This window comes from Amborella trichopoda, chromosome 9 (genome assembly GCF_054954075.1).
Source record: "Amborella trichopoda isolate Santa Cruz 75 chromosome 9, AtrichopodaSantaCruz75HAP2 v2.0, whole genome shotgun sequence".
Taxonomy (NCBI): Eukaryota; Viridiplantae; Streptophyta; class Magnoliopsida; order Amborellales; family Amborellaceae; genus Amborella; species Amborella trichopoda.
This window is the reverse complement of record NC_142344.1, coordinates 48,138,603-48,210,691: the sequence shown is the minus strand read 5'-3', so window position 1 is coordinate 48,210,691 and position 72,089 is coordinate 48,138,603. Positions and strand designations below refer to the sequence as shown.

Genomic DNA, 72,089 nt, shown 5'->3' with positions numbered 1-72,089 from the left:
TACTTTTTATAGTTTTTAGATTTTTTTTGTTTGTTTCACACATTTTTTATTAGCTGGAACTTGATTGGTTAAGCTGGTCTAACCGACCAATTTACCAGTCACTCAAAACCGGCCATTGGCCAGTTTCCGAAGCCAGTTCGATTTTTTGAGCACAGCTATTAGCAGCAAAGCAAGGAAAACAGTCTTCTTCGCCCCAAGTAAAATCCCTATTCCCCAACCAATCCATCTCTAAACATGTGGCCTACCTTTTTGTGGGTGAATAACATGCGGTCTAGCTTTCGTTTTTGCAAAGTTGCCCTACTCTTGTTGGCAACACAAGCATTCTTTTGGTACTAAAAAGAAAATAGAACCTCTATGCCAACGTTGATGGGTAAAGAAATAGCATGGAGGGTTTTATTGTTGGCAACTCAAGTTACTTGGGAACCTGATCTTTGTCATTTTGTCTTCTTTGAAGACGTCCTTAGTTTATGAGCAAATGCTCTGACTGATTTTTTGGCCAAAAAAGGAATTAAGTTGGATACGTTGGTGATTTCTACTAATATCTTGATGTCTTGTAATTTTTTATGCTATCAATAAATTTGGAACATTCATTAAAAAAAAAAAAACTTCCGAAAGTTGTGTGCCCCTAACCTCAATATTTCTAATTGTACAAGCATGGGGTAAATTGAGAACATGTGCATCATCACTCTATGGCTTGGGCCTCACAATCCATGTCTTTTTAAGTATTGTAGACCCTCACGGAATCCTCCATGGAAAAGACATTGTGAACCTTTTCAGCCATGTGCATGTATTTCACCATCTCATTAAATGTGACAATTGTGGTCTATTTGAGCTTTCTTTCCCAAACCTGAGGCCTCCTCAGGAATTGTAATGCCAATTTGTGATTCAAGTGGCTCCACTTTAGCCCACTATCACAGAAATACGTTAGGCCAAATAATTTCATGCTCTTGAGGGAGCAAACTATCCATTTATTCCCTCATGCAAAACCAGATTTACGAGGATTTTTAGTACCCCAAATTCTAGGGATGTAACGGGTTCAACCCATATGTTCTACTCAATAAAAAAATCTCCAAATTGAATTCTCTGTCAGCTTGAAGCATTAATGGCTCAACATTTGAATATAAACCATCCAATTTTTTTTGAAAGGCAAGATCTAAATATCAGAAAATTTGATATTGAAATTTTTTTTCCGTTTTGAATGCAATAATAATCTAGTTAATTTTAAGTGGTTCTCAAAATTTTCCATCAAAAAAATCTACTTAGTCTTTTATCCAAAGAAGTAAGCATATACTATGATCCTATAGGTACACGTTCTCATTCATCAATGTCTTGTGGGCCTCCATTCTTCTCACCACCAACCCGTACAGTGACAGTGTTATGTTTGAGCGAGATAGAGAGAGATATGGTCGGTCTTTCGACCCCTACAATGACAGCTTTACATTTGAGAGAGAGATGGCGCGTTTGGTTTGTATGGTAGGGAATGCCTTTTCGTGGTCCCATCCTTTGGGTTCCACTAGATCGTCACTCCTTCACGTTTGTTTAGTACGAAATCGGCTGGTATGGAAGTGCCGCCAAGCCCAAGTCCCTATAGGACCGTCCTAGCTCGGCCCTGGACCAAGCCAAAGGGGCGATCGCCTAAGCCCTAGCTTGGTCTAGGCCGCGCTAATTCTAATAAAAATAACAATAAATTATAAAAATAAAAGAAATTACGTGGTTAGGTTGAGTTAGGGCCGTGCCGGTATGTCATGGTTTTGGTCCTACTTGGACTGACACTTGGGTCATGATAATCAGGTCCTAGCTTGGCCTTGGGCCGCATTTTGTCTCCCAGGCCATACTTTTTCATAGTAAGCCAACAAGGCTTGGCTAGGCCACCCGACCCAAAGTTTCATGAGAAAGCTGGTCATGTTTTGCTTTGAGAGGTATGATGGGGGAGAAATTTTCAAGGGAAAATTACAGAAAACCCCCAAAAATGGATTTCTAAGCAATTGACCCCCAATCTAACTATTTCTAGCAACTTTTTTCCAAAAAACTATGTTTCCCAGCAAATACCTCCTAACTCAAAAAAAAAAAAAAAGAGACTAAAATACCCCTCCCTTACCTCACACGTTGACTATGGCGGTCCGGCGTTTGGAAGAGCCGGCATTTAAGTCACTGATATGGAACGGTTTGGCACTTCACCATTGCGGTCCGGCACTTAAGTCCCTGATTTGGAACGATTTGGCACTTCACCATGGCGGTCCGGCACTTCAGCATGGCGGTCCAGAGTTTGGAAGAGGTGGTTCGGTGTTTCTAGACTAATGAGCGGTCCTACATTTGTGAACTATGGTCCGGCAAAATTGAAAATTGTGTCTGGAATAGGCGGCCCGGCAGTGTACAGTTCCCCCGGTCTGGTAGAATGGATGGGTCCGACAATAAACAACCGCCGTCCAGCATTTCCTTTTATTGGGATCCAAAAATGATTTGTTATGTACATGAAGGGCATTTTTGTCAAAAAAATAAACTTTTTGTATTGAGGATATTTGCTATAAAACTTGATTCTTGAAAAAAATATGTTAAGAAAAATTAGGGTGGGGTAAAGTGCCTACAAAGTCTATTTTTGGAGGTTTTATGCAATTTCCCCAATTTTCAAAGTGTCTTGGGACCAAAAGTATGATGTGTTCGAGGGAATTGTCCTAGAAGGAAGTGGTCACAGTGGCGAGTGCCACATTAATATAAAAGATCCAGTGGTATTTAAATCAAAATTATTAAATTGGATCAGGTACAAGCTTAGTGAGGACAGAGGTCTAATATAATCAAAACTAATTTGTTTGCTAGTTGAACTAGGTAGACCAAATTTCAAAAAGATAAAAACAAAAATATTAAATGAGAAATATGAAACATATTTTTCAAAAAGTACATTATAAAAATATGAAATGTATCGTAAGGGAAAGAAACCAACAAAATTTAGGGACTTCTAAGAATTTAAATGGACCAATGGGTCTGAGAAATGCGGCAGTTAACCATCAAAGCTTAGTGCCATCATGTGATTATGTTGATGTCCAGGTTAGAACTATCTCAAGCAAACCTTCTTCCGGTAGGTAGGATGGTTAGAGAGTACGACCCCAAAGCGAGTGCCTTCCCACTAAGCAATGGGCTTCCACAATTAAGCAAAGCATGGCTAAATTGTCCTACTTCGTTTTAAGTATGGAAAAACAATTTATATAATGGGCGAGGTCCTAAACAATCAAATTAAGATGCATCTCAAAAGTTTCACTAGAAGAAGTGGTTTCGATGCCCCAAAAATTCTTTAAATCAATAATCTCGACCTCTAAATGCATAGATATGAGAAATAATGGATTTCAAATATTGGAAATAGTGCATCTTGTAATGCATTTTCAGACCGTCAATTTTCAAGATTTGCAAGTATTCATAGATCTGCTCGATCTACTCTATGTTTTAAGCTTTAAATTTTATAATTAAAGAGGAAAATAAATTTTCAAGCCATCCCAAAGATTTCCTCTATTGAAAGAACCTCCTTTGACACTATTTGAAGGTGTACCTTACTTTGATTACTTAAGGCATCGGCCTTATACAAACCACACCCATTAAGTAATAGAGGATTCGAGGCACCAGGGCCAGGCCATCACAGCCTGAGGGTAGGCCCAAACCGGGCCTAAGCCAGAGCCATGATAGGGCCGGCCCAGCCAACCCCTTTTTCCCTTTATTTTTTATTTTATTTTTCTTTAGCTCTATTTGGCCCAGCCCAGCCTGACTCTACGCTGACACCGCCAGTGCCTCTTTGGCTCAGTCAGGGACAGGCAGGGCGTTGGCCCTATAGGGACTAGGGCCATGGGTGGCCTTGTTCGGTATATGCGGTCAGTAAATGCTTTATGAGTGCTTGCAATTACACTTTTGGTATAATGGAACATGAACTCAGTAGGAATGTGGTCATGTGTAGACCATACTAAGCAAACGATATTTGTTGATACCGGACTGAGCTTAACGTGCTAGGTTAGCCGGTTGGAGAAACTCATATTACCTGAGCATAGAGATTAAACCGATAAGAGTTATAATGGGTCATCCCTTGATGAGATTAGAGTATGTCCAGATGAGTGAGCCGAGGGTCAATGTGCCCTTGTGTGGTGGCATTCAAAGACCGGGGTCAAAGCCTCATCCACATACCATCATGTGGCATGCACATATGATAGCCATTTCGAGAAAATGAACCACCTTTTAATAGCAAACTCCTTCTAGGCCTTACCAAGGTCCAACCCATTATCAGCTAGGACTATAAATAATTATTTTACAAATATAGAGTTTCATTCCTACCAAGTCTCATATTAACACTAAAACAAAATAGCAAAAGAAATACCGTGGATATTCAAGAATAAGAAAATGATTTCAATAAGAAATTTTGTGAGGTGAATACAAGCCCGCACATGTTACTATGCGAGCTTGGAGTCCACCAAAACCGAGTCCCATAAATAATAATCTGCCAAAGAAAAAGTAAAATCCACGGGTCAAATATTTTTTTCCAAAAAATATCATTTCTAATTTTTAAAATTTATTTATTTTTAATAGACTAATAATCTCCATTAAAGATTATTTATTCTCTAAAAACTAACATCAAATTCTATTTAAAAAATAAATTATTAAGGGCCCCACATTTCAACATGTGAGTCCGTGACTCGTAGAAACCGTGTCCCTCCAATAATTCCAGATCCAGTGTTGGTAAGCGAGATGTCTTGGGCGTTGAATCCATCATGAGACCTTATCCATGATTCTACTCCATGGTGGGCTTTCTTTTCTTTCTTAATCTACCCTTTGAAAGGGCCAAAGAGTCCTAAGAGCCCTGATTGTGTTCACACCACCAAATAGGAGTATCGAATAAAAAAGTGAAAGGAAAATAAGTGGTATTAGAATTTCTAAGGACCATCAATGTTAAGGGTTTGGTATAGTCAACACTAGGTTGAACATAGGTGGTGAGACCTATTAAAATCAATCAAATATTAATTTTAATTAGTTTTTTACCGGGATTAGCTTTTGCTCTTAACCAGACTGATCAAAGCAGATGCTAGTGGGATAATTGGCCGAACCTGCTGGTCTGATCTGATCTTGACAACACTAGAGAAATACACCATAAATAGACAACATTCCATGTCCATCTTTTACAATGGACAACGGAGATCACCAACTCTTAGGTAAATAAATGGCTAGAACTACGACTAAATCTGTAACATTCGTTTATCAAGATGGAGATATCACTATGGTGCACTGCGTACCATACACCAGTCTTGTATGCTATCCTTTTCCAAAAATAAAAGGAAAACGTTCCATTTTTCTTAGGGTCAGTAAATTTCTATGGAAAGATTTATAAAAGGTCGCAATCTTATTTTTAGAAATAAGATTTAACCTACATCATTTTATCGGTATAGATTTAACGTTACACTAAAAGATGTATTACTTTTGAAAGTCTTAAAAGACATCTCAAATCTACTAAAATTCATAGTGTAGAATAGTGTAACCTTCTTCTACAAGTATGATTACAACATTACATAAAGTGCACCTTCTCAAGATTATATAGTTTAGGATCATGGGTCCAATGTGTGATGCATGTGAATGGGGGTGCTCTTTATTTATCATTGAAAGACAAGTAGATGAAACCACGCGGTCTTTTGAAGGTGCCTTCCAACTTCAATTTCCACGCTATATGCAACCGCATTTCCTTCATAGATAAAACATCACTTGGACCAACTTTCTCTTTTGAACGTTTCTCTCTTTCTCTCTAGCATGATGAAGCATAACAAAAGGAAAGTCATTCTTGAGATTCTTGATAAAACAAGCTCTTGTTTAAGTCTCATCAAGCTCTTAGTAGGAGCATGAATCCATATGTAATGGAGTTCTTGATACAAGTGGAGTTCTACAATGGGAGCACGAACAATCATGCACGGAACGCGATCTGTCCTTGAATGGAACTAGATCCTTTCCAACTAGGACTTCGGTCATTCTTATATGGGGGCATGACTCAACTTCAAATGGAATCTTATACATGTTATGGATGGGCAATCCCATTGTACATGGACCGTGTACCCATTAAGTAATGATCTAGATCTTGTCGTATTTGGGAATGCACTCCCTCGTCATATGGGATCTCGATCTACAACTTTTACCCTGATTGGAACTCACTCCTCGAACTTCGGAGTTTTGGTAAGCCATCGATCCGATGCTTTCGCTCCTGTAATCAGAGTCATAATGGCTTTCTCTCCCGATAACTATGATTTAAGTTAGGGTGCAGTTTGTATAGAACAGAGGCTCTAAACAATCAAATTGGAGCCTATCTTCAAATAGTGTCAAGAAAAGTGATTTCAATACTAGAAATCTTTGTGATAGCCTTAAAATACACTTTCATTTTCAATTATAAAATTTTAAGCTTTTAAACTGGTGTAGTTTGAGCATATCTATGACAACTTGAAAATCTTGAAAATTGATGGTCCAAAAACGAGCTACGAGATGCACTATTTCCAAAACTTGAAATCTATTTTTTTTCTCATATACATGCATCATGATGTCAATTTAAGGATATTTGGTAATCAAAACAACTTCTTCTAGTGAAATTTTTGACATGAGCTCTAATTTGATTGTTTAGAGCCTTGGCTATATATAAACTTTTCCCTTTAAGTTATAAACCACTATTAAGACGGAACCTAACCACCCCGACAATTTGTACTACCCAATGTTGCATGTGTTGGGAATGGGATTGAGGTCATGGTGGTAGCACCAATTGAGCCTTAGCTACTGGTCTACGTTTTCATTCTCAACTACACATTCAAAAACCGCTAATTATTTCTAAAATGCGCAAGGGCCTGTATTCCCCACTGATCTATCCAAAAAAATTGTTGCGCATGTATGTGCAAAACAAAATTATTCAAAAAAAGAAGAAAAAGAAAGAAAGATTAGTGCGAACCAAATAAAAAATTGTGATTCGTAAAGAATAAGTCAAAATCAATGTTTGACTAGTTTTGACCAATCAGATAGACAGCTTTTAATTGATCGGACTGATTAGAAAAAGTAGAACATTTTGTTTTTTGATATGCAAAAGTTGATCATTTTTTTGTAATATATTTTATGTTGTTAAACTATTATTCTTATTTTTTTAATTTTTTTTTAAAAATCTTGTCCAATTAGTTTAATCACAAGTTGAACTGATTTTGACTAGACAAACCTCTCATCAATTGTGTAGCCGGTCCATCTAGATAACATAGTCACAAACACTCATGAAATCCGATATATGATCTCTCTCTCACGGATGGGCTAGCAATGCCGAGATAAGCACCGAGAAATGTCTCAACTATCCAATTTTTTAATCATGCATAACTTTCCTTTTTACTTTCTTATAAATTTTCAAGAAAGTGCTCCCTACCCCTAAAGAAAGAGTAATTTCATAAAAACAAACAACAATAAGCAACCCTGAAATATGAAATTACAACATAACAATATTCATAACTAAAGTAGTGATCACCCTAAAAAAATAGAGAAAATTACGCAGGCGCATTCTTTCGAAGCCTTTATTACCCGTATGCATACATTTTTTTTTTTTTTTACCAAAATTACTACGAGCAACACGCTATTATCAACACCGAACACGAAGAGAAAAGAAAGAGAATAATTGTTTACTCCCACAGGAGTATAGTATCTATTTAGTCCCTCGGGAAAGCTGCATGCTAGGGACAGTTCTTAGATCTCAAAGTTTAATGGATATAATCTCTTTAAGCCCTAGAATAATCTCAGCAAAAGACTTTTCCATAACAATATCTCTATGTATTACAAAAAGTGAATGCCTCTAGCTTCAATAGAGAGCATCCAATTTTTTAATAGCTAGATCTAAGTCTCACAAAAAACAAAAATCAAAATTCAAGTTTTTCTTTTAAAAATAATCTTATAGTAACTGCTATATAGTTCCCAAAATTTTAGACCAAAACAATAATAATCAATGTGGTTAGGTGTTTTGGCCAAGGGACTAAATGCACAATGTGCTTTCATGGGAGCATACCGTATGCACAAATTTTTCAAAAAAAATCGTTTTTTCCTTTGTATCCGGTGTTGTGATTGTCGTGGGCAGCTCTGAAGAAAAAGCCCACCAAGCGAGGGGGTGCTTGTTGTAATTTTGACAAAAAAAAAAGTTCTCATTTGATAATAAAGGGATGGGCACAGCGTGCACTTACTTTTCTCAAAAACATATTCATAACTAAAAGATTGATCACCCAAAAAATAATAATTCATAATTAAAGGGGGAAGCAGCATGATAATATAATATTCATTCAAATCTATCCATTCTTCATATTCTTAAAATATACCTCCTTTGTGTATGTCTCAAATATATAGGAGCGGCACTTTTTATTTTGACTTAACCTTCTGCCCTTTCTTGCAAAGAGTCGCTACCTTGTGGTGCGGTTGTAAAAAACGCAATTTAAGTGATAATGGTCTGACTTGATTTTAATATGGTGAAGAGTTATTTCCTTAAAAAAAAATGCTATTTTAGTTTTCTTTAATTATTTTTATATATTAATGATCTCAATATTAGAGATTATACACTCCTTAAATATTATAGCCAAAACTCATTTCAAAAATGTATTATTAAGAGCGGCAGCATTTCTACATATAAATATGGGGACTCATAGAAATTGTGTTCTTTCAATATAAAGGAGTTAACCATCGCAGTCTAGGGATATAACTGGCTTTCATGGCCATGTCTTATATGAAAATTTGACAAAAACCCTCCAATTTCTTGACTACTTATAAGTTATACGCATGCATCCAGCTTATTATATATATTCATTAAATCCTCATATTTTAACCTAAAGAAAACGACCTCAAAAGATGGTCAATTTGAGGAAAATGATTGGTATTTTAATCTAAATCTCTATTTCATGCGCCTTTCCCACATTCTTGCCTTACCCTTGTCTTTAGTGACATTGATATCAATCTTATCCTTAATAGTGTAAAAACGCCCATCGAATTTGGTTGATTTTTAAAAAATCTCTTCCATGACATTGATATCAATCTTATCCTTAATAGTGTAAAAACGCCCATCGAATTTGGTTGATTTTTAAAAAATCTCTTCCATATCCATATATATATATATATATATATAAAATCTAAAGTTCACAGCCCTTCAAATTACAAAAGTTAATGATAGAATGAGTTGTGAAATATGAATTTATTAACTTTATGATTTATTTTTTTAAAGAATTACTTTTTGTGATATATTGCTCATTAAGTAAAGATATTTTTACAAATGTCACTACAAGATAATGATGCTTTTGTCATCTCTATAAGGGGTCAAATTGAAATTTTTGCTAAAAGACATTAGCACTTTACAAATAAAATTTCAGAATACTAACTTCTGAAATGTCATTGTACTTTTGTAAAAATTTCAAATGTATCATTGCTTAGTGGTTAGATTACATATTAAAATAATTTTTTAAACAAAAAGTAATAATCTTTTTTATAAATACACTCATCAAACCCCTTCTACCCAACGCCTATAGACGAAAATGAACAGTGATTTCGCCTATACTCATCAACGTCCAAAGTTCATCGCACGGTCACAGTTGTCCGATAGTTTTCATTTTTCATTTTTTTTCTACAAATAGGAATGACCTCAAATTTAGAGCGTATAAAAAATAAGAAAATCTAATAATATAAAAACATAATTCTAAAATATAAATTGACCAAAATACCCCTGAAAATTTACGGAGGTATTTTGGTCAATTTATATTTTACAAAATATTTTTCATATTTTTATTAAGTGCGCCCCACTAAGATGTCAAATTGGATGGCTTGAAGTGAGTCATGAAGTCCCAGAATATTTTTTTTTAGAACTTTGTGTATATTCATTGACATTCTTATAGCCATCAATTTTGAAATTTAAGGGACAATAATGATTGTGACCTCCATGTACAAAGGATAAATGGTCTCTTTATTCCTATATGTGTATGTGTTAAGCCATCTTATGCTACATTATGGGCTGCATGGTTGAGATTGACCGATCTGGATGACTTACGTTTACTAATAAAGGTGGGGGATTTTCATAATTTTCTTGCATGTGAATTTTTTGTTGTGCATCTAAATTTCAATGCAAAGGATTCATTGTACGTTTCCACAAAATTTCTACTAAAAATTATTTATAAATAAAAACAATTAATTTCGAAACATGCGATCGTTAGATATGCGCAAACTAAAACTAAGATAGGGTTGGCAGCAGGTGGGTCTATGTCGGGCCAGCCCAGCCTTGGAACCTTTAGGGCTAGCATGAGCCTTGTCTTGTATGGACTGGACCAAAGGGTCCCTAATCCAAACTAGTCCCTGGCCCGTTTTGAGCAGGGACATCTAATACACTCAAAAGAAAAAATAAATAAGGGAAAAGCCAAGGTGGCCATGTCTCTGGCCAAGCAACAACCCAGCTTGTCTCATAAGCCATGGTGGCTTAACCCTGGCATGGGGTTTGCTTTGTGTAAACTTGAGGCCCTAAACAATCAAAGTAAGGGTACCTCTAAATAGCGTCGAAAGCCGATTTTTTAGTAGCAAAAATCTTTGTGATGGCTTGAACATTTATTTTTAAATATACTTATAATATTTAAAATTTTAAATATAGTGCAGATTGATCACATCTATAAATATTTGATATTGAAATTTGATAACTCAGATAATGCATTACAAGATGCATTATTTCTTGGACTTGAAATCCATTTTTTTCACGCCATTACATTTTGAGGTTGGGATGATCTATTTGAGGGTTTTTCATCAAAACAACTTCTTCTTAATTTTTCAGGGGTGCACTTTAGTTTGATTGTTTAGGGTCTCAATCTTATATAAACTTTTGAAAGAAAAGAATAATAAACTTTTTCTTACTTCAAGAATATAAAAGAAAAGAAGTCTTCTTGGAACCTCCCCTCATATAAATTGCAGGGACTGAATTTTTTATTGAAAGCTTTAAACGCAACCAACGTGGTGCTGAGTCATTTGAAAGAAAAGGTAAGTAATAGAAAATTATTTGGTTCCCTTCTACATCTACCATATCAAAGCATGATTCTTGGTATCAATTAAAAAACAGAAATATAAATAACTCTATACACCATCACAGTACTATTCGCCTTTGATGACAATGATCCGCTGAGTTGACAATCTGTGATTACTCATGGGCCACGTTGGTGAAGGCACCACCTTTGACCGTTTTAAAAAAAAAAAAAAAACCATCAATTTAGGGTAAGATTGTTTTTTCTTCTTCTTTTTCTAATGTTATTCAGCGTAATATAGTCATTGATCAATTCAACGATTTCACTCGAATCTTGTCCACTATTTATTTTGGATCTAAAACTTTATAAATCGTAATCTTGATCACGGTGAATTTGGAAAAATAAAAAATTTACTTGTAAACTTTAAGTATACAAGATTAAGAATTGTTCAAGGCAACATTCAAGGTTGTGGGGTCACACAATGTGAACTCCTATTTTATTCCCACCAGGTCCCTAGTGATCCCAGGCAGGCGGGCATTTGAAAACTATTTTAAAAAACAGGAATTTATCAAAGGAAAAAGTTTATATAAAGATGCTAGCCTTTTTTTGTTTTTTTTTTTCGTAGAAATTTCAAAATTGTATTAAGCTAGAAAGATATTATAAAGTTAAAAATATAGTTTCAGAAAACAAGGGGCTTCTTTTGGCAAGAGAGTCAGCTAAGGCATTGGCCTCCCTATATACATGAACAAAGAAGAAGGAAGAGGAAGAACAGATGTCCAAAATCTATAGTAGCAAATATTTGAACTCTCAAGGCAATTTCTGTTCCCCTTTACACCACTTAATGACCTTCAAAAAATCCCCTTCAAAGATGTAGTAACACCCCAAATTTATTGCCATAAAGATGCACAAGTTGTAAAAAAGAGCATAAAGTCTTGTAAAATTAGTTGTCTGCATCCCAAGTGGACCTGCATACGTAAAGATAACATTCTCTAGCTTATCTCTAAGTACACCGCCAAAACCAGCTTGACTCGGATAGTGTAGAACTATGGATGCTACCTTATAATGTACAGTTACGGATGCCCCTAAAAAATCCATCGGAAAAGGTAGTTTTAATGTTGAAAAACCCTTTGATTAATCATCTCGACATCGAGATGTATGACTAAGAAAAATAAAAAGATTTTACGTCTCAGAAATAATGCATTTTACAACATATTATCTACACCGTCCATTTTCAAGATTTTCAGATGTTTATAGATCTACTTGATTTTAACCATTTTTTAAATTTAAAAATTCTTCATTTAATTGAGATAAATTAAATAACCAATTAAAGTTAAATTAAATAACCAATTACAGCTAACTTACTCAGCGAAAATGAATAGAAACAAGCTAAAACGCCACCATTTCGCACCACCAATTTAATCACTGCAACAATACCTAAATTACCCTCGTTACCTCTCCGAAGAACAAAGGCGTTCACGGGAATTTAAACATGAGATGGAGATTATTACAGTCATTAAATATCAGTAATAGCTAAGGGCAGGTAAGCATCCACGTGCGTGCACCCTCAAGCGCTCCAACACCGTCCGGAGAAGGACGATTACACCGGCCCACGTGGCCCGATATCAAACAGTGACCGAATGATTAGCGGGCAGAGAAAAGGCCGGGAAATTTAGAGAGAAAAAGAGACTGCCAAAAAAGTAGGGCTTGGATCATGCATAAATCGCGTGTTAGAGACAGAAAGTGAGAGCGAGCAAAACATTAAGTGATTTGAGAGAAACAAACTACAAAAATGTAAGGATAATCTCCTACACAATTCACAGCCTTTCAATTTCACAGTGGTAGTGTGAGAAAAACGAGAGTTCCCGCAAAAGATTAGAGTAAGTAGAGAGAGAAAGAATTTCATAATTTTAGTGATTTAAAAAATGAATTCGAGTATCACAAAAATCGGTTGTGAATATGCGGTCTCGATTGCCTGTTTATTGTGCAGATAAAATAGTTAACTCGTGAAAAAATACCTTAAAAATTTGAACCAGTCAAGATCAGGTTTGGATCCGTGAATCGGTGTTTTTTATTGTAGCAAAACGATGTTTTTACCGTAGCAAAATGCTATTTTATTATAATAAATAGTCGGTTCTCTTCTATACTTAAATAATTTTTTAGATATAGACAAAATCAGCAAAGGTTGACTGATTCGCTGGTGGGCCAAACATTTCCATGCGGACCCGACATCTTTTAAATTCACATTTCTTAAGAGGGAGAAGTCTGAGAAAGTAGAGAGAAGAAAAGCTTCACATATCTTAGAGAGAGAAGCGTACATATAAGAACAGATCTTAGAGAGAGAAAGTGTAGATATTATGTTGAAGAGAGAGGAGAAAGATAGGGGAAACAACCAAAAAGGCGTGGATAAGAGACTTTTAGAGAGAGGAGAGAGAAAATAACAATGTTGAGGAGAGCGGATAAATCAATCTAGAGAGAGAAAAAGACAGAACGGGGCTGTGAGTATATCCAAGTAGCCACTCGATTGTCCCGAGAGCAGGTAAACTTCCCGGTACGTTCCACACCAACTCCGCCGTCCCGACCGGTTCATCCGGTTGCCCGGCCCGGACACCGGATCTAACCGGTCGAGTTTCAGGCAAGCTCCGCACCTATAAATACGGCCTCAGGTGAGGCGTTAGGCTTTTTCTGATTCTCAGCGAGAATTTCTTACGAAGAAGGGGTTTTGATTTTTAGATCAAGCTTCTGGCGTCCTTCTTCTTACAGGTTAATGTTTTTTTGAGCTTTTGAACTTTATTTTGTTAGCTTTGAAACCCTCGCTTGATTCAATTTGTGTCTGAATCTGTATTGGTTAATTTGGTGTTCTGGCTCAGATCCGGTAGTTTGATGAATTTGATCGTTGAATTTGCTTGTTTCATGGTGGATTCGTGCTTTTCTGAGGAATTTTGTGGTTTTTTTTTTCTTGGTTTTGGAAAATTTCTGGTCTTTAAATGGCTACCTGCTGGATTTTGCTGGATCATTGCGGGTTTTGGTTTATTTTGTGACTTTTGTCATTGAATTCGGTGCTATGTTATGTCTTTTTTTTTTAAGATGGATGTTTGTTGCATTCGATTGATGAGTTATTCTGCATTTTTTTGGGTGCTGAAACTTTTAAAGTTTTAATTTAAGGACTTGAAGAGTGAAACTTGAAAGTTTTAGGAAAGTTTGTGGCTTGAGTTCTTCAGAGAGAGTTGACTTGATATTTTTTTTTTGCCTCAATTTTTTATTTTATTTTATTTCGGTATTCATAAATTTTGTGTGTAGTCACAATTCTGTAAATGATGTATGTATGGCCATAGGGTTCATGAAGTCTCTGTATTTAATTAGTCATTGTTTTGTGGATTTAATGCATGGGCGAGCGCTTTAATGGGTTTTTAGTTTTTACCATTGGAAAGCTTGAGATTGCTGATTTTGAGGCGGAATTTACCATATGAATAAGAGATGCTTAGAAAATGGCAAAGTGATTGTAGATAACCACTTGAGCTTCTTGCTTCTAACAGGAAGTCTAAATGAAAGATTCTTCATAAATACAGATGCCACCTATGTTTATGGAAAACTTTGGCTGTATGACCTGATACTTCTGTGCTCATGTACTCATTTTGAATCTTATCATGGTTATATGCATCAATACGTTACTTTGGTTTTCATATGTATAAAAACTTTCCTCTTAAATTCCAAAATGATTTTTCTGTGCAGAAGCTTTTAGACCTTTGATCAGGGGATCTTATTTTGAAATAGAAGAACCATGTCTGCGCTAGCTATTGATGTCTCTCAAGAGACAAGCATGAGGAATCTTGATCCCCTGTGCACTGTAGCTGAAATCGAGGAGTGCGACTTCTCAAAGTTTCCCGATAAGCCAAGGGCTTTAAACATAGAACGGCAAAGATCATTTGATGAGAGGTCAATCAGTGAGCTTTCAACTGGGCATATGGATAGTTTTCGGATACCAGATGGCTTCGAAAACATTTATTCTCCAGGGAGAAGGTCGGTTTTGAATAGCCCTCGCTTTAGTCATCAATCCTTTGAGCCCCATCCTCTGGTTGCAGAGGCTTGGGAAGCTCTTCGAAGATCTCAGGTGTACTTTAGGGGACAACCAGTGGGCACTATTGCTGCATTGGATCATACAGAGGATGCTCTAAATTATAATCAGGTACATAAATATATCCGTCTTCTTAAGATTGTTTGATTTTTTGTGTCATTTCAATAATGATGAATTAATTGGTCATTTCAAAATCTCCATGCAGTATGACTTCTTCTCCAAGTTCATGGAACTGATTAAACGGTTTAGTTGTTTTTATGCAATTGTTTTCTCACCTGATTCTATTAACCATCCTATGCACGCGTATGAGCATACACACACATACATATATTTACATGGATACACATATATTAATGTATATTGCAAATTTGCTTATGCTTTACATGCATATGTATGTGTGTGTATGCATGAAATGTATGTGTAGATCTATGTTTACATTTGTACTTTATTGTGTGTTTGAATGTATGCCTTTATTTGGGTGTTGCATAGATACTCATGTGAGTGTGTCTATCTGTTTTTGTATGATATTTCTACACATCCATGCACTCATTAACACATAATGTGTATGACAGTTTTTTGTTGCTTCCAGTGGAATCTTTGATCGAAATACTGAAATGTTAGATCCACTGAAGGATTTCATTATTCATTTGCTGATAAAAAAGTGTTATTCATTTACATGAGATGCACGTGTTACTTCTGGAGAATGCTTGTACTAGTTTATGAAACTCAAATATGACTTTTTTTTGGTAGAGTGAAGTGACATATCAGTAGTTATTTTGGAATTCGTATTCATTTTTTTACGTTTTATTGATTGAGCAAAACTAGTTGCACCCAAAACTAGTTGTAGATTCGTAGCTTTTTAGGTTTCGGTTGTTTCACTCTAAACAAGTTGAAAGCCTGTCATATTGCCTTGTAACATTTGTCTATTTTAAAATCTTTGTCAAACCACTGGTGAGATTCTAAATGATGTCTAATTATCTTCACATTTAGCTTTATAGTGGGTTGTTGGTTTTGACGAATCCTCACTTGTCTTTGATTTTATTTAGGTCTTTGTCAGGGATTTTGTCCCTAGTGCGTTGGCCTTCCTGATGAATGGGGAACCAGAGATTGTTAAACATTTCATTTTGAAAACTCTTCGTCTTCAGTCATGGGAGAAAAAAATCGACCGATTCAAGCTTGGTGAGGGAGTAATGCCAGCAAGTTTCAAAGTCCACCATGATCCTGCTCGAAATAGTGATACCCTGATTGCAGATTTCGGGGAGAGTGCAATTGGTAGAGTTGCCCCTGTTGATTCCGGATTTTGGTGGATTATTTTGCTTCGTGCTTATACAAAGTCGACTGGTGATTCATCCTTAGCGGAGATGCCTGAAATTCAAAAGGGCATAAGGCTTATTTTAACATTATGCCTCTCTGAGGGCTTTGATACATTTCCCACTTTGCTTTGTGCTGATGGTTGTTGTATGGTTGATCGCAGAATGGTGAGTTTTCTTGTTTTTCTTTCAAAAAATATGTTTGGATTCATTTGAAAAAGAAGGGTTTGTGACTCAGGCATGTTCAATGAGTGTCAAGATAATTACTGCATAGCAGCTTTCTCTTATGTATGAAAACACCATGTAGGCTGAACAGTAGTTTGCAAGTATGAACGTACCCACACCCTCCCTCTCTCTCTCTCTCTTATGTGGGTGCGCACACGAGAGAGAGAGAGAGAGAGAGAGAGAGAGAGAGAGAGAGACCATGGAGTTGTGTATGCATATGGGGAACTGCTTTCGATGAACTGATTGTGATAATGCTTTTCTTGTCAAATTGGAGAATGGAATTGTAAATAATTGAATGACTTTGGAAAGCAGATGATTGACTCTGGACAGCAGATGGTTTTTTTTTAAAAATATTGTAGATAAACAATTCTCTCATGAACGCATACCCTGTAGATGCTCCTAGCTTTAATGGAAATTGTATTTTTATATTCTGTATTTTCATCCGGCCTATGATTTTCTCTCAACTTTATAATCTATTATAATCTAATATTGTATCACTGCCTTCAGGGTGTTTATGGATATCCCATTGAAATACAAGCACTTTTCTTCATGGCTCTTAGGTGCTCCCTACTTTTGCTCAAAAATGATGATGAGGGGAAAGAATGTGCTGAGCGCGTCACTAAACGATTGCATGCATTAAGTTATCACATCCGAAGTTATTTCTGGCTAGATTTTCAGCAACTTAATGATATTTATCGATACAAGACAGAAGAATACTCTCACACCGCAGTTAATAAGTTTAACGTTATTCCTGACTCGCTTCCTGATTGGGTATTTGAATTTATGCCATGTCGTGGAGGATATTTTGTTGGAAATGTTAGCCCTGCAAAGATGGATGTTCGTTGGTTTTGTCTTGGTAACTGTGTTGCTATTTTATCATCTTTAGCTACCCCTGAGCAAGCTTCAGCCATAATGGATCTTATTGAAGCACGTTGGGAAGAGTTGGTAGGAGAAATGCCTCTAAAGATCTGTTATCCAGCTTTAGAAGGTCATGATTGGCGAATTGTGACAGGTTGTGACCCAAAAAATACCAGATGGAGCTACCACAATGGAGGATCTTGGCCAGGTTAGTTAGACCGTCTATGATATTAATTCAGGAACAAACTATAGTTGCCTCTTAAAGTGCTATTTATTTTTAGTTTTTAATTTTTTTCCATGCAAAATGATTAAAAAAAAAAAAAATATCTTCCCAAGCAAAATACATTGCATGCCCTTGAATTGGGTTACTTATTGTTGAAACTATGGAAGTACTTCATTAATGCAATGAGGTATGAGGAAACTAGAAATGTTTTAGGGTGGTCTTTTCCGGAATGGTGCTAAACTGAAGTTTCAAAGTTTTAATATATCCATTAAACTTATCAATAAAAAGTGCATTAAAATTTGAAGCTGCACCAAGAGAACTTTGTAAATGTGGATAAGAAGGTCTAAGAGACCTCTGAATTTGACAAAACCAACATGCAGTTGTTCACTTTCTGAATAGTGAATACTTGTGAGCTACGGGCCAGCATCACTTTGCGTTGTTCGACTTTTTCTTCCATGTTACTGTTCAATTCTTTATGCTTGATGGAGAACTTTGGATAGATGGAAATTAGTTGCAAAGAGGATTCTACAACTTTTATGGAGGAGGAAATCTTTTACATACATTTTCCAGCTTTTTTTTTTTTTTTTTCCAAGTTTTTAACCGTCATTAGGTGGACAGACTATTTTTCAGTGGCTAGCTATTTGTTTGAAGTCATGAACTGAGCAATGTCAACCTCTTTCCATCACCTTCATTGTCCTATGTGCTGCATGTTTGAAGTTTTCTATCTACTTTACCCTTTGTTAGCAGTATGACAACAGCATAGTACAATTTATCCATTGCCTTTATCTCTCTTGGGTTATTGTCTTATCAAATCTAACATCTAGGAAGAAGATTGTGAGGGATATGAGTCTTATCATGGAAGATGATGATATTTGCTCAATGGGAACCTTCCATTTCTTGAGGTGGCATATAATGATGTTCTGCATCTTTGGGACTCACATCTTTGACATCCCTTTGTTTATGTCCTTAGCCATCTCCAGTGCTCTTATAGTGATCCATCCAGTATCAGTTTTAATATAAACAATTCCTTCAATCATTGTCAATTATCTGATCAACAGTCCTTCCAAAAATAGTGGATTGAGATCCCTTCGGAATTCACTTGCACACAGGTGATTGGGGACCTGCTTTTGTTGTGTTTGTACCTTGCTAGATATTCTCTTTGCTGATGACATCTCCAGCTAGCCCGCTTTGCTTGCTTTTGTTACGTATTTTCAGATATCTTCCCTTTTCTGTATTTGTTCATTAGTTTGTCGTAAAAGTTGAAGTAATGGGACATAATTCACAAATAAAAAAATGCCAGAATAATCTTACTTCTTCAACTTTTCTTTGTTTCTGTCAGTGACGATCAACTTTTATTATCAAATAATGGGACATAATTCACAAATCAAAAAATGGCAGAAGAATATAGCTTCTTCACCTTTTCTTCTTTTCTGGTTAGTGACAAAGCTACAGGCTGACCATTCTGGTCTGTAATTGCATCATAGAAGAGATTGATGTGTAATGTGGTCTGTCTTCCCAATGTTTTTTCTATTTTCTTTTGGATACTGTCTTTATAATGATCCATGTGCACTGATTCTTGTACCAATTTCCCCATGCATTATCTGTGCCATGATGTCAAAAACAAATTGTCGTTGTTTTTAACTATTTTTTGACACAAGCAACTGCAAAAATACTGTTAAGCAATTGCATAAGTTTGATGCATATCTTGTGCATTTATGAGAGAATCTCAGTAGCTATTTTGATGATGTTACTGGTATGTGAGCTATGTATGGTAATCATTTGGTATCTGGATTTCCAACTTCATTAAGTTGATATTTTGGTTGAACTTCAAGTTCCAGGACACTAATTTCTGTGGTCTCTTCATCAAAAAGATTGTTGAAGTCAATCCTGATTGATGTTGCATAGAACTCAAGAAGCCTTTTGCAAGGTTTTTTTTGGCTAATTTCTGTAGCAGTCTTTGGCTGCTCCTTTGTGAATCAAAGGAGGGTTCTTGTTTGGGGAGTTAAACTCTTGGGCTTAGGTTTGCTCATGGATGTCATGCTACTTTTGATAAACTTTTAATATCAAAGTTTCTTCTCATCATCATCATAGCCTTTTCCCTATTAATTGGGGTCGGCTACACGAATCCTGGTTCGTCACTTTGCTCTGTTTAAGGCTATATCCTCAGTGAGGTCATAAGTCCCCATATCTTTTCGGACTATTTTCAACCACGTCGTTTTGGGCCTACTCTTTGCCCTTTTCAATCCTTACACTTGAACTAACTCATACCCCCTACCATGTGCTCTACTGGGTCGACGCCACATATGGACAGCCTACCTAAGTTTACTCTCTCTCATCTTATTGCCTATTGGTGCCGCACTTAAACTTTTTTGCATATATTCATTTCAGATTCTATACCTTCTTGTCTTGCCACCCATCCATCTCAACATTCTCTCCGTTACATTCATTTTATTGGTATATTGTTTTTTGTCTGCCCAACATTCTGTCCCATAAAGCAAAGTTGGTCTCACAACTATCCTATAGAACTTACCCTTCAGTTTCTTTGGTATGTGGTGATCACATAAAATTCCAGTTGCACATCTCCCCTTCCACCCAGCTCTAATTCTATGTGCGACATCTTCCTTAATCTCTCCATTTTTTTAGATTATCAACCTAAGGTATCGAAAGTGCGGTCTTTTTGGTACTTCTTGGCCGTCAATGTTAACTACTTCCTCGCCCCTATTCTTATTATTACTAAACTTGCGTTCCATATAATCTGTCTTAGTCTGGCTAATTTAAAAACCTTTGGATTCTAGAGCATCCCTCCGAAGTTCGAACTCTGTGTTGATGCCGTTTTGGGTCTTATCGATCAAAACTATGTCATCTGCGAATAACATGCACCACGGCAACGCATCCTGCATGTACCTAGTTAAGTTGTCTATAATTAAGACAAAGAGGTATGGGTTAAATGCTGACCCTTAATGTAGACCTATGAGACATTGATATGTAAGGTAATACTGTTTCATGCCTCATAGAATTTAAATGTCAGTGTGTCTTGAGGAGAGTTATGCGTCCTTTTTTTAAAGAGAAATATGAGTCTTTTTTTTTTTGATAATGTGAAAAATATGAGTTTGTGTCCTTGTATGTGTAATCATTTCATTTGAGTATCAAAATAAACATATTGAATTATTGGATGCGCAGTTGGTTTCTGCATCAACCATGCAGCAGGCTAGGCATGCAATTTAAGTTGCCCATTCTAAAAGATGGTCTGTATCCGGCTAGGAATGTGTAATATAATTTGCATGTGTTGAATATGTGACAGCTGAATTTTCATTTTTTTGGAAAACTGGCACTTCGGCATATAGAGAGAGAGATCCTTCTATGACAAGGAGTAGCCAAATCAAGTTGTTTTTCTCATATGAGAGAGCGAACACTTTAAGCTGCTTCCCCTTTTTCTCTCCATAGCTCCACTTGATTCAGTAGCTTTTGTTATGATCGTCCTTGCAGTTCTGCTCTGGCTTCTCACTGCTGCATGTATCAAGACTGGACGTCCCCAAATTGCAAGGCGTGCCATTGAGCTTGCAGAAACCCGTTTGTTAAAAGATAGCTGGCCCGAATACTACGATGGAAAACTCGGTAGATATGTCGGGAAACAGGCCCGAAAGTTCCAAACCTGGTCCATTGCTGGTTACTTAGTAGCGAAAATGATGCTCGAAGATCCGTCGCATTTGGGTATGATATCACTAGAAGAGGATAAGCAGCCGAAGCCTGTTCTCAAGAGATCAGCATCATGGAATTAGCAAGAATCCTTCTGTCTCAACCGTTTTCATATAAAATATATATTCTTTTGGTCTGAAGTTTAGGGTCAGAGGGAATGAAATTGTTGTTTAGGACTCTCGAGGCCTTAGAGAAGGGCAGCAATGGTTTTGTAATCCCTTATCAGGCTCAATTTGAAAACCACTTAATATTTAGAGCTAGTTTGGTCCAAAATTGAAATATTCTTATGGTCCGAAAAATTCGGAAAATTGTGCTCGAGTGTGTTCAAATGCAAAGAAATAAAAAAAAAGAGGGAAGACTTGGAAGTATGAGAGATTCTTCATCTAATTTAGGTAGGTGGTTGAAGCTACCAGGCAGCACATGATAAGCATGGTATTTGGTAGCTTAATTGGCGTTATCATTATTAGGATAATTCTATTGGGGTTTATTTTTTATTTGGAATTTATCAGATAACTATAAATTAAATTTATATAATATTTGTTAAGGAAATAAATTTTATCAAGATTAGTATATTTGGATTTAGCTTATATAGAATAAACAATAAGTATGTTAAAGTTTCATTAATGGTAATGTTTATAATATGTTTTTTGATGTGTGTAATTTTTTTTATCTAGGTAATATATATGAAAACTATAAATATAAAAGATCACCAAAGCACTTAGGGCTTGTAAACTTGTAACCAAGGTTTTAAAAAACAAATCGATGATCCGCATCGCCCATTTGGATTTCCAATCCGGTTCGGTGGATTAGTGAACCTATCATTAAAAAATTAAAAAAATTGAAAAAATTGAAAAATATTAGAAAAAGTGGAGATCTGATTGGTTGTTAGAGAACCAGCCATTTAATTGAAAAAATTGGCCTTAATGATTCTCGATTCGGATATTGAAAAAATTGGCCTTAATGATTCTCAATTCGGATATTCGGATATGGTGATTTCGATCTTGATAGGTTCTTTTAAAACCCTTCCAATCCAAGGTGACACATCCCCTTTGAATTTTAAGTTATTGTTTTTCACATACATATTATTAAGAAAGTTGTTTCTCGTGGTAATACAGCAATCCACCTTTCTCAAACATCTATTTATAAGATGGATGTAAAAACAAAATGTAACATCCACTAAAAGTTAAAAATTTAAAATGGATGGTGAAGAAACAAATTTAAAATGGATAGTGAAGAAATGAATTCAAAAAATATTTATATATTTGATAAAGAAAAATTCCAAATTTGGATTATTATCATGGTTGAGATTATTGAACTCTAATATTTTGGATTGAAAACGCATCGTTGAAATGTATTTTGTAGGGAGACCGACTCACCAAACACTTTTCGTAGCATATGTGATAGTCCCAAAAGTCAGATGCAGGACCAAAAAATTTCCGATTTATAAAGAGTAAGCACAACATATGCTCCCTCGGAATACACTGTACTATTCCGAGTTGTACTGTACTTATAAAAAGGAAGCAAAGCATCCATGAGATCAATTATGGCCCGACTTTCCCAAAAGTAAATTTCCCCCTCGGAAAAGGGTAAGTGTAATAAGGAGGTTGTTACCTTTTACATACAAGGATCATATATGAATATGGTTCATCGCATCATGATTTTAGGTGAAAAGTTAATTTTATTATTTATTATTATTAGTATTATAATAAGAGTTTTTTTTTTTTGACGATGTAAGATTAGCTACATGAATCTGGTTTTTGGCCATACCCCAGCAAAGCTAAAATGTTAAAATTTTGCCCTACTGAGGGGAGCACGTTGTCATTTATTCCCTTGGGTAAAATCCAAGGAGTATCCTTAGGACTTCAAATTTTGGAAATATAAATGCTTCAACCCATAGGCTTTGCTCAATAAATTTTTTTTCAAATTGCATTGATTTGAACAAAATAATATTTAGAATCTATGTAGTTTGTTAAGGGTGAGATCTAAGTATTATAAAACTTCAAATTGAAAATTTTCTTTTAAATATAATCACTTAATAAGTTTTAGGTGGTTTCCAAAACTTTGGATCAAGAAATCTTCCCAAGTTAGTCATCTGCCCGAGGGAGCAGATCTACACTATGCATCCGCATGAGCATGACATACGCGCTCGAAAAATATTGGAATTTCTGGGATATAAAGAAGGAAAGCAGACGAGAAACATTGCGCCTCGATTCACGCAGTGTTCAGGGAGAGAGACTGGAGAGAGAGAGAAAGATATGAGTTCGTCCATGAGACACTTCGTGGTAGGATGGGTGAAGAGGCAGCCCCCCAAAGTGAAGGCCTTCCTTGCTGTGGTCTCAGGCATGGCTGCCCTGGTTCTCCTCAGGGCCATAGTTCATGATCATGATAACCTCTTTGTAGCTGCAGAGGCCGCACACGCCATTGGTATTTGCGTTCTGATCTATAAACTCATGAAGGAGAAGACTTGTGCTGGTAATTCTGATCTCTTCTCTCTTTATTTTGCTCTTGTTGGGTTTCTGTCTCCCTTCGCAATCTTGGGTTCTTGTTATGCTCTTGGTGCGACCGGTTTCTGTTCTTTTCTCCGTTCTTGTAAAATGACATAGTTTTGTTCTTTTCTGATTCTTATCAATGTGTTCGAAGGTTGGTTGGATTAGGTTTTGATAGTGGTTTGACTTTTTGGGTGATATTGATTTATGAATCGAGCTAGTGGGTATATATGAATTGAGCTTTGTGGCGTCTTGTTTTTCTATTTGATTATTCTGTTTTCATATTCAAGTCTTGGCCGAAGCAAACTGTTGCTGAAAATTTCTCACTTCACTCTGTAGGTTTTGTTGACATGGAAAAGAATTTGGTAGTAAATCAGTTATTGAATTGGATTGATGTCTCCAAAACAGTATTGCAAACTGAATAATTAAACGAAAACTTTGTTTAAAGTTTCACCATTCCTTTCACCCTTTCCATCATTATACCTGTCTAGCATAGTAGAACATCCATATTTCTATTAGGGTTCTACATAAATTTGCAAAAAATCTCTGGTCTTCTCCATAACTTTATTCAAAACTCTATTTTTACTTCATAACATTTGTTTTCCCCTTGAAAGAGATTATTTGATGAAAACATGGGCCTACATCCAGGGAGGAAACTGCCTATGAAATCCATCTGTGTGTCTGAAAGCTGTTTAAGTGGGCAGCATTGACTTCAATGCCTGATTGATAAACTACCAAGCTATGTTCCATGGCACTTTACTTGTGTAAGTGTCAGTCAGACATAGGTGTGGCATGTTGGATTCCTCATGCCACGAAGAAGAAGATTTCGTGACACGGCTATATTTTAAAGAGATCATGAAATCCAACATTGTTTGCTGGTATTACTTTTCATGATAAGTTGCCAAATAAAGTCATTCATTCCTTAGTTGGCTGAATCCATAGATATTATCAATGTTCATGTTTCTACCCAATAATAAAAAGAAGATCCAAATGTACCGATGTAGTCAATTTTCAGTGAACAAGAACAAGAATCTGAGTCATTATGCATGTTGATATGTGTCCGTAAGGGGTGTGGTACCCAAACTATGAATCCATGTAGCATAGCTAGGAAGCTACTTATCAACTTTCCTCTAATATGACATAGAGCAAATATAGGAGTAAAGGTAATAGGTCACAGTTTCTAGAGGAAAGACTTATAGTAGAAATAACCTCATGGTTGAATTGTATTCATCAAAATACTTTTACAACATACTGTTCAAATAAAAAAAATTAGATTGATAATTGCAATATTTATCGATAACTAACCTTGATCACCTCTTAATGAGTAAAAGGGAATGATGGAGGACAGCCTTCTTGTCATATGACAATTTGAGGACACCATACTTCTATTGCAGTGTTATTCATGTTTTGATTGCTAGTATGTATTTGTTACACTCTATAACAAGATTCCAGATGAAAAAGGATGCATATGTGATTGTCAAATACTCAAATCTCTTACTCAAGGAGTATGTCATAATGGGTACTTCTGTGTTAAACATACTCAATGGAGATCTCTTCTTTTTCAAATGACAAACCCTCAGTCTGCAATTTCTTCAAATTTTAGTGAAGACATATTTCTCCCTTTCCAAATGACAACCCTTAATCTGCAATTTCTTCAAATTCCATTCATTTTCTCAATAAAACTTTTGGATTTACTTCTCTTCATTGTGTGGACTAGAGCCTTAGAATCACAAAACAAAACCATCTGATACACATATGATTTCTCTCATCTTCCTCGGGAGGGGCTCACTAACCTTTCACTGATGATGCAACTCATGGGAAAGGAGGTCTCCGAGTCCTCTTGAAGTTGGAATTTGGGAATAAAAAAGAATACATTTTAGGGATATTGAGAAATGCAAAGGGAAAGAAAAATTAATGAGTAGCGATTGGTTTCCATTGCGCACTGTACTTTGACTTTTATTTTGTCCAAATGGGAATTCTTTAAGAATCTAGAAAAAAGGTTTGAGATACTGGGAAAAGGTTCGACATATAGACATCATAAAATTCCATGAACTTCTGATCAATTGTTTTGAATTGAATTGTTGCTTATTCTTGTTGTCTGTGTTGTTTCATTAGGGAAGAATATCATGTGGAAAAACTATTGTTGTGGAGTGTGGGATACCATATTCCACATAATGTTGAATGAGTCATTGAGGAGAAGAGATGAATCAATGAAATATTTATTGGCCCTCACTGAGAACTTGAGTAAGGAGTAGTTTTGGGATTTATCTAAAGTAAAATTTGGGAGTGAGAACCCCTTTCTTTGTTACAACTACTTGAGCCGGATGAGAGGAAACCTTCACGTCCGATTTTGAGGGGGAGATTCTATAGGAACTTATCCCAATTTCTCTTTTGCTAGGTCCATAGTTAAAAAACCCACTTTCTTACGATTACAAGGTTCATTCAAATATGAAATCCAATCCTGGAAATGCAGCATCCCACTTTTTTTTCTTACCCAATGCTTCAATCTATTTAGAAATCGAGAAATATCTACTGGAGCAGGTGCTATTAGAGAACAATTAGCCGATCCAGATTTGCGAATTATTACAGATCGTTCATTGGTAGAATGGAAGGAATTGGGGGAAGAAAGATCCACTGAGAATGAATGGGAAGATAAAAAAATCGTAACGAGAAAGGATTTTTTGGTTAGGCGCATGGAATTGGCTAAGCATCTTCTTAGAACAAATGTAGAACAAGAACAGATGGTTTTGTGCCAATTACCAGTTCTTCTTCCTAAGTTGAGGCCAATCATTTAGATAGATGGGGGTAAACTAATGAGTTCGGATAATAATGAACTCTATAGAAGAGTTATCTATCGGAATAATACTCTTATTGATCCATTAACAACAAGTAGATCTACGCCAGGGGAATCAGTGATGTGTCAGGAAAAATTAGTACAAGCCGTCGATACACTTCTTGATAATGGGATCTGCTGACAACCAATGAGGGACGGTCACAATAAAGTTTACAAGTCTTTTTTTAGATGTAATTGAAGGCAAAGAGGGAAGATTTCGTGAGACTCTACTTGGTAAACGGGTCGATTATTCGGGTCGTTCTGTCATTGTGGTAGGCCCTTTGCTTTCATTACATCGATGTGGATTACCTTGAAAAATAGCAATAGAGCTCTTTCTGACTTTTGTAATTCGTGGTCTAATCAGACAACATGTCGCTTCCAACATAGGGATTGCGAAAAGTAAAACTCGGGAAAAAAAAACAATGTATGGGAAATACTTTAAAAAGTTATGGAAGGAAATCCTGTATTGTTGAATAGAGCACTTACTTTGCATAGATTAAGCATACAGGCGTTCCAACTTCCAACCTATTCTAGTGGAGGGACGTGCTATTTGTTTACATCCATTAGTTCATAAGGGATTCAATGCAGACTTCGATGGGGATCAGATGGTTGTTCATGTACCTTTGTCTTTGGAAGCTCAAGCAGAAGCCCGTTTACTTATGTTTTTTCATATGAATCTCTTGTCTCTAGCTATTGGAGATCCTATTTCTGTACCAACTCAAGATATGCTTATTGGCCTCTATGTACTAACGATTGGGAATTGCCGAGGTATTTGTGCAAATAGGTACAATCCATGTAAGCATAGAAACTATCAAAATGAAGTAGTTGACGATAATAACTATAAGTATACAAAAGAGAAAGAACCTTATTTTTGTAGTTCCTACGATGCACTTGGAGCTTATCGTCAGAAACGAATCGACTTATACAATCCTTTGTGGCTCCGGTGGCGACTAGATCAATGCGTGATTGCCTCAATAAATAGAGAAGCTCCCATTGAAGTTCAATATGAATCTTTGGATATCTACCATGAGATTCACGAGCACTATCGAATGGTAATAAGTGTAAAAAAATAAATTGTTTGTATTTACATTCGAACCACCGTTGGTTATATTTCTTTTTATCGAGAAATAGAAGAAGCTATACAAGGGTTTTGTCGGACTTATTGATCTGGTACCCGAGTAATTCTGTGATACCCGTTAGAATACAGATATCTCCTGTTCAACAAGTATCACAATTCCAAAATTTGTACGTGAATCAAGATCGAGGAAAGGGAAAATAAGTCTTCAAATCACTGACTGAAACTCATTGTTGAATCTTACTCACCGGAATAAGGAGGTACTTATGGCATAACGGGCTGATATGGTCTTTCACAATAAAGCGATAGATGGAACTGCATGAAACGACTTATTAGTAGATTAATAGATCATTTTGGAATGGCATATATATCACACATTCTGGATCACGTAAAGACTCTGGGTGTTCGGCAAGCCACTCTGACATCAATTTCATTAGGAATTGATGATCTTTTAACAGCGCCTTCTAAGGGATGGTTAGGACAAGATGCGGAACAACAAAGATTGATTTTGGAAAAGCACCATCGTCATGGGAATGTACACGCAGTAGAAAAATTACGCCAATCAATTGAGCTATGGTATGCTACAAGTGAATATTTGACACAAGAAATGAATCCAAATTTCAGGATGACTGATCCTTTTAATCCAGTCCATATAATGTCCTTTTCGGGAGCTAGAGGAAATGCATCTCAGGTCCACCAATTAGTAGGTATGAGAGGATTAATGTCGGATCCATAAGGACAAATGATTGATTTGCCCATTTAAAACAATTTACTCGAAGGGCTTTCTTTAACGGAATATACCATTTCCTGTTATTGAGCCCACAAAGGAGTTGTGGATACTGCTGTACGAACATCAAATGCTGGATACCTTACACGTAGACTTGTTGAAGTAGTTTGACATATTGTTGTACATAGAACGGATTGTGGCATTATCCGAGGTATTTCCGTGAGTCCTCAAAATGGGGTTGGGGTGACGGAAAGGATTTTTATCCGAACGCTAATTGGTTGCATATTAGCGCATGATGTATATATGGGCCTGCGATGCATTGCGACTCGAAATCAAGATATTGGGATTGGACTTATCAATCGATTCATAACATCTTGGATCTGTCAATTATGTTATGGTCTTGTCAATCGATTCATAACATCTTGGATCATAACATCTTGGATCTGTCAATTATGTTATGGTCGGAGTACCACTCACGGTAACCTGGTCGAATTAGGAGAGGCTGGAGGTATTATTGCGGGTCAATCAATTGGAGAACCGGGAACTCACCTAACATTAAGAACTTTTCATACCGGTGGAGTATTCATAGGCGGTATCGCAGAACATGTACGATCTCCTTCTAATGGAAAAATCCAATTCAATGAGGACTTAGTTCATCCCACACGTACACGTCATGGACATCCCGCTTTTTTATGCCATATAGACCTTCATGTAACTATTGAGAGTGAGGATATTATACATAAAGTGAATATTCCACCAAAAAGTTTTCTTTTGGTTCAAAATGATCAATATGTAGAATCAAAACAAGTGATTTCTAAGATTTGCATTGGCACATCCACTTTAAAGGAGAGGGTTCAAAAACATATTTATTTTGACTTAGAGGGAGAGATGCACTGGTGTGCCGATGTTTACCATACACCCGAATATACACATGGTAATGTTCATTTCTTATCCGAAACAAGTCATTTATGGGTATTATTGGAAGTCCATGCAGATCCAGTATAATGCCTTTTCCACTCCACAAGGATCAAGATCAAATGAATGTTTATTCTCTTTATGTCGAAGAGAGATATATTTCTGACCTCTCGATGAATAATGATCGAGTAAGACACAAATTGTTTGGGTGGGATCAAAAAAGGGGGAGGGTTTCTTATATTTAGGACCTGATTGAATCATATCCAATAGGAATTGGGATTCCATATATCCTCTTATTCTCCATGAGAATTCTGATTTATTGGCGAAGAGGCGAAGAAATAGATTCATCATCCCATTCCAATATGATCAAGAACAAGAGAAGGAACTAAGACCTCTTGGTATCGTGATTAAAATACCCATAAAAGGTGTTTTACGTAAATAGTATTCTTGCCTATTTCGACGATCCTCGATACAGAAGAAGCACTTCAAGAATTGCCAAATATGGGGCCATAGAAGTCGATTCAATAATAAAAAAAGAAGATTTAATTGAATATCGAAAGACAAGGGCTTTTGGACCAAAATACCAAATCCAAATCAAAGTAAATCAATTTTTTTTCATTCATGAAGAAGTGCATATCTTACCTAGATCTTCGTCCATAATGGTACGAAATAATAGTATCATTGGAGTGGATACACGAATCACTTTGAATATAAGAAGTCAAGTAGGCAGCTTGGTCCGAGTGGAGGAAAAAAAAGGATTGAATTGAAAATATCTTATGGAGATATCCATTTTCCTAGAGAGATGGAAAATATATCCTGGTACAACGACATTTTGATGCCACCTGGAAGGGTAAAAAACATGGAATCAAAATTGAAAAATTGGATCTATGTCCAACGGATGACACCTATCAAGAAAAAGTATTTTGTTTCAGTTTGACCCATAGTGACATATGAAATTGTCGATGGGATAAATCTAGCAATGTTTTTTCCCTAGTATCTGTTGCAGGAAAAGAATAATTTGCAACTACTAGTGTTGTCAATTATATTCTTTATGGAGATAGCAAACCAATTCAAGGAATTTTTCACACAAGCATTAAATTAGTTCGGACTTGCTTAGTATTGAATTGGGATCAAGACTGGGATGGTTCTATAGACGAAGAAGAGGCTTATACTTCCCTCGCTGAAGTGAGGGTAAATGATCTGATTCGAAATTTTATAACAATTGATTTGGTCAAGTCCCCTATTTCGTCTACTGGAAAAGAGAATGATATGGCGGGTTCAGGATTGATTCCTAATAATGGATCAGATTGCATCAATACCAATCCTTTTTTTCCAAGGCGAAGACTCAATCACTTAGGGGTCGTTTGGGTACCTGGAAATCTATTACATAACAATAGATTACAAGGAAATATGACATTTCCATTGTTTGGGTGCACTTTATTCGTAAGGAAATGGAAAGAGATTACCTGAGATTTTCCGAAAAATCACGAAACTGATTATGCACGGTGAGGGGTGAAAAATTTATTATGCTCCTTGACAGGTAATCTTTGGAAAATCTTTCGTGCGCGTCTCTCTCTGCTCTATCCTCCGTTTAAAAAAATGCCAACCCGCCATTTTCCCTCTCTCAAACTCGTCTGAGGAACTTACCAAAGCCATGCTTCTCTCTTCACTGGTAAGCCCTACTCTCTCTCTTCTCATATTTGAGAAATCTTTCTCGTGTGTCTCTCTCTGCCCTATCCCCCGTTTAAAAAAATGCGAACCCGCCATTTTCCCTCTCTCAAACTCATCTGAGGAACTTACCAAAGCCACGCTTCTCTCTTCACTGGTAAGCCCTACTCTCTCCTTTCTTGAGCCATAATAACTAGTTTGCATAGGTGCTCCCTCCCTCTCTAAGCCCGCCCCCTCTCTCTTTAGCCCTAATAACTGATTTGCATAAGGTGCTCCCTCCCTCTCTAAGCCTGCCCCCCCTCTCTCTTGAGCCCTAATAACTGGTGTGCATAAGGTGCTCTCTCTTTCTTTAACTAGTTATTTTGGTGTGGATAAGCCCTACCTCTTAAGTCTCCTCCAATGCCTCAAAATTTTCTACTGTAATTACAAAACCTTCTAGTTTACTAATCAAACTTCTTCCCATTTTTTAACTTGTACTATAAAGATTTTGAATTTGGTATCATAAATTTATTGCTTATTTGAAATTATATAGAGACATTTGAAAGACTTATATAAAAAATAAAGAAAAATAAGGCTTATCATAATAAAAATATGCTATTCCAATCATATTATTCCAATGACTTATCATGTTGAAACCAAAGTCTAATCATGGTAGAAGACATGAAATCCATGTAACTGCCAAAGGCATGCAACATAAGTAGGAAATTGTGTGATGATGACTTTAGAATGGTACAAGTTATTATTAAAAAATCTTTTTGGAGTGGTGATGATGTTATTATTAGAAAATATTTTTGGAATGGTGTGATGATGACTTTAATTCTGCATTTCAGTAGAATTTTGTGACAAAAAAGAAAGAAATGATAGTTTATAGGCAAGTGTTGATAAAATGTTGGTAATGCCTTTCCCATAATTCTTCTAGACATAGCCAAACAGTAGCAATGTATTTCCCAGGTTGCATCTAAATACTACCCAAACAGTAACAATCCATTTGCAGGTAATGTATTACACCAGTAATATATTTCACAGACAATATATTTCCAGGTATCCAAACGGTCCCCTAGCCAACATCAAGGAACTATTTGTACATTGTTGAATAGAAATAAGGAAGGCCAGGGTGAATCTCTTATGGTTTTGTCATCATCCAATTGTTCTCGAATTGGTCCACTCAATGGTTCGAAATATCACAATGTGGCAAAAGAATCAATTCTTGAGGATCCCATGATTTCAATTAGGAATTCGTTGGGTCTGTTAGCGACTGTACTTAACATTTTGAATTTTTCCTCATCTTATCATTCAATAACTCATAATGAGATCTTGTTAAATAAATATTTACTACTTGACAATTCAAGAGAGACTTTCCTAGTACCTAAATCTTATTTAATGGATGAAAATAGAAGGATTTATAATCTTGATCCATGCAGTAACATCATATAGAAACTATTGTATGACAAATAACATCAAAAGTCTTGGTTTCAGAAGGTGGAATGTCTAATGTTTTCTCACCCAGAGAACTAGTCGGATTGTTGTGAGCAGAAAGAATCGGTTGTGCTTTGGAAGAAGATATTTGTTACAGAGCTATTCTATTGGGAATGACGAGGGCATCTTTGAATACTCAAAGCTTCATATCAGAAGCGAGTTTTCAAGAAAGCACTCGGGTTTTAGCGAAAGCCGCTCTCCGAAGTCATATTGATTGGTTGAAAGGTCTGAAAGAGAATGTTGTTCTGGGGGGGATGATACCTGTTGGTACCGGATTCAAAGGATTCATTCACTACTCCAGGGAACACAACAACATTTATTTGGAAATAAAAAAGAAGAATCTATTCGATGGGAAGATGAGAGATATTTTGTTCTACCACAGAAAATTTTGTGGTTCCTGCATCCCAAAGAATTTTCATAATACATCAGAACAATCATTCTATGGGATTTAATGATTCATAAGAGTGGATTCATTAATTTATCTATATTATATTTTACAGTTACAAATTATACAGTCGTTTGATAATGAATTTAATTTAATTTCAATTTAATAAGGAATAGAAAGGAGTGAATAGCTTGGACCATGTATCAACGGTCCATCCCAGGTAGAAGGTTCCGTAGGAACAATTTTATATTTCAGATTTCAGGGTACCTCATTCTTGAAAAAAAAAGGAAGTGTGGGTAGAAATGGAAAGAAGATATTGGGACAGCAATTTGGAAGAGATGATGGGAGCAGGGGTTCATTTCATTTTCTCATCGAGCGAAAAGATTTTATTTCCACCAAGCCGAAACTACATGCCGATGCCCCTAGTAAACTAAAGTCATCATTGAATAGCTATTTGGCTTCAATCTCTCTTTTACAAAAATTGAAGATTTAGTTATAATTAGAAATAGATTTTTGTATCTTCGTCCATGGATCCCTTACTCATACTCATCGAATTGGAAGGACGAATCCAGCTAAAACTGAAAAAATTATGCTTCGCAATTCCATAATCCAAACAAATCTTTTATTCTTTATTTATTTATATTTTCCTTTGGATACAAATCACGAGAATGCATATTTTTTCCTCAATAGTGGCATTAACAGGAAAGGATTTAATCCTTTTAAGAAATAAAGTGGTACATGATAATCAAACTGTTACTCGGCTATTACCAAGCAGTGATTCAAAAAGCGGACCGCCTAGCGCCTAGGAGGTCCAGAAGGCTTGGGCGCATCACCCAGGCCTAGGCGGCCAATCTGGGCGGCAGTCCCTGGGCGGCCGCCTAGGCGGTACGGAACTCGCCTAGGCGGGCGCCCAACGCCTAGCCCAGGGCAACTGCCCAGGGCCTGCGTCTCGCCTAGGTGGTAGGCGGTATGGAATCCGTCGAGGAGGGCGTCCCATCCAAGGGGGGAATTTTTTTTTTTAAATATAAAGGGTTAGAATGATGGTTTTAAGTTCATTTGAAACCTAAAACTTATTGGAGCCCATCTTAGAGAGAGAGCCTTTACAAAACTAGTTTTTGGTGATTTCTTGAGGATCGAAGGGTTTCACAAAGTTGACAAAAATTGATCAAAGCATCACCCATTGATATTAGATTTAATTTTTGATGTTTTATAAATCTATTGGGGGATTTTTTAGAAGATTTTGAGTTGTTAGAAGCATCTTTGAGGTGGAAGTTTGAAGATTGAGCAATCAAACTCAAAGTAAGTGCCCTAAATACTTAATTTTTATTTTTATACTATATATCCTTTTTTTATTCAAAGGGGCATCCTTTTTGGATTCGACTGGGCCGCCCAGGTTCTGAGTGCCCGCCTGGGCGCTTGCCTAGGCGTTGGGCGGCCTGGACCCCCCAGGCCTGGACCCCCCAGGCCGCCTAGAACCCGCCTAGCACTTTTTGAGACACTGTTATCAAGTCAAACTCTTTAAAATACTCCGAACATAAGTTTTAAGTTTCTAATTCTCTTAGTTGTAACTAGTTAACAAAGTTTATAAGTTGATTTATGAGGAAGAAAACTGTGATTTAGTAATATACGCTTGAGCTATCAAATTATACACAAGATTAAATTGAGAAACTGCATCTTTTTGGTACAGCTACAACTGGGCAATTCATGAGCTTTTGTGCTTGTTTATTGTATTCGTGTATCCTTTTCTGTACCATTTCTGCCTTGTAGTTCAAGACTTGAAGCACGATACCATGGGCGAGTTCATCATCACAACAACAACAATTGTTCGTTCCAGGTGGCTGCCTGGTATTTTTACATAATTTTTCAGTGCAGCTGCCTGTTTTCTAAGGTTCTGGGTTACCCAAATGTCAAATGCAGATAGTTTTATTTTATTTTGTTTTAAATATATATATTTTTAATTTTTTGGGTAGATTGGGGGGGGAACCCTTTCTTTGTCATGGTAGGAATGGTAATCAAGATGTCATGTTGTGGCATGGCACCCCACCACCCTGATCATCTATTCCTTCAATCTGTTCCTGTCAAATGCAGATATTTTAAACAAAGTTTTTTCATCATCTCATAACTTAATGATACTAGTATGGTGCCCTTACTACTAAGCCAAGAGGTTGAAACCCCAATGAAATCAAATCTTGGTACGTTAGACCTTTGAATTTTCTCAAGGACCATCAGCCTTGTAAAAACCACTGAGGAAAAACTGGAAACTGCAAAACAGTTATTTTATGTATTAATTATCACTTCCAGTTACTAACACAGCATGTTCAATTGGTTTGTCATAGTTATTTGATTGCATTTTATTTCATATATCTTTCTGTTGGCATGTTGTTTCGCTATATATATCTGCATGTATAATGTGTTGAGACTGATTATATTTCGATTTCTTTTCCTGTTTGTTTATCTTATATTTCATTTGTATGTACAACGTGCAGGACTTTCTCTTAAATCTCAGGAATTAACAGCTATGTTTCTAGCAGTTCGATTGTACTGCAGCTTTGTTATGGAATATGATATACACACACTACTTGATTCAGCTACACTCCTTACAACCTTATGGGTTATTTATATGATCCGTTTCAAACTTAAGTCCAGTTACATGGATGACAAAGACAACTTTCCTCTGTATTATGTGGTAAGTCTCACCATATTCCATTTGTATTTGAGAAAGTTTGCATTAGTTCAATGGGCTATTGAAAACCTTGATCCATGACAGTCATCAACATTGAATACAATGATGGAAAGAGAATGGGATGCACCAAAGAAAACATGACCCAATAGCCTATTCCATTTTCATTCCATCACCGCCCATCATTTCATTTGACAGTGATGTACCTATTGAACTATGCATCTGATAGCCCATGAGACTATAATAGACTTTCTTCTTTGACAAAAGTGGGTAATTGTATACTTTCCCCTTGACTTTTCTTTTTGGTAAAATTACTCTCCCTTTAGTTTTTCATTTTCTGTACTGGTTTTTGGTTTCAATGTATTGTTTCCCATTGGCATTGATCTACTTATGATACCATCTGACTCAAATGACCAGGTGAAACCAATGACTTTTGAGTAGTCAATGGAGGTTTTCCATGGAATAATGTTTTCCTCAGCACTGCGGCTTGGATTGTTTTTGTTTCTCACTTTATGAAAAAAATTTGATTGAGGAAATGGAGTATGCCTCAATGTAGTTATTACATCATATGAATTACCATAAGGGAATCCCTGTAAAACTCTTTTTAAGTTTTTTAATGCATATGACTGAGAGAAAGTGGCGACTATGCTCTTAGTGTAGTATGGGATCTTTAAAAAAGAATCAATGGTTAAGCCATGCAAATTTATGTGTGCTTGTGCCCTGGCTGCTGATATCTGTCATAAATTTGAAGTGTTTTAGGTCTATGGATATGAAAGGTTTTTTAATCTCCCATATGTAATTTAAGTAAATGCCTGTCAACATTTTGTAGGCAAGTTTCAGGGGTTGATGGGAATCGGGATGCGGTCGTGGTGGAGCACCACATAAGCCTTAGCTAGAAGTCTAGGTTTGCATTCCCACTGATACATTTGAAAACCATTGATTACTTGTAAAACAGGCAGGGGCCTGTAATGCTCACTGATCCACCCACACAAAAAAAAAAAAAAAAAAAAGTGTCAGGGTTGATTGTTATTTCTGATCTCTCTCTCTCTCTCTCTCTCACTCACACACACGTGTATGTTTCTTAGGGCATTTTCATTTAACTTTGATGTTCTAGCATTTAGCTTGAAGTTCCTCAGAACTTTGTAATGATAATGATTATAGATCTTCTGGTTTATTTAAATGATATCAAATGCTTGGTATTCACTATAGCAAAATTTCGTAGTATTCGAAACTCTAGATATCTTATGGAAGCTCTTATGATGTGTTTGGAAATAGTGGAATAGGTTGTGGTAGACACCCTTTTCCACTTTTGTGATAGATGTGGCATGGAAGCTGCGTCTACCAAAAATGACTCACTTTTAAGAGGGAGATGTGGCCGCCCTCCCATTTTTTCGGCTTCCACGCCCTAGCAATAAACATGGTGAGGGTTGACTGGTGGCACTGGGATCTTCCACTCCCAAAAAGTTCATGCCCTTATGAAAGGCATGGTTTCAAGAAAGAGCAGGGTGCTCTTCTTGGTTATGCTCATGCCACGTTAGATGTCCCTGTATTGTGATAGCTTGTAGGTGGTTAAATACTACAGAAATATACCTATTTTGTTACTATATTTCATCGAATTGGTACATATATATTTGTATGGCTTCTAATTGTTGATAATGATGTAGGTGGCTCCTTGTGCTGTACTGGCTCTAGCAATTCATCCGTCGACACAACATAACATTGTGAACAGAATTTTGTGGGCCTTTTGCGTGTATCTTGAATCTGTTTCTGTGCTTCCCCAATTGCGTGTGATGCAAAATACCAAGGTACAAACACAAGTCTCATTTTCCCCTTACTTTAATAATAATCATAACGACGACGACAACCACCACCACTGCCACCACCACCACTACTTTATCATCGTCCTCATCATCATCATAAGAGGGCTGGTTTTACCACCTATTTTTTAGTAATCCACTCGATGTCTTGATCCTGCTACATGAGGGATGGGTGGCAATACTGGCGGGATTTTGGTTATGCCACCCTTTGTTCTCATAGTTTTGAGTGGATTGCCAATAGCCCTAGTGGCTAAGGGCCAATTTCTCTGGATCATCAAAGGGAAATGATTTTGGTTATGCCACCCTTTGTTTTCATAGTTTTGAGTGGATTGCCAATAGCCCTAGTGGCCAAGGGCCAATTTGTCTGGATCATCAAAAGGGAAACTCTACTAGTCGTAATACTACTACAGAAATTTATCAAAGCACATCTAAAATATCAAATATTCAACATTTCACGCATTTATCAAAATACAGCTAAACTATCAACTATTAACTTGTGATTATGTGCCATTTTGATGGCCTTTTTTGGTTTAAATGAAAAGAAATGGTTAAGATCTTGATTTACTTTTTGATAAATTTCACATAATACTATTTCATCATATGGAAAAACCTATTTCCTAATTTTCCTTCATAATTAAGGCCTATTTTGTGGTGTTCCCGCACTAGCTAGATATAGAAATAGTGGAGTTTCTTTTAATGGTCAAGACAGCCATACCAAAGTATCCTTCTTGTTCTTCTTGTTGTTGTTGTTACCAATGTTGTTAAGACTAGACTGGAAGTTGAACCGATGAGGGCATCAGTTTGTCTTAGTTCGAATCGGACCTCTTTGCGGTGAAAGAATTTTAAAATAAAAAAGGGAAAATACAAAAAATGAAAAATAAAAAGCGAAATCCTAGAAAAGATCTAGAAAAATGTTAAAATTTCAGAAAATTATTGGAAAGAAAAATAAAATTATAGAATTGTATAAAAAAATAATTTTTCATATAGAATAAAAAACTAAATATGGAACATTTTTCATCTCTTGACATTCTCCATAGTTCTATTGCAGTGTTAAAGAACAAAATAAAAAAGGAATCAAAATAATAAAAAACCAAATGAAAAACAAAAACATTAAAAGAAACGCTATATTCATATTACAAAATGCATGTATGCTACCAAATAAGAAGAAACCTAGGAGAATACACTTATTAAAGCAGAAGAACAATTAAATTGAATATGAACCCTGAAAGTCCAATTGTTTTCTATTTTTCTAAAAGTAAAACTAACAAAACAAGAAAATAGTGTAATAAACTCACTCAGGGCTTGTAATAGGGTGGATTGGTGGCTGGAATCTTCCTGAAAGTTGCCAAATTTCCAGAAAATGGGTTTTCAGGTGTGTTGTGTGTGTGAGAGAGAGATAGAGAGGGAGAGAGGTAGGGAGGGAGAGGCCGCTTCTGTTTCTCCAAAAATCCACTTTTTGACACCACCAAACCATCCCTAATATAAAAAAAGACTGTAATTCCCCTAAGAAGTTTGTAAGGAATGGAACCCCCCATCCCCCAAAATGATGAATTCCCACTCAAAGTCAAAGAAAATGGCTGTTTTTTGACCTTTTCTGGCCATTTCAGTCGGGCAGGTTCAACCAGTCCGGCTGGTCCCTTGATCAGACCTGCTTGTTCAACCGTTCGGTGGCCATGTCTGTCTGGTGGTTTGGACGGATGGAAATGGCCAACATTCTAGGGGGTTCCTAGTCCAAACTAGTCAGTTCAGTCCGGTGTTAACATCATTGGTTGTTATTATTGTTTCTGTTACCATTCTTCATGACAAGCCCATAGACTCCTTCCATGTTGAAAGAAAAGGACATTTGACCCCTCCCTACCTTTTCATAGTCCAAATGACAATATTAATCCTTCTGCTTTTTTCCTAATGACCTGATCATCAAAATCTTAGAAAAGCTCCCCCTCTCTCTCTTTTCATCCCCTGTGAACTCCTCCCTCCTTCCCTCCCTCCCTCCCTCCCTCTCTATCTGAACCTCCCTTGAACCCACATCTCTCTCTCTCTCTCACACATATCTTGTGAACCTCAGAAGTAGCAGCTCCCCCATCTCTTTTCATCACCTGTGGACTCCTCCCTCCCTCCCTCTCTATATGAACCTCCCTTGCACCCACATCTCTCTCTCTCTCTCACACACACACACATACATATCTTGTGAACCTCACTTCCCCCCTCTCTTTTCATCACCTGTGAACTCCTCCCTCCCTCTTTATCTGAACCTCCCTTGAACCCACATCTCTCTCTCTCTCTCTTGCTCGCTCATATATCTTGTGAACCTCACAAGTAGCTTAAACCTAGCATCCCAAATTCCATTTGGATGAAGGGGTCATTATAAAAACGAAAAAGGATAAATATTGTAATTTGGACAATAGAAAAGGTAGGGAGGTTTTTTTTTTTTTCTCTTTTTCTTTTGAATATGTGAAAAGGTAGGGAGGGGGTTAAACATATTTTTCTTTTAATTTTGTGGGGGCCCATAGGCTTTCCCTGGACCAAAGGGTTTATTTGGAATTATGATTATAAAGAGGGGGTTATGCATCTTTCCCTTATCCTTATTTTTACTAAGATTTCCTGATTTTTTTTTTTATGATGCTTTCAGATTGTTGAACCATTCACGGCTCATTATGTGTTTGCACTTGGAGTTGCGAGATTTTTGAGTTGTGCTCATTGGGTTCTTCAGGTTTGGAAAGACTCATAATAAATCTATTTTGTTTGATTAAGTATATTCTTGACTCTTATTGCTGGATTGGTTGGATATTTTCTTCTCATCCTTCTCTAATCCCTACAGCAGTTACATTGATGCAATGTAGCTGACAAGTGGCTCAAGTTGTTTGAGGATAACATGTAAACATGTTCATAATACAAAATCAGCTCATGAAATAACTCATCTATTTTCTGGATTGTCCTGATACTTCTGAAAGGACTTTGATTGCCAACATAACTATATAAACATTATGTTTATATATGCCAGGGGAGATGATGTGGCACTGGTTTACGTGTTACATCGAAAATCTCTTCACAAAAAAAGAAGAAAAAATGAAGTCTCTGAGTTTTATTTTTTCAGCTTATTAAGTGCCCAAGTAAGTGAACTTGTATACTTGTTCAAGAGTATCTATCATTTACCATATCCTAAGAGAAATTTGACGTACTGTCCCTTGGATTCTGTCAGTTTTGATGCCATGTTATTGTAGTTGAAATATTGCTTACTTGGAGTCTTACTTGATAATTAGCAGCTGGGCAGCTTATTGGAACCCTTGTGCTTTCTTTTCTTCTAGCATAATGCAAAACATAATCTACCATTCCTGTAGCGCTGCTTGGAGACCCTTACTTGCCTTATTGAGATTGCCCACCAAAATATTCATATGCAAAATCAAATGATTTTTTTTTCCTTTCCTCAGTCAATTTCTGTCTAAAATTTGATAAGATTTTAAGATACTGTAGTTTGATAAATTGGTTATTTTTAATAGGTTTTGGACACTCGTGGCCACCTGTTAGTGGCTTTGGGCTCTGGGTTATGGCCATCCATGGTCCTCCTAGCCGAAATCGTACAGACCTTCATCCTTGCTGATTTCTGCTACTATTACGTGAAAAGGTATTTCATTGGGAGCAAATATCAAATATATGTCTACATACTGATGGCCTTTATACTTGAGATATCTTATGAGTCTGAACCTTTAAAACTGATTTGTTTCTTTTGACAGTGTTGTAGGTGGCCAACTTGTGTTGAGGCTTCCTTCTGGGGTAGTGTGATACCTGAGCTGGTTCTTGTGCCATGTTTGGGTTAGTTCCCACAAATTGGTGATTCATGGGACAGATATAGAGAAGGTGCTTTTCTTTGGTTCTTTTTCCTGCTGTGCCTGAGCTTTTGCTTCATTGGCAAATTCCAGCAGTTGAACAAGAAGGGATTGGATTGGTTTGTGAATACAGACTGCATAAATGGTATTTTTAGTTTTTTGGGTCCACTAATGGTTTTTGAAACTCTTCAATATAACTTCTTGTACTGTAACTCATGGTAAGTTATATTATGGCTATTCAGGTCTGTGTAAAGGATTCTGAGGGGTTCATAAGTGCATCAATGGAGCTTTCCTTTTCTAAGTGCTGATACCAGCTCTCAATTAGAATCTTCTTTACTTCTCTCTTTATAACCATTCTTTATTTTGCTTAGTATCATGGAAATTATTCTGTATAGAATAGTACCAGTGCGCATACCGGCTATCCTGTGTCTGTTGTTGGGGACAGTGGAGATGATCCAGAACTCTATGGATAATAATGGATTTTTGAGCTGGGTATCGGGCAACTCCACCATACGTTCTCGATGATAAACGGTGGTTGGGGGTGTGTATATTAGTAGACTGTTACTTTCCCAGAAAGTATATAACAGATCTAAGTTCAAACAGTCGATTGAAATGAACCCTTTTAATTGTCTGAAAGTGCATGTCTAATAGTTGCAAGGGACAATCTCAACTTTTGGTTTGGGAAACGGAGTAACCCATCCGATTAACAAAAACATAACTAAGATGATGATGTAAAATCATTCCAAACCAACCTCTGCATGTAAACATATTACTCTTATTATTAAATAAGTGAAATGAAGAATTAATCATTATGGTCAATTTTAATTTACTTTTTATTTTTTTTATAGAAGACTTGAGTGAGGTGATTATCGAGCTGTATATACGAGGGTTAAAAAATAAGCTTAAAGAGGAAATTGTCCGCCCTTTCCCAAAAAAGAGGATCCGTACGTGTGATTAAGACCACTTAAAGTGGAAATTGTCCGCCCTTTCCAAAAAAAAGAGGATCCGTACGTGCGACCACTTCATAGTCTTTCAGGATTGGGCTTAAAAATAAGCGAGTTTGTCTTTTTTTTTTTTTTTTTTTTTTTTTTGTTTTGCCATATTTTTATATCTTGATTTTTTTTTTTTTTTTTTGGGGGTAAGTCAATGGGGAAAAGGCCTTTTACCTGATTTTTTTGTTAAGAGTTAAAAATAGAAAGTCTACCGTTCATACTTTACTACCTTACAACCTTAGAGCAAGTACCTGTACCAAATAATGAGTTAAAGCAAGGTAAATAAAATTCATTTTACTACCTTACAACCTTAGAGCAAGTATAAATAATGAGTTAGGGCAAGGTAAATAAAATTCAATGGACGAGAATACTAAACCGTAGCTTCCAGATGGAGATGTAGCCCTATTTGTATAAATACCAACTACTATTTTAGCTTCACGAAAAATGTGGGAGATGGATCACCTACAATTAAAAAGACGTCGACTATTTGTTGCAACTCTATATTTCCATAAAGGTTGGAAGCGTTCATAAATAACATTAGAGAGTAATGCTGAATCACTTTCAATCTGAATAGGGTAGCACGGTAACTGATAAGCTAGGATCAATCATTCTTCAAGAGTGAAAAATTCCACATAATTATTAGAAGCGATTTCAAAAGGTTGACAAACACTGTAATAAAAGCACCATCAGAATTCCTAATAACACCATTCCGCCTGCTTAGCCTGGCTTATGCAAGGAAGCCTTATCAATGTTTAGCTTGAAGTGATTAAGGCTAGAAAATGATCATGCCATTGGAATAATAATTTTATCTCTCTGTTGATACCATTTGAATTGTAAGTTATCAATGATTGCTCTTTCTGACAAATGAAATGAATAGGATTTACCATTAGCTAACTCCTGAACATGAGATATTATCTGTGTAACCAATTGTTCCCTTCTAGTCAACTTATCCCGGAAAACCCTTTGGTGCGTTTCGACCATAAGAATCATATAGTTGTGAAGAATAAAGAAGTCTAAATATTGAATAAACCATTTGATCTGAATCTAAATGCTAACCAATTTCTCAACATATTAGGAATAGAAATTCCAGATATGAAATGCTTACCGCACAACCATGCAACTGATCTCCATATAGCCTGTGAGAAATCCCAAATAAATAAAGGATGACATGGGCTATCATCACTATTTTTACAAAAGGGACATTAAGGAGGAGCCCTAGCAATCCCACACTACCGCAAGAGAGAAACAGTAGGTAACCGATGATGGAGGTTCAACTAGGAAACCATCTCACTTGGGGGTAACATTTTGCTGATCACATGGTCTTGAATATCGGCTGGGAGGTTCCTTTGTTACAAATAGACTCACAACCTTCTCTCGGTGAAAACAAACCGCTTGCAGAATGTATCCACACCAGAAAATTTCTATGTAGTTGTAGTGGAAGGATAATGCTTTCAACCTCCTTCCATCTTTGTGCCAAATAACCTGATGAAGGCAAGGGCAAAACCCAAGATTGATCAACACCTTCAATATGATAAGAGACCTTTGGCATAACAACCTTGAGGTCTTGATGAACAGTCGTACCAAAAGAATCCCACATTGACTTTTTTGATAACCACGGTCCTACTCAGAAATCCACAAGCCGACCATCTCTAATAACCCATTGAACATTATACTTTAGATGAGATAATCCAAACCGAATATCCTTTCAAGCATAAGATGAGTATTTTTTGTATTTGGTCTCTCATATGGAAGAATTCCTGAAGTAACGATGCTTAAAAAATCAAGCAAATAAGGACGAAAGATCAGTCAATATTCTTCATGCTAATTTTATCATCCCTGCAATATTGAAATCCACTATATCACGGATAATTAGATGTTTTTCCAACATTAAAACAATCTTTTTCTAAGATTTCAGAGGTATACCTTAATTCTATATTTTAAGATGTCCACAATTATTTTTGTCCTAAACCATTGTAACATCAAATTTGATTCGTGATACATGAAGCTAAAGGGAAATATCTCTGTATACCCTAATTTGATAAATAGTTTTTTTTAGTAGACACTCAAATGTGAGATATATCCGGTAGCAGTAAACTTTCCAGAAACCTTTCTTTTAACCCCCTAAATCCTTTTGACCTTTTTTTTATAACCTTTTACCGTCCCAAATAAATTTGAAAATGATGAAAATACCAACTTATTAAGCTCGAGACGTTCAGAAATGTCTATTGCACGAGAGAGAGAGAGAGTCACATCCTTGTTTGAAGATATTGGGTTATGAATTTTGTGATTTTAGAGCGAGAAGATCAGAAAAGTAGAAATTGGGAAAGAGAGAGAATGGCGGTTTGGGTTTGGGGCATGGGGGGAGAGGGTGGGAGACAAATTTAGAGGAGAGAGGGCATGAGAGAGAGAAACAAGGTTGGAGGTGGAGAGAGAGGGGGAAATGAGAGGAGAGGGACAATAAAATGAGAGAGACAAAAGAGTGGGTGTGTTTGTTATTTTTCAATTTGATTGGAACGGTAAGAGGTTATAAAAAAAAATTAAAAAGGTTTAGGGGGTTAGAAGAAAGGTTTTTGTAAAGTTTAATGCTGCGAGATATACCTGGCTTTATTGATAAATTATTCACCAAATTAAGGTGTGCGGAGATATTTTTCTATAATATCCTTTTGTAAATGTGAGATGGAATGAAAAATGGCCTATTTATTCTAAGGCTACTCTAAATATATATATAGCAAGGTCCATTAATAAACATAGTAGTGGACATTGGCAGTAAACAAGAGTAAAATGAAATGCATACAAAATTGAACAAAGCCAACAACTACAGAAATGCAAATATAAATAAAGAGGAGAATAGCATATATATGAAGATACATTTTCTTTAATTTTTCAATTACAAAATATGTTTCAATTTAAATTCAAAGAAGAAATATTGCACGTATATGAAGAAGAATGGTGCTCGAAAATAAATAAAGGGTTCAAGGCAATATGATCCACATGGTTACTATAGCAGTATGGCTACGAAGAAATTATCACCCTCTCATAAAATGAAATGCATACAAAAATTGAACAAAGCCAACAACTATAGAAATGCAAATATAAATAACTCTCATAAAAAAAGAAGAAAAAAAATTATCACCCTCTCATCAACGGTTGGATGGTGATAGTGGCGCTCGGGTTCCGCTGGTAATGACATCTCTTGAATTGTACAACCCATCTCTCCCTTCCTCACCATGGCACTTTTTTTTGCTTCTTTTGATTATTATTAATGTCAGGTCTCAGTAGGAACTGTAGACATCATGTTGTACTCTGCTAGACTAACTACCCAGCTATTTCTTCACTTTCGAACCAATTGATCATGCTATATTTTCCCTTCATCAAGTATGGATTTAGAAGGCTAGGTGGTTAAGGTCGCAGGTCACTTGATATCTTAAGTTCTATTCCTATCACAGGTAGAAGATCCCAACCTCACAAACTACCCAAGAAAGGGAAAAAAGGTAAAGGTCTAGAAGTCTGTCTTCGAATGTGATTTTTGTTTTCCTGACAAAGTGAAGCAGTTTCAATTCCTAAAGTTTGTTGCACTTAAAGACTCATATAAACAAAGGTTGTTGCACTTAAAGACTGAGAGAAACAAACTAGACCACAGGGAATATAAAAGAGGCAAATAATACAAATTTATCAATAAACCATATTAAGTATAGCTATGTAAGCTATACTAGTTTACTTTGAAAACCATTTATTCATCATCATCCTGCAATCCGCAAGAGGAAGAAAAGGATGAGCTATTTTGATGTTTTACTCAAATCATAGAGACTTTAAGATGAAGCTCTTGCAATGTGAGTACATATAAGATAAGAAATGGAAAGCAGAACTGTTGTCTGTCTTCACACTCATGGAGAGGGTGGGCGATCGAATGCGGATGCGAGTCCAACTGTTAGCTTGGCGAGCTACAACAACTTCCACCACACTATCCTCCTCCCCTGCTCGTGTATTTTCTTTTCTTTAATACAACGTCTGTTAGGGTCCCTTCCTGAATAGTGGTTTAGTTATGGAATCGAGATAGAAAATCATTAGGTGATGTTGGTTGGGAGCGTTGGTCTAAAAGGGCTGCTATATATATCCAAATCTGTGATGTAACTCTCATCTGTGATGAATTTCAATTTGCCATGCTTGTAGATGTAGCCTCTTTGGGATGAATCACGAAAATATTTGTGTTCTTTTTCTTTTTTGGATGAAAAAATATGCTTTTTTTTGCAGAATTGGTGGCATAGTCAATCATGGCCTCCGAAGACGTCAGGCACTTGGCCTTGGCTTCCAAGGACTTGCACCTCACAAGGGTCTCGTGCACTTCATCAGCCTCACTAGAAGTAGGCGGGATTGAGAAATGTTGCAGAATGTGTCATCTTCTTCTTCTTCTTTGAAAAAAAAAAAAAAATAAAAAATAAAAATAAAATTAAATTCTGCTGGGCTGAAAATCCAAAAAGAATCCCAAGCATTGGAAAAAATGACACCGAGCTGAACACCCGAAAGGGACATCGGGGCAATGAAAAGTAAAATAAATTTTTTTTTTACTGGGCTGAAAATCCGAAAGGAACCCAAAGTGTTGGAAAAAAGGCCGCCAGGTTTAACACCCGAAAGAGAACCCAGGGCAGAAAAAAGAAAAAAAGTTATCTCTTCTTTCCGTCTCTTCTCTAACGTCTTTTTTCTCTAAACATCTCCTCCCTCTTCTTAAGTCAAAATGGTGTCAAAAGAAAAATAATGAGCATTAGCCTAATAGAACATGGTTAAGGACCTCCATCATCTAGACTTCAAAAGATAGGTGGTGGAGGACAAAATTAGAATTCCAAAGAGATCCGGAGCACTCAGGAGCCGTATCCTGTATTTGCCAAGACTCAGTTCTCATGCTTCTATCATGCTTTTTACTTGCTTATTTTATTCGTAGCCCATTAAATGCACAATCCTAGAGGGATTCTGATATTCGAGGTTCGTGTTTCCATTTCTGTATGTAAGAGGATTCTTCAATCCTAATAGATGGGATTGAGGAGCATCTAAGTCGGAAACTCCCTATAGCTTTTGACAATTTGGTCATGAGAGGAAACTACAATAGTGTGAAAACCTCATGAAATGATTATATATGAATGTTTGGCCATGTTATGTATAACAACAATAGCATGAAAATCCTCATGATGAGATTATACTTAAAATGGAAAATTCATTTAGAGGCGACAACTTTGAGGTTCTCATGCAGTCTAAATTTGTATGAATACCCAATTTCAAATCAGATCAAAGACGTTTTGAAGCTTCGCAAAGAGAGACTCTTTTTTTTTGTTTTTTTGCTACAAATAGTGGAAAACCTAAATAGAGTTTCTCTTTGTAAAGATCAAAAAGTCTTCCAGCCAATTTGAAATGGGGTATTCATACAAATTTAGCCTCTCTATACTTGACAATAAAATAAGTTCCACATTCAATACCAACCATATCTCAATGAAAAGCACATTTGAGTATTTAATGAGTCTTGCCTGGCTCATTTAGGGGCTCGAATCTAGTTTGTCACGATTAACACCCATGAAAAATTGGGAAGGGGCTGGGGTTGCAGCGGTAGTACCCCCATACCTTAGTCATCATGTTGTGGTTTTCATTCTCATCACTAACACCGCCATACTAACACCTTCAAAAAGCTAACTCCTAATCTGCTTGAAAAATGGGTAGGGCCGGTCTTCCCCACTAAATTACCCCCCCCCAAAAAAAAACACCCAAAAAAATAAACGAATGAAAAAAAGTGAAAAAGAGTTTTCGACCACTCAGGTGAGCTAACCCAACTTGCTTGAGTATCCTAAGTTTGGTGATCAAGCTTGAGATTTATTTTAGTTTATTAAATTATATAAATCCAAAAAATAAGAAATTTATTTATTTTGTGTTTTATATCATTTTAGGAAAAATTAAAACGTATTTTGGCCATGAATACTTATTTTTACATTTTTCCTAATTTTTGGATTATTTCTATGTGTTTTGTTTAATTTTACTTTAAACAAAATTTTCATATTTTTGAGATTTTTCTTATTTTTTATTTTATTTAATGCTTTTTAGCCTCACCATAATCCGTGCCACTCAGCCTGGCCTAGGCCAGATTCCGAGGGCGAGTCGTGCTTTCATATACTGATGAAAACTAACAACCAAGTTGGGTAAAACCACTCAGCCATGGATACGCAAAACGCCTTGCATACATAGCTATTATGATAACAATAATAAAGGAAGAATACATAGTTATTATGACAACGATGAATTATTTTGATTGCGTCTTCAAATTATGGGACTTAAGTAGAAGCCCATACAATGTGGGTATCAGGTAAGAAATGGCAAGAATAATTTTGATGATCCGGCTTCGCATATGCGGGAAGCGATTGATACCAATATGGGCATTGGATCCAGTTCAGAGAATCTGGATGGCATGCCGTAATCGCTTCTACCATGCTCCCATCTTCCCCTTCCAGACTCACCTTGTAGATTCTTCCCTCTCCAATATAGTGGCAACTATATACAGCAAAGGGATAGGGCATGTTATGGCACACTGCTGAGCTAGGCTTCGTATCCTTTCTTTCCACTTTCTTCACAGTGTATGCTTGGACCACAGAAGCATTGTTGATGATGGTGTGGAGCATAGTAATGTTATGGCCCATAGTAGAGGAGTTGGCATAGTTAATCATGGCCTCTAAAGAAGTTAGACACTTGGCCTTGGCTTCTAATGATTCACACCATGTTAGGGTTCCCCACACTTCTTGAGCCTCTCTAGACACAGGAGGCAACGAGAACCGGTGTAAGATCCGGGGGAACTCAACAGTCGAGAAAGGTGTAGTGCTTGCATCCTCACGAGAAAGAAATGGAGAGGCATTATTGAAATCCGACATGCGAAAGTGGAAAATTTTGTTCATTCCTACTTTGAGGTCCTCCTCTAAGAAGAGGGTGGTCTCTCTAGGATCCAGATGCTCCTTTGTGAAGTCTGAATACAAGAATCGGGGGTCTCGGTTGCTTGAACCCACATGTAGTAGTCCTGATGGCAGGGGGCGAAGGCGTGCACGAATGATGTCAGGCATCAGAGTGTTGGGGAATGCCTGTGCCCAATACCTCTCGGGTGTCGCCAGTACGTGGTACTGGCTCATCCTTCCCTACATGTAGCATATAAAAACAAGTAACTTTTAACACACAAGAAAGTAAATGGTATAACATACACAGAAAGGCATGTTACATCGTTGTTCAACTCAAAATATCCCATTTTAAACAAGGTAAAGTATACTGTGAGATCAATTAGCTTTGGTACAAGGTGATCACAATTAATTTTGACTATTGGATGTAAAATTAGATGGTTGAGCTTATTCCATTGACCAAGCTCAAACTTCAAAAGAAATTTCATCAAACTTTGTGACATACCCTAATGTGAAATTTGATGGCTGCACTTATTCCATTGACTAAGCTCAAACTTCAAAAGAAATTTTCTTGACCTAGCTATTAGATTTCACATCGGATGGTAGTAGTAATTATGACCTCCTTGTATCAAAGGTAAATGGTCTCATTATATAATAACAAGAGAAAAAAATTCATCAAACTAGTATTGGAATGATCGACTTTGCCCAAGTTAGGAAATAATTTATGGCAAAAAACACATCTAAATGAGGTTAAAAAGTAGTGAAAATTTTAAAAAAATAAATTTGTGAACATGGGTATTTTAGAAAATGATTTAAAAAAAAGGAAAATAGTAACTATAAGTATTCTTGACCAAAAACACTTTCTAATCTTTGCCAAAATGATAGAAAACATTAAGAAAAACATATTATAAATAAATGTCTTATTTGTTTGAATTTTTTTTTTTTTTTCTTAAGATACGAGTCCAATCTAGGTCGTCCGAGTAATCAAACACCGTATAGAACTATATTACTACAAGGGAAAACAATCATTATACTGATAGAATACACAGTTCGCAAATACCAAAAAGGGGTGACTGGCCTTGAAAAGCATTCTATATCAATAAAGCGTTAAACAAGTAACACAAAAAAAAATAAAAATAAAAATAAAAAAGACATACCTCAATGAGGAACCAAAATATGTAAGCAAATAGTGGATTGCCCATTATACATGTTACATAACACTCACAATCTACAGTGCGGATTTTGGGCACTCACCGCGAGGAGAAGCAGGGCAAATGCAAGAGGAAGAGGGAGGCTCTCCATGATTCTTTGTTGTGGAGATTACAAAGCAAACAAGCTGCTGGTTTGGTTAATGTGTAGTGAGTTCACCAATTTATTTATTTATATAGGAGGAGGACCATGCTTTATATACAAAATTAGGTTTAGAGAGAGAAAGTAGGTTTAGAGATAAAAAGCATTTGAAGTGCATGATGGACATGCGGCGTTAGGATTCCCCATTCATATCTTGATAAGGAGGGCCATGCTAAACTTAGGCAATGTGTCCTAGAGAGAGAGAGCTGTTGGGACATGCGGCGTTAGGTCTCTCCATTCATACATACTTAAGATAAGAAGGCCATGCCAAACAAAGGAAATGAGCCTTTGAGAGAGAGAGAGAAGGGCATGCCAAACAAAGGAAATGAGCCTTTGAGAGAGAGAAAAAGCTTTGAAATGTATGTTGGACATGCGGCCGTAGGCGACTCTCTCTCTCTAACGTGTTGAGGTCTATATAATCCAACGACCCATGCAAAACAATGGTTCGCTCACCAATGAATAGGGGTGGTTTTGGTGAGGGTGGTAAATAGTTTTAGAAACTGAAAATTTTTTTGATAAAATAATTGTTCCTCACACAATATTTGTAGTGGTTTTTTCATTGTATATGTAATGGTAATATAATGGTGTAATAGAAACTTTTTTATCTTTTGACATGTAATATACACTTTCCTATCTTGTTACATTCTCTTCTCAAAAAGAAACAACAGTGCACTTTGCTATTGTGTTTGAATTTTGTTTCTATTAGGTGGACCAATAATTGCTAGTGGCCATATACATCACCTAGGAGGGCAACTTAAGGAAACAAAAAAAACAAAAAACCCGGGGGATGGTCCTTGTAATTTTTGGCATAAATAACATCAAATAGTAATAACCCCCTGAACATAAGGAAATCGTGTCCATACGTAATTCACTCTTTAATTTATGGCGATGATTATCGTAGATTGTGATTTTCGATTGTCTAGTAGTATATGGAAAGGTATATGAAGAGGCCACTCACTTCTAATACAAAGAGTTCACAATCACTCTTTTCTATTAGATTTCAAATCGGGTGCTTGCGAGTATGTCATCGACTAGACTCAAAGTTAAAAAAATATTTTTTGAACTTTGTGCCGCACACCAAGCTATCCAATTTGACTTCTAGTGGCTAGTAGAAATGTCTGATTACACGAACCAGGCTCAGAACCCAGACATGGGTCGCTCTGACTAACTTGGAACCGGTTCTGGGAAACCCAGAAAAACCAGGCTGGTCTTGGCCTGACCAAAAATTAATTTATTATATTTTATAAAAATATAAAATAAATCCAAAAAAAATATGAAAATTATGTTTAGAGTAAACTTAAACATAACATGTCCAAATAAAGTTAAAAAAGTGGTAAAAAAATGAAGTTTGAAATAGCAAGTTTGTGAATGTGGGTATTTTTGAGATAATCTAGAGGTAATTTAGAAATAATCCAAAAAGAGGGATGCCAACGATAGAAAACATTAGAAAAACCGAGGTAAATATGAATTGGGACTTAATAGAAAAGGTATGGGCATAAGCGTAAAAATGAATTTGGACTTAATAAGAATAAAACATGGAAGACTTTAAGGTAAAATGACAATAAACCTAGGTTTCAAGTAGTGAAGGATGTCAAAAGCTCACCCATTGATCTTGGTGATAAGCTATGGATGAGTGGCTTGGATAAAAACCTCTCATGTGCCATTGATCCACGACATCAATGACCAAGATCAAATTCACCTTTATGATTTAGGTATAAAAGTAACTTATGGGATTAATTGTAGCCCTGATTTTGAGTTTCACTCCAAAGAGAGAGAGTGCCCCCTTGACAAAAACTTGGCCACCATAGTCCTCTTGAGAACAACACCCCCATTATTGTGTTTCTCATTTTTAAGCCCTGAGTTGAAACCTTTTGATGGAGTAGTTCCTCGTATAAGAGAACAAACCCATAATATTGTTTCACCAAGGTATTGAATTTTTTTTTTTTTTTCATATATTCCATTTCTTACATCATTTTTATTATCAAAGCTTGTTGTAATTATTAGTTTAAAATAACTTTCTTCATCTTTTGGTCATGAAAACTTGACATTTAAAGAGTCTCAAAGCAATTATGCAGTCCATATACAAGATATGTAGACTAGCTTATGTACTCCATGATCTTGAGTAGTTTCGCTTTGATAATCTTGATCTTATTTTTCTGGAATTTTTACTAAGAATATACAACTGATGAGAGGTTTGTCTCATCATATTTGAGCATGTGATATAATCTCTTGAGTTTCTTTTTTGAATGTTGAAAAGTTTGTGTGGACCCTTATCAACTATATAGTGTAGTTTCATCATAACTTCCTTATTTTGTGTAGTTCTCTCCCAAACTTTGAATGACTATTTTGATACATGTTTTTCTCATGATTTGATTCCATTATGTGAAATAAAATTGATCATTTTTTTTCCCATTGGATTGATCTCCTTGATTTATTATTATCACCAGTGCCTTAGACAATGAGATAAAATTAGGTCCTCAAAATGCCTTTTCGTGGCCTGGGCACAAGGGGTTCGAACCATGACTTCTCCCATGTATGTTTGATTTAATGTATTTACAGTTATTGAGTGATTCATGATTGATTAAATTGAGTATATTATGTGAATGTAGAAATTATTATTTAATTTTGAGGTAATAGCTTTAATGCTATGCTCTATTGTTTATGCGAATTGAAATCTTATTGGATTATTATGATTAAGTGTGTGATGTGTATGAGATATTGTGATATATGATGATGATGAAGAATGAAGATGGAATTATTATGTAATTTTGATATAATGTGGAATTTTGAGTACAAGTAAGGTAATATGTCGTAGAGATGCTCATGGTGAGTATTTGAAAATTGTATTGAATTTAATTGTAATTTTAAGTAAGAGATTTGTAAGGGACCTATCAGGATTGAATTTTTATTATTCAAATGTATATAAGTAGGCTGGAATATATATATTATGATTTTGTATTGAGATATTCATGCATTTAAACCCTTGAGTTTTAATACAATGGAAAGTTTTAATACAATGGATAAGTTTTAAAAGATTGTGTTCCTAGCCCATTGGTTTTATACCACCCAGAATATCGAGATTATACTCGTAGGCAAATAATCCCTTAAGTGCTACATACTTCAGGTCCCCACAGCGTAGTGAGAGCATGCTAACATGTTTTCCTCACTTGAAATTATTTTTGTGTGTAGCTACAGCCACTGAACCACCATATCATTCTGTTAAGGAAATCAGAATGTTGGAAGCACATTCCCAGAAAACAGCAACCATGTAGAAATTTTTGCCATAAATAATATACGTAAGATGAGAATTATAGAGCAGCATGAAAAAAAATTGTCTTTGCTATCTCCCTCTAATAGAAACATTCAAAGGAGAATTGATTCGCCCTTTGATGATTTGGGAAGTTACTAGATTTCAAACTTGGGGATGATGCTTTATGAAAAATCTCTACAAAACTCTGAAGATACTGCAGATTTCAGCATTAGCTGCAGCCGAAAACTGAAAAAAAGAGTTTCACTTTTTTTTTTAAGCTTCAAAAAGTATTTGATGAATTTGAAATTGGATATTTATATGAATTTGGTCTCTATTTTAATAAAGTCACGTATACATGCAATACCAACAATTTCTTATTGAAAAGCACATCGAGTAGTTATTAGTCTTTCCTACCTCATTTAGGACATTAACACTGAATAAAACCCAAAAAAAAAAAAAAAAAAAAAAAAAAAAAAAAAAAAAAAAAAAAGGTAATAATTGAAGTGTAACAAACAAATCAGGTACATCTACTAAAGGCATCGATAATTAAAACACATTGCATACATAGTTATTTTGCCAACCATTATAAGAGGCATTGCATACATAGTTATTTTGCCAACCATAATGAGAGAAGGCTCTGTTTGCATCCTCATACTATGGGATTTTAGCCGAAGCCCACAGAATGTGGGTATCAGGTAAGAAATGGCAAGTATAATTCTGATGATCTGCCTTCTTGCCTGCGGGAAGGGATTGAAACCAAAGTGGATATCCGATCCAATTCTTAGTGTTTGCATGGCAACCTGCAATTGCCTCTACCATGCTCCCATCTTCCCCTTTCAAGCTCACCTTTTACATTCTTCCTTCTTCAATATAGTGGCAATTATAAACAGCAAAAGGATAGGGCATGTTATGGGACACAGCTGAGCTAGGCTTTGCAGGCACTCTCTCCACTTTCTTCACAGTGTATGCTTGGATCATAGAAGCCTTGTCGATGCTAGTGTGAAGCATAGTAATGTTATGGTCTAGAGAAGATGGGGTGACATAGTCAATCATGGCCTCCAAAGATGTCAGGCACTTCTCCTTGGAGAAGCCATAACATTACTATGCTTCACACTACATATAGGGAGTGAGTCATGGAGAGAGAAAGGGTTTTTGAAGTGCATGTTGGCCATGCGTCATGAGGCATCTCAATTGAATCGTTAGCCGTGTACATGGGATAAGAAGGACGATGGGCAAAGCGTTTTAAGTGCATGATTGACATGCGGCCCTTGGCGAGGCCCTTCCTCTCTCTATGCTGCCTTTGGTGACTGTTCTAAAGATCAACTCGGGCCGAGTACTCTGTCTAGGCCTGAGCAAAGTGCTGAGATTTGTAGCCGCAAAAAATTAGTAATTTAAAAAAAATAGAAAAAAATCTAAAATTTTTGGAAATGTAGGTTTAAAGTATGATTTTAAAGAATCAACTTGTGATTGGTGGTATTTTTGAAATAATTCAAAAAAGATGGGAAAATGTGAAAGCAATTATTTATGGTCAAAACACTTTCCAATCTTTGACAAAATGATAGAAAAGATTACAAAAAACATGTCACAAATAAATTCCCTTGGTATGGAGAACATATGTCTCTTGGTGTGATGTTCTCCACGTGTCTGTATATTTTTCCTTTTAGGTCTGTGAATGTATAAGTTTCAAGAGGGCTCAACCCCACATAGAGGGTTGATGTAAACTGTAACAGGAATGAAAAGTTATTGGAACTCCTCACGAACCTAGTGTATATATAAAAACCCTTTTGTCTTCCATGATATGAAATTTAAGGACGAATTTAGTTTCAATTGTGTTAGTCCTCAGATTTATTTATCTGATATGGAGTCTTAATATCTTACTCATCTATCCCTAGCACATTTTGGAGCAATGCGGTGTACCTCTGCACCAAAGTTATAGCAAACTGTGCAATGCTCTGGCCACCACTCGCACCACGAGGGCACCGATGTGTGCCACGATGCGCCCTGCTCGCACTGTGGTGCAGTATGTCATGTATCAGGGCCCTTGCAAGCCTCACTAAGGAATATGGGCATGAATGGGGAAAGCCCATGACCTAGTGATGGGTTAATTTTTGTGGGACATGTGCATTCCATGGGCATATGCTACTTTTCCACTATTTAGGTCCTCCAACGGATTTCCAGTTTTTTAATCCCACAAAATATGAAACTTAATATCTTGTAATAAATAAGATAGGAAACTCAATAACTGGTTTTATAACTGGCAACACTCCCCCTCAAGTTGGCACGTATATATCAATGGAATCCAACTTGGACAATATCTGACGGAACTTTGTATTTGCAATAGCTTTGGTAAATATGTCTGCAAGTTCGTCTTCACTTTGAACATAATGAGTACTAATAATTTCTGACTGAACCTTTTCTCTCACAAAGTGACATTCAAATTCTATGTGCTTGGTTCTTTCATGAAAAACTAGAGTGGAGGCTATATGCATAACTGCTTGATTATCACATAACATATCCATTGGATTGACCGTTGGGAGCCCTATAGCTCGAAGTAGGAATTTTAGCAGCATCAATTCACTCGTAGTTGAAGCCATAGCTCTTTATTCAGCCTCTGCACTGGATCGAGCAACCACATTTTGTTTCTTGATTTTTTAAGTAACTAAGTTTCCCTCGACCAATGTATAATAGCCGGTAGTGGACCTCTTATCAGTTGGACTACCTGCCCAGTCAGCATCAAAATAACCAATAATATTAGTGTGACCATTTAGTTTCAATCAAATACCTTTGTCGGGTGACAACTTAAGATATCTGAGAATTCTGTTAACAACCTCAATATGACATGATCTAGGAGCATGCTATCTGGTCGGGTCACAGTCAAATAAATCAATCTGCCCACAAGTCTCTGAAAGCGGCCCACATCTTCAAGAGGTTTTCCATTTGTTGAAATAAGCTTGCAATTAATATCAACAAGAGTGTCTATGGGTTTGACTCATAGTTTTCCAGTTTCCTTCAACAAATCTAATACATATTTCCTTTGAGAAATGAATAGTCTACTTTTTATATGTGCAACATCAATGCCGAGAAAACACTTTAGTTGACTAAGTTCCTTGATGTCAAATTTCTTATGAAGATAATTTTTAATCTTCATGATGCTTTCTTTATCATTACTTATAATGATAATATCATCAACATAAATAAGTACAATTGTTGTACCTGAAGTTCCCCTTTTTGTGAACATCGAAGAATTAACTGAACTCTATGAAACCCTACATTCATCAAGGCTAAGCTGAGTTTGGCATACCATGCACGAGGTGATTGTTTAAGTCTATACAAAGCCTTCTTTAATTTGCATACAAAACCTTTCTCATTTTCTTTAGAATGACATGGAGGAAGACTCATATAGACTTCTTCTTCAAGGTCACCATGTACGAAGGATATTTTAACATCCATCTGATGCAAAGAACACCCACAATTAACTACGATAGACAAAAGAACACGAACAATATTCATCTTGGCAACTGGTGCAAAAGTCTCTTTATAGTTCACTCTATATGTTTGGGTAAATCCTTTGGCCACCAACTTTGCCTTATGTCTCTCAACAGACCCATCACTACTATATTTGATTTTATAAATCCATTTACATCCAACTGCTTTATTCCCTTTAGGTAGCTTGACAATGTCTCAAGTATGGTTCTTATCAAGTGCTTGAAGTTCCTCTTTCATGACCTTCCTCTATACAGGTTGAGAAATAACATTTTGAAAATTACTTGGCCCAGAATTAGAAATAGAACTCAAAAAACCAAAATATCCAGGGGAGATATTTTCATAAGAAATACGATTTTGAACAGGAAAAGAAATTCCATCGTAAGTATAAAAATCTTGAATTCTAGAGAAAGGATGAGAGATACGAGAAGACCTGGGCAATGGGGGATCCGGGGGGGGCACGGCCATGACATAGTCTTCTTCTTTTAAACCAGTTTGGTGAGTTTCAGAAGTACTTCCTGATTAAATAAATATAGCCCATAAGATAGTCTTCCTTCACTAATCTTCCTCCTTGTAGCCCGGTTTTGAAAAGTCACAGAGTTGGGAGAAAAAATAACGTTGTAATTCATGCTCTGAGTATTTCTACCAATATACATCAAGTTAGAGGAAAGTGATGGCATAAACAGAACTTCAGAATTATGAGACTTGGAGAAGAAATTGTTCTTACCAACACCATGAAAATGAATCAATGAACCATTAGCAATAGACACAAGGTTCATACTTTCATTATTTTTGAAGTTGGATATACAATATAAGTTACTAGTCATATGATCGGTGGCCCCTGAGTCTATTATCCAATGAATATTGTCACAAGAAGACATGAAAACATTAGGGTTACCTGTGTCCGAGAATGAAGAAGAAGAATCCTGTGTGGAAGAAGAACCATTGTTGCTACTTGGTTGCTGATAATAGTTAAGGCCTCTACCTCCCTCATTATTTTGAGTCCTTTTTGTTTCATATTTCTCATTAGCATCCATGGATATTTCTCAATACTTTTTTCAAAGGTTTTGAAATCAAGACTCATGGTTTTCTTCTTAGGTATGTATCCAAGTTTAGATTTTTCAATGAGAGAACGAGAAACAGCTTTCGACCAAACAAGATAATTAAGTCTATTCAAAAGAACAATAATAAGTTTCATGCTGAAGTTATTTTATGAATTTGCCATTATAAAGAGATAACAAGAACTATAAAACTGACCTGATTGATAACAAGAGCGATTAAAGAATAAAAACTGCCTCAATTAGAACTAATCGAAGATCCCAATGAAAATTATCAAACTATCGACGACTTAAATGCTCAAAATCGCACTTGTGAGATTCGTTTTCTTCACAAAATAAACCTTAGAAATATAGGATTCATAACCGTTCAACGCAAACTGTGACTGTAAAAAAGAAGAATCCAATACATGCCAAAATCCCTTGGCTCACAAGAGTTTAAAAATCTCTTACAAAATATATCATTTAATAATCACAAAAAACACTCAATTTGAAAAGTTGCAAGACTTTTAGCTTAACATGCAGTCCACGTTTTTTTTTAATACTAATCATCATCCAAGATCACTAAACATAAAGGAAATACCTCAACTGACATCAGCAATTGTGGAGGCTCTATTCCGTGGTGATGATCACCTTCTATTGAAGCGTATGGATAGGATGACCCGATTATGGAAAGGTTATCTCAAGCAACAGCTAGCAACTGAAATTTTGGCAGCTAACTTGCTTGATGCAAACTTTGCAACCACGATGCTCAACTTTGCAATACTTCTCAAAACAAATTTTGCAACGTTAAACCTATTGCGACATGCTGAACCTTGTAACCAAAGCAACACGCTCAACCTTGCATCACCGACTAAGCAAAGTGACGTTGTTTGAGATGTGAAAAAGATGAGGGATCTATAGGAACAAATCCGGCTACGGGCAAAGTGACGTTGTAACCTTGCATCAACGACTAAGCAAAGTGAAGTTGTTTGAGAGTAATCTTTCCATGATGTATGCGAGTGGTTTACCTCAATTCCTTTGGCCAGTGTATATCTCATTAACAGATTGCCAAGCTCAATGTTGTCATCATATCTCCATTCCAAAAGCTCTTTTATAGTAAACCAAATTACTCTTTTCTCTGGGTATTTGGATGTGTATACTTCTCACAGATTTATTCTTCTCAAATAAATAAATTTTCTCCTAAGGCTTATGAGTGTGAGTTTATTGGATACAACTTTGAACATAAAGGTTGAAGTCCAGACTAGTGGCCAAGGGCTTTAGTCAAGAATATGGCATTGATTATGATCAAACTTTCGGTCCAGTTATGAAGGCACCACTATTCGATCAATCCTGGCTCTGTCATCTATGTTTAATTGAAAATTCCATCAACTTGATGTGAAAAATGCATTCCTTTATGGTGATTTGAAAGAAGAAGTGTACATGCAACAACCCAAATGATTTGAAGATCCCTTACGACCACATCATATTTGCAAATTAAAAAGGGTGATTTATGAACTCAAACAAGCTCTTGGGGCATGGTTTGAGAAATTCAATTGTCTACTCCATTGTAATGGTTTTCAAAGAAGCAAGGCAGACTACTCTTTATTTCTTAAAAGATCATCTTCAGGTATTGTTATCCTTCTAACTTATGTGGAAGACATCATTGTCACTGGAAATGATATTAAAGGCATTGAATATATTAAGAAAGAATTGAAACTGAACGTTGAAATGAAGGATGTTGGAGTACTAAAATATTTTTGGGGATCGAAACTCATCAGAATGAAAAAGGCTTTGTTCTCACCCAACATAAGTATATTCCTGACTTACTCTCTAAAACAAGGATGTTGGGATGCAATTCTATTCTTACCCCGACTGAAGTAATTAGGAAGTTAAGGCTTGAAGAAGGGGAATTGTTACAAATCCTTCCTTGTATAGAAATGCAGCTAGTGGTCTTCATTATCTTATATTTACACGTCCTGACATTGCTTATGCAGTGAATATAGTATGTAAATTCATGGAAGCCACAAAACGGATTTTGAGGTATTTTACGGGTTCTATACATGATGGATTATTCTATGCTTCGTCCAGTTCACCTGACCTCAAAGCATACTCTGATGCTGATTGGGCTGGGTGCCCTAATGATTGTAGGTCTATTACAGGATTCTGTATCTTATTAGGAAAGAGTTTGATTTCCTAGAGTAGCAAAAACATGCCCCAGTATCTAAATCTAGTAGAGAATCAGAATATAGAGCAATGAGTATTGTCGCGACAAAAATTACTTGGCTACGTATGCTCCTTAAAGAAATTGGTGTTTCCATAATTAAACCAACCATTCTAGCTTATGATAATCAAAGTTCCATGCACCTAGCCACCAATCCTATCTTCCATGCTCACACTAAACACATAGAAAAGGTTGTATCAGGTGCTATTTCAATGACCTTTGTTCTTTCATCCCATCAACTGGCAGACATGTTCACTAAAACATTAACTAGATCAAGATACCATGAGTCCACATACAAGTTCTCGATGCACAAGACACGTGCTCAGCTTGAGAGAGGGTGTTAAGGATGAGATTGTCTTTTATAATATTGTATAGGTTATTTGTTCATTCTTTACCCTCAAGGGTATTTTGGTCCACTATATATATATATATACTAATATGTAAAACTAATTGTTGAGGGGAATGAATGATTCATGGTCTTCTCTTCACTTTCTCTCTTTAGGGTTTCATAAGTTTTACATTTCTCTCTCTAAAAACTTTTAGGTAGTTTCTCTTTCTAAAATTTGATATAATTTCTATCTCAAAAGTTTCAACATACATTCTCTTTCAAAAATTTTAAATTTGAGATAGTTTCTCTCTTTAAAGTAATTGAGATATTTCTCTCTTTAAAAGTTTTTTGGTAGTTTCTAATTATAAAATTTAAAATAGTTTCTCTCTCTCTCTCTCTCTCTCAAATTTTAAGACTACTTCCTCTCTTGAAACTTTAGATTTGAGGTCTCTCTAAAACTTTTGGGGATAGTTTCTATCTCAAAAATATTTTAGCTACTTTCTCTAAAATTCGATGTAGTTTCTTTCTCAAAAATTTGTTGTAGTTTTTCTCTTTAAAATTTTATATTATTATTATTCTCTAAAATTTAAAATTTGAGATACTTTCTTTCCTCATAATTTAAAATTTGGGATAGTTTCTCTCTCTAAAATTTTTTAGGTAGTTTCTTGCTCTAAAATTATTTCAAGTAGTTTCTCTCTCTAAAACTTGTTATAGTGTCTATCTCTAAAAAATTAATACATTTTCTCTCTCTCTCTCTCTCTCTCTCTCAAACTTAAGATTTGAGATAGTTTTTCTATCTAAAAAATTTGAGATAGTTTCTATCTCTAAATATTTTTAGGTACTTTCTCTAAAATTTGATATACTTTCTCTCTCTAAAGTTTTATGATGCTCTACCTCAAACTTTAAATTCAAGATAGTTTATCTCTTTAAAAAATTGCATGTACATTCTCTCTTTAAAATTTTATATAGTTTCTTACTCTAAATTTTAGTATAATTTTTCTCTCAAGAAATTAAAATTTGACGTAGTTTCTCTCTCTAAAAATTTTGAGATAGTTTATCTCTCTAAAAAATATTACTCCAATTTAATATAGTTTCTCTCTAAAAAAATTTATTCCAATTTAATATAGTGTCTCTCTCTACATTTTTAATATACTTTCTCTATCTAAACTTAAAATTTGTGATAGTTTCTCTCTCTAAAGTTTTCATACCTTTCAAATGTGCCCTAAGTTTCGGGTCCAAGGGCCGAATAGTGGAACCCACGGACCTTGGAAAGTCAAAAAATAGGTTTCTGTGTAGAATGTAATTGTAGAGAAGTTAGGTGATTTTTCAATATTTAATTTCCATTAATATGCATAGGCCTTCAATATCTCTCCTCTTTTAGATTGGCCTTTAATTTTCATTTTTTTTGGCTTGATTTTCCTTTAAGGGCCAAGCCCGGAGTTTAGAGGAATGGGGCCAAACTGAAACTAGACCTGGCCTGGCCCAATCCATACCCTTTGCCAACCCTACTCTCTAAGTTGGTTACATAAGCCGACAACATCACAAACAGACACATCAATGGATCAATAACTACTCCTTACAACCTTTTTCAAAATAAGAAAAATATCTTCACGTTCCCTATTTTTAGGTTTCATATTTCAATACACCCAAGATTTCAAAACATATCTTGAATCATAGAAAACTGAAGTTTTATATCTTTTAACCCCCAAAACTAATTTTACTCACTTTATTTTTTTACTTTTTAAACCCAAACAATTTGTAAAAGTGCACCCCTTTTCTGAACCTTTATTTCTCTCTCTTCCCCAAATTTATCTCATTCTCACTCCCCCAATGACTGTCCCCAAATCCCTTCTCACTTTCTCGTCACCCCCAACTCTCTCTCTGTCTCTTATTCTCTCTCTTACCCCCACTCTCTCTCCCTGTTCCCCACCCATTTCTTTGTGTTTCCCAACTTCTCTGTCCCTCAACCCCTCTCTATGTTTTCCAACCTCTTTCTCCTTGTGTTTCCCCAACCTTTCTCTCCCTAAACCTCTTAGCGCTCCATTTGGGAGCAGATCTTCGCAGCCCAAACCACATGCACCTCCATTTGCAAAGGACTCAAACTACATAGAGCTTTATTTGCAGAGGATCCAAACCATAAAGAGCTTCATTTGTAGAGGTTCGCACCACAAACCACATAGTCTCTCTCTATCCTACCATTTGCAGAGGTTCGAAGTGCCATTACAGATGTTCGAAGTTTCCAAGAATGTCGTTTTCGAGAGTTGTAGACGTCAGGGTTTTCAGGTTAGGTGTTTCACGAAGACAGAGAATGACAAACATGGAGGAGGAGAGAGAGATTGGGGTAATACGATGTGTGAGAGAGAGGGGTTTGGGAAGAGTCATGGTGGAGAGAGAGAGAAAAATTAGGGTGAGTCACAGTGGAAAGTGAGAAAGAGAGAAATTAGGAAGAGTCAAGCTGGAATTGGGGAGAGTCATTGAGAAAGAAAGTGGAGAGAGAGAAAGAGAGATAAATTAGGGATAGTCACGGTGGAGTTGGGGAGAGTCATGGTGAGAAAGAGAAAGAAATTAGAGAGTTATGGTGGAGAGAGAAAAAGAGAGAAATTATGAAGAGTAAAGGTGGAGTTGGGGAGAGTCATGGTGAGAAAGAGAGAGGAATTAGGGAGAGTCATGGTGAATAGAGAGAAAGAGAGATAAATAGGATGTGAGAGAGAGTGAGATACATGGAGGGAGAGAGAGAGAAAAAGAGGTAATACGATGAGAGAGAGAAGGAGTTGGGGAGTGTCATAGTGGAAAGAGAAAGACAGAGCAATAAGGAGAATATCATGTGAAGAGAGAGAAATGATGAGATTTACAGATGGTTGTCTTTGAACAAATTGTTTGAGTTAAAACTTAAGTTTTCTATGATTCAAGATATGTTTTGAAATCTTGGGTGTATTAAAAAAAATAAGGGGTGTGAAGATATTAAAAAAATATGAAACCTAAAAATAAGGGGTATGGAAATATTTTCCCTTCAAAATAAATTACTACTTACAACCACCTTCATGTTGAATCAAGCATCGCAAACAAACTGGGAAAAAGGAAAAAGAAATGCAAAAGGCTTCGAGCATGACATCATCATGAAAGAAAAACTCCCAACTAGTTTTTGGGAGATAACAAACTTTTTATTCAAGATGTTGTGTGTACGTATAACTTAACTAACTATTAACCACAACATACAACTGCATTTACTACCAAATACTTGATATCCATGATCAGTGCTTTTAAAATCCACTAGAACTTCCTAGTGCTAGGTGCCGAATTCCCACTATTGAATACATGCAACTTTTCATGGATGGGATGAAAAATTACAAGAAAACGTAATAGAGGAAGGAAAGCAAAGAACATAAGAAAAGAAAGCACAATTACAACCCTACTCCTTTGGCAATAGTGTCAGCACGCCCATGCCTTTCCCTATGAATATGAATAAAGGAGACCTCCTTCCCGCATAGGCTTTTGTCACTACCATCCCAAAGATGGGTCCATTACCAAGGGGTAGAAGTAGGATTCTAGCACCAGTTGATGACATCGAGGGAGTCTCTTTCGATGAGAATCTTTTGGAAGGAGTCGTCGAGTTTACTGGTTCCATGATAGAGGGCCCAAAACTCTGCTTCATTAGCAATACACGGTGGCAAGGTCCCATGAAAGGACCAGATAATATTACCAGAACCATGGAAGTTAAGTTTCACCCAGCCTGGAGGTGGCGGGACCACCTGTTGTCCTTCACAAATTTATTTTTCTTCAAGGCCAAAAGCGTATAGAAGTTGGAGTCGAAAATCTCTTTTGGCAAGTGCTTGAAGGAATTATGTGCTTGGGTCCATTCCATACTACAGAAGCAGACCTATTTCTCGGGACATTTTTAAGAATCATGTAGCATTGGTCCCACCCATATTTGGCAATAACTCCCTGTAAACATAATTGACCATGAGAGCTTGAGGCCCTCCACTACCATCTAGTGAGTAAGGCCTCATTAACTGATTTGAGCCTCCTGATACCCAGTGCGCCTTCATTTTTTGGCATACAAACAATCTGCTAGCTAACCAAGTGGAATTTCTTCTTGTTTTGTGATCCACTTCATAAGAAGTTTATCATCAGTCTCTCAAGAATTTTAATAACAACTTGTGGAACTCTAAAAAGAGAAAAGAAATAGATGGGCAGATTTGCCAGTGGCATTGATGAACTCTTCCCCCAAGGGATAGGAACCTGCACTTCCATCCATCAAGTTTAAATTGGAAACTTTCAATAACTGGAGTCCATTGAGCATTGGATAGCTGATCATCAGAAAGAGGAATTTTGAGGTAGTTAATGGCGAGGAATTTTGAGGTAGTTAATTGCAAGGAATCAGCTTTGCAACCCAGCTAGGAGGCCCAGTCCAGAATCTCCTCTTCCATGCAGTTAATGCCCATAAGAGAAGTTTTATGCGTATTCACCTTAGCACTAGATAAAACTTCAAAGAATTTAATGAAAAGCCGTAGTGTTCTGATTTGGCAGAAGTGTCTTTCAGCCACCAAAAGAATATCATCAGCACGCTGAAGATGGGGGATAGAAGGGCCATCAGGAGCGACCAAAACACCAGTGAGCAAGTTAGATTGAACTACCCCCAACGAGCATAAGACTGAAAGAGAATACATGCAAATATTCACCTTGCAATATTATTGGGAGACTAATATTTATCTGAATGATTTGATGAAACAAACTATAGTAACCAAATCTGCATATATTAATTCTACAAATTTTGACTTAATAATGAAATATCCTAATAAATATGTATTTCCATCTTGGTTCTTGAGTTAGTTTAGGCATTGGTTGATCTCAAGGGCAATAGGGTTCCCAACTAATGAAGGATAGGTTTCCCTTCTCCAACGTCCTATTCCACCCTTTTTGTAAGAAAAAACCATAATTATCTACTCTCACATTTTTCAAAGATGAGCATTCCTACAATCAATAAAACGTAACCCTAATTCCTAAATAAATATAATTCCAAAAAAATACCTAATAAAAACTACAAGTAGACCTGAAAATCAAAATAAATAATAAAATAAAAATATGAATTTAACATTATCATATCGGCAATCATTCTCCTTTAGTTGGAGAAAACTCGTCCTCGAGGTTTGTAATAAGTTAAGATGAATTTTGTGCTATTCACGCAATCTTCTTCAATCCATATATTATAAATATGATCTTGGGGTTTGTGGGTTATTGCACTAATCAAAACACAACGAATGTGTAATAAAACTGTAAATCTTGAAGAAAGGTAATATGTTTAACTAGATAAACTTGTTGAAACTGCATTACTTCATCTATATAACCTTGCTGAAAATGCCTATGCTCAAACCTAGAATACACCACATGTGCATTTTTGCGATGAGTGCTTTCGACGACTGAACTAATTTCACCTGCTGATTCTCCTTTTAGTCATCTATCTTTTCCAGTGTCAAATATTGGTTTATCCACAAAATCATAGTTATTTTTACAATTTTCCTTTTTTTTGGATTATTTCTAATATGCCTCCATTGACAATTGTTTGGTGTCTTGTGTTTGTGTAAAATGGGATATTTTGAGTTGAACAATGTAACATGCTGTCTATGTTATACCATGTACTGTCTGATGTGTTAAGATTTACTTGTTATATGTAGGGAATGATGAACCAGTACCACGTATTGGCGACATCCTAGAGGTATTAGGCACTGACATCCGAGAGGTATTGGGCACTGACATTCCACAACAATCCGATGCCCTATATCATTTGCCCGATATCTTTTGCGCACGGAGAAGTGTCTGACTTCTTTAGAGGCCATGATTGACTGTGCCAACTCCTCTTCTCTGGGCCATAACATTACTATGCTCCATGCCATCATTAACAATGCTTCATTTCTACAAGCATACACTGCAAAGAAAGTGGAGAGAAAGGATACGAAGCCTAGCTCAGCAGTGTACGATAACATGCCCTATCCTTGTGCTTTTTACTATTGCCACTGTTGGAGATGGTAGAATAGTGAATGCAATTGCAGGGTGCCATGCAGGCATTAAGTCCTGGACTTCTCCGAGCTTTTGGTGGATTGGCCCCGCTCCTGGCAGGAAGCCGGATCATGGTTTTCTTTGCCATTTCTTGCCTCATACCCACCTTGTATGGGTTTAAGTTCCAAGGATTTCAGGAAGCAATGAAAATTACTCATCCTAATCTTATTATGGTTGCCATTAGCACAATGTAGGCAAGGTTTTCTAATGAATATGTTTTGCATAGTTTTACTTAAGTTGGTGCTAAATTCCTTTCTTCTTTATTTTTGTCTATGTTTTCTTGGGTTTGATTGGCTTTCATTGGGGAAGATCTGTGTAAAAACTAGGTGATCCAGATCAGAACTCCGGATCCCGTAATATATCGAGAATCGACCGATTCCCCTAATGAAATGGCCGGTTGAGCCTGGTTCTTACCAATTCTCAAATAGAACTGTCGGTTTTGTCAGAGAACTGATACAAACTAGCTCCACCATTCCTTTTTTTAGTTACTAAACTAGTTGTTTGGGTTCAACTCTATCCCAACAATTGGCCAGAGCTGGCTCTAATTAATTTTTTCAGAGTTTTTTAATTCTTGGTCTAGTAGACCACATCGCCAATCCACTAATTGCATCAGAAATCTGGAGGCACAATCCGGGTCACTGATGCATTTCTTAAATCTTCAGAAATACCTATAAGCTTCGTTCCTTGAACGAGATAGGCCGACTAGGTGCAATTCAATGTGCTTTATTTTGTTCATGGTATTACATCCGTATATGATTTGACCAATATGTTGACATTTTCAATATACATTAGAGAAGGAAAGAAAGTGTGCCTCTTCTTGTCAAAAAGAGATCATCCTAATTGGTATAGTGAAATAAGCTCAGATCATACTAATTGCTATTGAGAAGTAAGTTGTGTGAGAGAGGTTCGTGCTTATTATTTTAAGTCTCTACTTAGGGGTGGCGACAGGCTGGGTCACATCCGTATTGACCCAGACTCTGAACGACCTTACTAGGTGACTTGAACCCAACCGGATAGGGTTCATAACGCACCTGAATGCAACTTACGTTAATTCGAAGTCATTTGGAACCATACTCGACCCACTAGGTCAGAAACATAAACTTGGACCCAGACCTAGGTCGGTTGACTTGACAACCTGATTGTTACACCTACGGGTACTTTGATTCTAGTTTGTGATTGAAGAGCCTGCATTTTTTTAAATTTCAAAGTACATCACAAGATTTTATACTCCCGTTAGAGACTGTCCATTTCTCCCTAGGGTAAACCCCAATACACGAGAAGTTTTAAGAACTCAAATTTTTGGTATACAACTTCTGAAAGTTGGACTATGTGATCATGCACGGTGTATATAAATTAAAATTTTTTTATTCTTACACCAGCAAGACCACTCACAATGTCCAATTTCAAACAAATAACTCTTGAAATAAATAAAATAAAATAAAAAAAACCCGGTTCACACTTGCTTTCACTATTGAATACAATTCCTTAAATAAAAACCTTAACTCATTGCTTTATGGGAAGGAAAGATCAAATCACAAATAGAGATTTAAAGAAGTAAAATTGCCAGAGATTATATCAACCGGGTTTAGTATACTCCACACCAAGTCTCCTCTTTTCAGTGGTGATCGAGATCTATGATTAGTCTCTTGATTCTCCTACATATGGCAAAACCCACTCAAAGGCATATGAATCTCGATCTAAAACCAACGACCTAAAGCCTCAATGTCTTAGTCTTACTTAAGCGCCTCAATGCCATAGTCTTTCTTAAGCCCCTTTGGCTTGATCTTTGGAGCATGGATCTCAATCTAAAACAAACTACATAAAGCCTCAATGCCTTAGTCTTGGTCAAGTTCCTTTGGTTTGATTAGTTTTTCTCAAGTTCCTTTGGCTTGATGTTTGGAGAGATGAGAGATATATCAAAGAGAGAGGGAGAGATCTACTAGCAAGGGGATCCTCTCCTTTGCTATCCAAAAATCAAATCACCACTTTTCTACTCAAAAATCAAACCAACACAAGCTAACCTTAGCTTGGGCGTGTCACCTAGAAACGAAAGAGAGAGAGAGAGAGATAAACCCTTAAAGAGAGAAGAAAAAATAGAGATTTTATGATGTCAGAGAATTTTTTTTTATAGATTTTCTATGCGTTGGGGTTTGCTTCAATTCGTAGGGTCAAATCTTAACTGTCGATCTAAGGTGACTTCTGGGGCGAGAGATTTGAGTCATTCATCTCTTTGATCAACTATTAAGATGCAAAGAGATATGCTAGAGCCTTGTTCTCCATTTCTTAAATCTATTCCCATCAAATCCTTAAATAAAAAAAAAATATATCTTATTTTCTATTTTAGTATAGCCAATCCTTATTTCTTGGATCAATTATTCTTGATTCAAAGCTTTACTAAATATTTCAAATATTCAACTTTATCTTCTAACTTAGCTATACCCAAACGATAAGCCAACAAACAAAGGATAACCATCACGGAATAAAATAAAATATCAGAAGATTCACAAAAATTCAAATAAACATTCTAAAAATAATATATAATAAAATTAATTAATTTTGATGAGAATTGGATCCATTATATATAAGAATTTATCAATATACGGGTGCACTCCACTTTCAACTTCGGACCACGATCCACCTAGCTTTCTCAAATGAACCCAGCAGTTCCCATGACTCACAGTCCACTGTAGGGGCTCATTATTGGATCACTAAAGTCAGCCAATAGACTAGACGATACAATCTCAGTTAATGGATTTCAGGTTTTCCCCTAGAGACAAAAAAGTCATGGTCCTCAAGACCATGATGCAACCATGACTCTATGGTGCATAGGGGTAATCTCTCACATATGTATATGCTTCACTCTCTTTGGCGAATTTCAAAACGGTTAGCTATATACGTACCGTGTGATGATATAACGATGAGATTTTAGCTCTGTCTCTAAAGGCTTTCCATCACAAGCAAGGGCCACACGGGCCCTTGAATTTCATGTAGGCATACTCCGACTTCATCAAAGGCTAACCCACTAAACCCTTCTTGGTAGATACCTATGCCCAGGTATTTGGGTTTTTTTAAACTTGGACGGCCTAGCATATCGAATCTAGTATTTTGAAGGCCACATAAACCCAACATTCTTCACCATTGAATAACCTTAGCAAATAAAAAAAGAGAGAAAAGTTTGCAATTTGAGCTCTCTAAGTATAGGAAAAATAAATAAAGTAGATAGTTATTTAGGTAAGAATAGTTTGAATTTTTAGTTTTTTGACACCTACATCACACGATTCAAAGATTGGACAATCTCAATTCGATCTTGAGAAATTTTTTTCAAATGCTTATGACAGCTTAATTTGCTTACCCCTTTTTTTTTATTTAGGTTACTCAATTGTGAAGAAGCTGTATCCCAAAAATTTGAATTCCCAACATTACTCCCTTTTTGGGGTTTACCCGACGAATAAATGGACAATCTCAACGGGGAGTATAAAATCTATTGGCATGATAATGTACTAGTTGTTTGAGTAAAAATCAAAGGCCCTAGGTCAAAACTCGAAACGAGTGCAAACAGAATTGCTTGCATACGAAATGCATTATCACATTGATTTCACAAGCTATATTTTAGTAGAATGAAAAGTATACAAAGGGACCATTTACTTGTAACACAAAGATCTCACACTAAGTATTGTCTAGCGATTTAAAATTTGGTAGTTGGAAGTGTGTTATTGATTAGACGCCCAGGTAAAAAAACATTTTCTCGGACTTTATGTCTCAATCTAAATCATTTAATTTGACATTTAATGGCTACTAGCAATTGTGACCTCTTTATAAGAAAGAATAATGGTATAAAATCCCTTAACAAAAACCTCACATATAGGCATCACAACGCGTATAAAATATGGACTTCATCCTCATCTAAGTTGAAAAAATAGTACGAGGTTATATTCATCATAAAAGCCAATTATAAGCTTGAAAATGAAAATTTGATGTATCCCATATTGCTTTTACGAAAGAGTAGCTTTGTCAAGTGTTCGTGTGAGATTAATCCCAATCTAGGCAACAAGAGCACTTACCCCGCAACAAGAGCACTTACCCCATAATTATAACAGCACTTTTTATGAAATTTAGAATGGTGAAAAAAAAAAAAAAAAAAAAAAAAAAAAAGGAAAAAAAGGGGACATGATTTCCATGTTTCCAAGCTAAGGCATTTTGGACAACAAACAACATTCTAAAATGAATTGAGAAATAACAAGAGCAACAAGTTTGTGAACTAAACTAAGATCTCTCAATAACATCAAAGAAGAAGTTGTCTTAACAACAAAGTGTGGTGTGCTTGCAATATAATACCCATTTAATTCGCTTTTCTTCATTTATCCATTGCAAATTAGTAAAATTGATTAGATAAAGATTTTTTGCTTGCAAAAATTGAAATCAAATGTTATTAACATACCATATGTAGTTGTCCTACGAAGGATATCACTAGAGATGAAATAAAACCCAAAAGGGTGAATTTGGCTCATTTGATTTGTTTTTTCTTGTTTAGGTTTTTTTTTTTTTAAAGACCAAGTGCATATTTCAAAGGAGCATCTCTCTCTCGGTAATGCATCTTAAGGAGGAATAAAATGCCTTAGTTCGGATGTGTAACAAAAACCGTTCAGCTTTAGAAAACAGGATTTGTGTACTATAAGACAACTTGCTTTAGCACAAAGAGGTCACAGCCTTAAGATATGAAATCTGACAACCTAAGTATAATACAAAGTTTAAAAAAATTTCTTTTGGATATTGACACTGGTCAATATAAAATTTCCCGCATTCTGAGTTCACATACAACAATCATGGGTCCTTGCATAAAAGATGAATGGTATTATTGTATATTTTTTCTTAAAAATCCTCTAAGTTATTTGACATTGAAATGGAAATAAATATTATTTTATTTTATTGTATTGGCAGACTGCATTAACATTTATGAAAATATTTGAAGCATAATATATCGAATGTATCTGTTGGGCTAGTTTTCAATGGATTTTGACATGACAAAACTAGACTACCGTATAATAGTTGCAAAAAGTTCACACAGTCAAAGTTTATTCAATCTAAAAATAAGCCAAAGAAAAGCATGTATTAGAGCCCATATGAGCAAGGAAACGGCATTTAATAAATAAAATCCTAGATACTACAAAATAAGACCTCTCCACGTCAAATTGAAAT

At 36.2% G+C, this 72,089-nt stretch overlaps 4 protein-coding genes across 7 annotated transcripts in view; 3 read left to right on the top strand and 1 right to left on the bottom strand.

The window, feature by feature from the left end:
• Positions 1-13,438: 13,438 nt before the first annotated feature.
• On the top strand, positions 13,439-21,746 carry LOC18441784 (putative alkaline/neutral invertase B). 2 transcript variants are annotated; one of them, XM_006852010.4, is made up of 5 exons: positions 13,439-13,754; positions 14,724-15,177; positions 16,113-16,544; positions 17,109-17,667; positions 21,169-21,746. In XM_006852010.4, the coding sequence occupies exons 2-5, from the start codon at positions 14,773-14,775 to the stop codon at positions 21,459-21,461; spliced, it is 1,689 nt and encodes a 562-aa protein (XP_006852072.1). In that variant the 5' UTR covers positions 13,439-13,754; positions 14,724-14,772; the 3' UTR covers positions 21,462-21,746. The 2 variants fall into 2 exon arrangements, with proteins under 2 accessions (XP_006852072.1, XP_088702101.1); XM_088845975.1 differs by lacking the exon at positions 21,169-21,746 and having other exon boundaries at positions 17,109-17,672.
• Positions 21,747-23,579: 1,833 nt separating this feature from the next.
• On the top strand, positions 23,580-41,570 carry LOC18441785 (uncharacterized). Of its 2 annotated transcripts, XM_006852011.4 has the most exons (6): positions 23,580-23,850; positions 35,430-35,629; positions 37,288-37,428; positions 40,070-40,150; positions 40,938-41,062; positions 41,172-41,570. In XM_006852011.4, exons 1-6 carry the CDS (start codon positions 23,634-23,636, stop codon positions 41,218-41,220), a joined length of 813 nt encoding a protein of 270 aa, XP_006852073.2. In that variant the 5' UTR covers positions 23,580-23,633; the 3' UTR covers positions 41,221-41,570. The 2 variants fall into 2 exon arrangements, with proteins under 2 accessions (XP_006852073.2, XP_088702102.1); XM_088845976.1 differs by lacking the exon at positions 40,070-40,150.
• A 6,881-nt stretch (positions 41,571-48,451) lies between these two features.
• Positions 48,452-50,513, bottom strand: LOC148780583 (BURP domain-containing protein 3-like). Of its 2 annotated transcripts, none has more exons than XM_088845974.1 (2): positions 50,328-50,513; positions 48,452-49,413 (listed from the first exon to the last, which is right to left on the bottom strand). In XM_088845974.1, the coding sequence occupies exons 1-2, from the start codon at positions 50,370-50,372 to the stop codon at positions 48,565-48,567; spliced, it is 894 nt and encodes a 297-aa protein (XP_088702100.1). In that variant the 5' UTR covers positions 50,373-50,513; the 3' UTR covers positions 48,452-48,564. The 2 variants fall into 2 exon arrangements, with proteins under 2 accessions (XP_088702100.1, XP_088702099.1); XM_088845973.1 differs by having other exon boundaries at positions 50,425-50,513.
• Positions 50,514-60,304: 9,791 nt separating this feature from the next.
• The window catches only part of LOC18441789 (BURP domain-containing protein 8), a 14,520-nt gene continuing 2,735 nt past the window's right edge, over positions 60,305-72,089 (top strand). The window contains exons 1-2 of the mRNA XM_006852015.2: positions 60,305-60,434; positions 66,512-66,576. Coding sequence (XP_006852077.2) covers positions 60,305-60,434; positions 66,512-66,576 — 195 coding nt within the window. The remainder of the gene's footprint in view (positions 60,435-66,511; positions 66,577-72,089) is intronic.

Bases quoted from the DNA above. Each gene is read 5' to 3' on its own strand.
- LOC18441784 (XM_006852010.4), top strand. From the start codon at position 14,773: ATGTCTGCGCTAGCTATTGATGTCTCTCAAGAGACAAGCATGAGGAAT. The intron at 15,178-16,112 runs GTACATAAATAT...GATTTTATTTAG, and splicing joins ATGCTCTAAATTATAATCAG to GTCTTTGTCAGGGATTTTGT. The intron at 16,545-17,108 runs GTGAGTTTTCTT...CACTGCCTTCAG, and splicing joins GTATGGTTGATCGCAGAATG to GGTGTTTATGGATATCCCAT.
- LOC18441785 (XM_006852011.4), top strand. From the start codon at position 23,634: ATGAGTTCGTCCATGAGACACTTCGTGGTAGGATGGGTGAAGAGGCAG. The intron at 35,630-37,287 runs GTAAGTCTCACC...ATAATGATGTAG, and splicing joins ACTTTCCTCTGTATTATGTG to GTGGCTCCTTGTGCTGTACT. The intron at 37,429-40,069 runs GTACAAACACAA...TGATGCTTTCAG, and splicing joins GTGTGATGCAAAATACCAAG to ATTGTTGAACCATTCACGGC.
- LOC148780583 (XM_088845973.1), bottom strand. From the start codon at position 50,472: ATGGAGAGCCTCCCTCTTCCTCTTGCATTTGCCCTGCTTCTCCTCGCG. The intron at 49,414-50,424 runs GTGAGTGCCCAA...TGCTACATGTAG, and splicing joins TTGCCCTGCTTCTCCTCGCG to GGAAGGATGAGCCAGTACCA.